At 39.4% G+C, this 63,555-nt stretch overlaps 2 protein-coding genes and 1 long non-coding RNA gene across 3 annotated transcripts; 1 reads left to right on the top strand and 2 right to left on the bottom strand.

Moving 5' to 3' along the window:
• Window positions 1-6,721: 6,721 nt before the first annotated feature.
• LOC136554527 (desmoglein-2-like) lies at window positions 6,722-28,440 on the bottom strand. The gene is made up of 15 exons (XM_066546552.1): window positions 28,396-28,440; window positions 22,251-22,286; window positions 21,254-21,388; window positions 20,132-20,290; window positions 19,716-19,860; window positions 18,412-18,572; window positions 17,435-17,569; window positions 17,104-17,289; window positions 15,893-16,152; window positions 15,064-15,206; window positions 14,207-14,434; window positions 12,476-12,706; window positions 11,314-11,456; window positions 9,823-10,167; window positions 6,722-7,772 (listed from the first exon to the last, which is right to left on the bottom strand). The coding sequence occupies exons 1-15, from the start codon at window positions 28,438-28,440 to the stop codon at window positions 6,747-6,749; spliced, it is 3,378 nt and encodes a 1,125-aa protein (XP_066402649.1). The 3' UTR covers window positions 6,722-6,746.
• A 524-nt stretch (window positions 28,441-28,964) lies between these two features.
• LOC136554519 (uncharacterized) lies at window positions 28,965-47,046 on the top strand. Its single transcript, XR_010783344.1, has 3 exons — window positions 28,965-29,065; window positions 42,410-42,500; window positions 46,861-47,046. It is a non-coding gene; the product is annotated as an uncharacterized lncRNA (long non-coding RNA).
• On the bottom strand, window positions 39,868-60,858 carry LOC136554511 (desmoglein-4-like). The gene is made up of 16 exons (XM_066546533.1): window positions 60,811-60,858; window positions 54,211-54,246; window positions 53,713-53,841; window positions 52,890-53,045; window positions 52,609-52,756; window positions 51,485-51,648; window positions 51,101-51,235; window positions 50,308-50,493; window positions 49,878-50,137; window positions 48,795-48,937; window positions 48,428-48,646; window positions 46,765-47,277; window positions 44,475-44,623; window positions 43,925-43,985; window positions 42,312-42,520; window positions 39,868-40,839 (listed from the first exon to the last, which is right to left on the bottom strand). The coding sequence occupies exons 1-16, from the start codon at window positions 60,856-60,858 to the stop codon at window positions 39,868-39,870; spliced, it is 3,528 nt and encodes a 1,175-aa protein (XP_066402630.1).
• Between the last annotated feature and the right edge of the window lie 2,697 nt (window positions 60,859-63,555).

Raw genomic sequence — 63,555 nt, 5'->3', positions numbered from 1 at the left:
TTAAAAAGTAACAGCTTCTTTACTTCTTTCACACAATATCATGATACATACTGTGTCACATTGTCCTTGTCTGCTAATCTCAAACTTCAGCTGATGCAGTAAGAGAGCCTCAAATTTTGTTTACAGCAGAACCTCACTGCTTGGAGGCTTTCTACCTCAAACTGTTTTATTGCTCCTCAGACCACATCATATCAAGAAAGTTTTTGTGCTATTCATGTGCTTCAAAAGTATTCTTCTTCTTTTGTCATAGGTCAGAATACCCCTTCTCAGTGAAAAACCTGAATAAGATATCTGAGAAATAATTGAAGACACTCTGGGACAGCATCATTTCTGCCCTTCCCTTTGGATTTTGCGCTGTGGATGTGGTGTCCTGGCTCAATCCCTTCCTTGCCCACCTCCATCCTGTTTGCTGACAGGACAATGTGAGCAGCAGAAAAGGCCTCAACACTTCACAAGTGCTGTTCAGCAGTAACTAACACATCCCTGTGCTAGCAACACTGTTCTGGTCATAAATGAAAAGCAGCACTACAGGTGCTCTACAAAGAAAATTAATTCTATCCCAGCCAAAAGTAGTACAGTGGGATGCCAGACTGCACTAAAAATTATTAGTGTGATTTGTAGAGAGGGGATCACACTAAAGGGGTGAGATATTTGGAAAATGATACACTGAAATACATCTTATAAGTGTGTTAGTGGGTGTCTTGAAAGTTTATGATTTTTTTTACCAGAGTGTTCATTTAATTACCTCCTTCAAAAGACTTCCTTAATCCTGAAACAGCCAACTACACTTCTATACTGACATGGATTAATTTACAAGTCAAATTTTACTGTGGCTGCTTTCCTAGCTCCTGTTACTGTGTTATTGTACTTGTACCTTTTAATTTGACACTGGTTTGCAGGAATTTTCTTGAATCTGAAAGTAGAACACAGTGAAAAAGGCAGCTAAATTTTTTTTCTTATTTTGACCTTCTTTAAAAAAAAATTATCCTGTTTGTCTCACAAGTATTTTGAACTAATCTTTTGGAGTAACACAAGCAGAGTGAGCAAGGAAATTTATCAGAGTTTATAATGATGGTTGACTCTATGCAAGTTGTTAAGGGGTATTTTCATGAGAGAGAAGACCTTGTTCAGTTCCATTCTAACTTCCCTTTCTTTGATAAGAGCATCCTCACTAAAAACAAGGGTGCTGTAAGGTCACTCTGTTTGCACTTGCTTCACATGGTATCAAATATTTAAATGCTCATTAATTCAAAGAACAGGGGTGTGTGAGAATGACCCTTGTGCTCCTTGTTCAGGACATGTCCTTGAGATCTGTTACAGCTTGTTTACCTGCTGTAGTAGGGACTTCATCTGCCCCAGGTGACAGCCATTTATCCAAAATGCAGGAAGCTCAACTACTAACCAATTCCACTGCCACCACCTGGAAAGGGGTATTTGAGGCATTTTTTTAACCCATCTGACACTAAGTGTAATTTGCTTGCTTGCTTTAAGGGATGCCTGAAAAACCTCACAGAGAGTCCTGACTGGTATGGTTTGGTTTGTTTGCATTAGGGAAAAATATTTTATTCTGGTCAGACAGAGTATAGGGAGCTCCAAGTTACCAGGACTATGAAAAATGAAATATTTGTATGGATTTGTATTTCATCTCTCCCACCTCATTCCCACAAAACCAAGGTAGAATGGATGACAAGGAAACTTTTTGTTAATAGATCTATTATTTTGACAGTACTTCTCCTGAGGTTCTGATTCAAAAAGGGTGGGAGAGGTTTCCTGTCTTTTCTGTTGTTGCAAAAATCAAGCTTGCTGTTACAGAAATGTAACACATTTGATATTTATTTGATAAATAACAAAACAGGGCACACAGGAAATCTGTCCATCAGCACTAGCTGTGCCACTGACAGGTATGTGATAGATCAGGTGAGATGCATCACCTGGGGGATGCAATTTGGTTCCATCAGAAAGCTGATGCTGTAAGTACGTAATCCCTTCTAGGTGGAAGCTCTGCTTTTAGTCTTATTTTCAAGAAAGAAGTCATTGGTAATACTTAGGGGATAATAACAATAGTGACAATAATGAAGTAAATCTGCCTTAGAGAGCTTTTTTATAAGGGAAAGAAATCTAGGGAAGCAAGGAAGGCACCAGCTTGACTTGAGTGGCAAGAGAAGGCGGAAAAAAAACCACCCAGCTGGGATGGAGGTTGTCCTGAGCTGTCACAGCTCTGCCCCTGGTACCCAGCTCAGGGTTTGTGCCCTCCTGCTGTGCCAGTGCCATGTCGCAGCCACTCAGCTACTCCCAGCAGCTCAGTGTCTGCCACTATCCCATGTCCCACAGCTTTTTGGGAGGCTGGATTCAAGGCCTGAGGGAGACCCATCAGCTGGTACCAGCACTGTCTGCTCAAACTCCTGCTCTCCCCCAGGGTTTAAACTTCAGCCACGCTCTAAAGATCTTGGGTAATCATTAGCCAGGGAATCAATGCTGTTTTTGCGTAATCATTGTGAGGTGATATCTCTGAGTTTTATTTGCTCTAGCAAATAACAGATAACAGATCTAAGAGAAATAGTCTGATGAAACACTTGAAACATAGGTCAGAAACCAGCTTGAAGGTGGGGTGGGAAGGCTATAAACCCTCCTGCTTCCCCAGCACCCATAGAACAAACTTTGCCATGTGGTTTTCCCCCAGCATGTCCACAGCACCTTCTGGATGCACTCCTAACATGGCTAAAGACACTTTCTGTTACATATTTCAAGGAAATGAGTTTCAGGGCAATTTTAAAACCAGTGCTATCACTCCATACGCATTAGTATCTAACAGAAAATAATGAACTAAGCAGGGGAACATCTGCTCAGTGTGAATCCCTCTCTCCCTTGGCTTCCCTAACAAATACAAGATAATGTTAGAGGTTTGACCGCTTGGCATATAAAAAAATTTGCTCAGAATCACATAAAAATACAATTTTCAGCTGTGAGCCCCACTGTCATGCCCCCTTTCATTATAGCCTCTGTGGCTCCACGAATGGGTCACTGTAAAAATGAGGATAATTTCCCTACATACCAGTCCCACACAACAGGGAACAGATATCCAGCTCTGCATTTGATTTTTGGCTGCCAGGGTGCTGAGCAATATGACGTGGTGGGGAGACCTGACCACCTGAAGTGCTGGCTCCTGGGGTGAGGCCACAAGGAGAAACTGGGAGCTGGTGACTGCAAACCACTTTGTGTGGTTCAGGAGTCACACTGGCTACATTTGTGGAGGTGTTCCTTGGCAGTGACTCTCACTAGTCACACCAGAGGGTTGGGGCACTGGGCACGGCTTATTGGGCAATCAGGGCCCTGCCCCACATAATTTTTTTTATTCAGTGATTGCTGTCTATGGAGGGAAAGCAGAACACCGTTTCTCCTCATACAGTCATCTTAATCCATCATTTTGCCTCAGGTGAGTGCTGTCCTGTTACAACTTGACACCGAGCCCCTCTTGGATCATGCCAAAAGTCCTTGTCATCCAGTATCCCATCTTTGTAGCAGCAGCCACCCAAAGATGCCTGTGGAAGAAGGTTTTCCTAACAGGGCTCTCAGCTTTTCCCATGTCTGGAAGCAATTTTTGCATGCTTAGTAACCCCCAGTGCCTTGCTTCTCCATGCACGTGGGCCTTGGAAAGCTACCTTGAAACAGTGCAAACTCTATGTGCTTTGAAAGCCTGCACAAGCAGCAGGCAGAGGCCAACCTTTCTGCACATAAGGTAAGGACAGATGGCTGTCAATGCACTCTGAGCTCCCTGGAAGCTCAAAGGCCACCAGGAAGAAGGGGCCAGCAGAGGAGACAGCAGGCACCACCAGCTCCACCACTGCAGTGCACACTGAAGGAGGGATGCATTTTTGAGATGCCTCAAGGCCATAAACAGTTATCACTCTCCTAGGGATAGCAGCTGATTTACTTAACTTTTTAAAAACTGACTTACTGCTGATAACCCTGACAAGCTTTAAACCTTTGATGGTGGACTATGGGCAAATTCCCAGGAAAGAATGGAGTCTGGAAAAGATTGTACTGTCTTGCAAAGTCTAACCTAGCTCCAACTAGATACTGAGGGATGACACAGAAATACTTCCTTGTGGGTATGCAGGACACAAGCTGCATCCTTGTTGTGGCAGGCTGGCTCATACTCATGGAGTCCAACATACTTACCAAGATTCACAGGTAACATAAATCACAGAAAGCAGCATGGATCTAATCCCTGTCCTGCTGGCATTTCAGCATAACTGTGCTCCATTATTGTTAGATAAGAAAATTACAGACTTTGCTTTCCTTTTGAAGTCACAACAAGGCATCTCTCACAAAGATAAGTGTCTGGGGCTAGTCCCCCTCTCGAGGTTATCTAGTAGTCAGATGCTAACCAGGAACTTCCATTAATTTGGGTCTGTACATTCCTCCCACCAGTCTCTATCGTTTACAAAACACAGCTCCATTAGAAGTGAGTGACTTAATCTGATGGATGTTCTGCCAGCATTAACACATGCTGATATGCTGATAGAAGCTGCAGCCTCGGTACAAGTCTAAGTCAAATAATGGAAACTCGCTTTTACCGAATCTATTCAGACTCCTTACAAGCAGATCTGTGAAAGAAGTTTATACACAAACATTACACTCTTACCTCTTCTCCTGGATGTTAGCAACTGCATGTTTTAATGTTATAAAACTGAGACTGTTTGTTCCAGACACATTGTCTGGAAGCACAAACTGATTTAAAGGTCTAACTCAAAGCCCAGTAAATTTACGGTGGGGATGCCGTTCTCTTGCATCAAGTTAGTACAGAATTTAGTGCACTTAACCACAAGGCAGAATTCACATTTTTGTCAGAATCTTTAAGTTATAGCAGGACACCAACGTTTTTACCTCTGCATCTTTCAGATATTCCTTGAGGCTGTTTGGGAAATCTCAGTCCTCATTCTATCTTTAAACTCTTTATTTGCAGTAGGAAAACCAGTGTTTTCACTGGGGTAGCTGTTTGAATGAAGAATTAAAAAATACAGTAGAGTTCTTTATTTTAAGATTGCATAAACCCACAAAGTACTCTATCAGAAAGTCAGAAGAGTGGTGACCACTTGGAACTGCAGCCTTGCTCAGAAATAAGTATGTGTATTTTAAAAACGTAGTGTAAGAGATAAATAACCAATAGGTCTGAGCAAGCAGGGAGTCTGATATGTTTGAAAATACGACTCCACTTAACATAATGGCCCAGCTATCAGAGTGATGCACAGCCATGGTTCCCAGTTTACGTATTTATGTTTTTGAAGCAACTTTTACTATTAGTACAACTAAACACACTGAGAGCATTTCCAGTCAAAGGCAGAACACATCAGTGGAAAACATAACACTGCAGCTGCAGGAAAACTCCAGGAGATGGAGACAACCTGAAAGTTCTGCAGGTCCACGGGCTTCGCAGTACCTTATGACCAACTTGTTGATTTTACAGGTATGAGACAGACACACTACCTATGCCTCATCTAAAATACTTCTACCTGAGAAAACACAAGGAGTGTAAGGCAGTTCTTCCTGTACAAAATAAACTTCAGAATGTTCCAAACAGCATACAAATATTTACATGTGCATATATATATTTTTATATATATATATATACGTACTGCCAAACAGTGCAGTACCACCTCTTGCTTTTACCACATAAACTTCAAGGAAAGCAAAGTAAGCTCAAATATGGCAGACCTAAAGGGAGCTTCCTGTTACCTTGTCACAGCCAAGGGAAGCTGTCATCACACAGCACTATACCAGCCACTTGAGCTCTGGTACTGAAACTAGTGGAACCTCACACACACAAGGCTGACTTCTATGTCTGTGAGTTCCAGAACCAATTTCAAATACCAAATTGCACCTGTAAATCAGATCCTACAGATGTCCAAGGGCTATAAACTTTGCTGACAAAGCCACTGACTGAATCTCTGGCTCTAAGGCTAAGGTAAGCCTTGGCTGTTTCTCATAAGTTAAATAAAGTGAAGAACGTGCATGATGCAAATGCTTACTTGTCCATGTCAGTGTAGACCCACACCAAGTAATGGAACTTTTAGACTGAGGTAATGAAAAATTGAAGTTCTCAGCTTTTTTGCAGATTGCTCTCTTTAACGGCTGTGGTAACATGCAAGTATTGATTGCTTAAGTTACAAATTCTGATAACCTGAAATTGTGACATCCCTTCAGGAGATCAACACACCACTGCTCTGAAGGCATACTAGCTTTGGTGGCCTGGGCTTCTCAGGAAGATTTTTTACAAGGTTCAGGAGGAGCTACCATGGCTCATAACACAACGGCAAACACACAATGAGAAACTGATTGCCCTCACAGGAGGACTTCAGATACACTCAATAGCAGTTCAAAAACTTGTGCTTTGCAGGCTACTATCCATCACTAGACTGGAGACTTTTTTCCTGTTTTCCCGTAATTATGCAGCTCTAGTTATGTGGCATTATTCACTATCTGTATAATAAAAAGCAATAAAAAACACCAGCAAACCAGGAGAAAAAAGTATTTCCCACATCTTTCCATTTCAAAGGCCAGTGTAACATGACACCAGATTTCCTTACTTGCTTCATGGTCATACAATCCATATTTATACAAACTAGTGCAAATGAGTACATGTCATTCTGGAAGCTCCAGCAAATTTGGATCTCATGGAAAAGCCTGAGGCAGGATGCATGCAGACAGAAGGGTGCTGGACACTGCCACTCCTGCACGGAGCCAGACTATGAGCGAGTGTACTGCACTGTGCTGTATTTGGTGACCCTGGAAGACTTGCTCAGTGTGGCACTGGCAGGAGATGGCCCTTGTGAGTCAGAGCCCATCAACTTAAGTGGGGATTCTGTGATCAGAACATGCTCTTGCCTTCCTGAGCTGGCACCTGTTGCCTGTTCAGCTCTGCTCTGCAGCCCCGAGGCTGTCACCACCCTTTCATTCCGCACTGTGCTGTGTTCCTCTATCGCAGTGGGGAAGCTGAGTGAGCCCTGCTCTGCAGCAGGCACAAGGACCCTCTCTCGCTCCCTCACCACAACATACTGAGAGTCAGGAAGATCCTGAACTCTCAGGGCTCCTGGCCCTGCACCTGCCGACTTCACCATCCTTTCTGTAACCACCACGTTACTTCTGTGTGGCAAATCAGGGATTTTAACCATGCCCTGAATGCTCGATGCAGGTGCCAGCACCCTCTCTGTCACCACTACGTTCTCCTTAAACTGGGGGTCTAAAAAGACTGGGGCTGAGCAGGCAGGAGCCCCCACAGAATAGGATGTTTCTGTCACAGTGACATTGCTCTCCGCGTGGCCTGTGGGGAGGTGCTGGGCACTGTGCTGCCCAGAATGGGATGATGAAAAGGTTGTTTCTGTGACCACCTCCTTGGACAGGGTGCTTTCTCCTGTGCTACTGCCTGTGTGCACGGGTGGGATGGACTGGAAACCACTGCCTGAGGCAAAGGCTTGTTCAGAGGTGGAAGCATTTTTCTGATGTAAGGACTGTGACTTTGCTTCACTAAGACCAAAACCTGATTCATTCTTGTAGCCACCATCTTTCATGTTGATCTGTCTACCTATACATATTTCTGCTAGAGTCTTAAACTTGTCTCCTAAATCATCAAGAAAATGGTCATCAAGATCCCCCTCAATAAAGCTGCAGCAGCCAACGGAGCCGTGAGGGGAGCCTGATTCTCCCTGGGAATAAACCAGGAGACAGTCTTTTGCAGCTTGCTCTTCGTCTTCTTCCGCAAAAGAGACAGCTTTCTGCAAACAGAAAACAAAAGCAAGCAAAAGTTCATTAATGCCAGCTCCAGACTTGGTAATTTTGAAAAATCAGAAATACTTGGACAATTCAACAAATTCAACAAATGTTGAAATAAGAAATTGAACTGATCCCACAGAAACTGTCAACCAAGTGAGGGCTGTGCCTAACATGCTTTTTTGCTTTTTTGAAATTAGTCTGAACTTGACAGTACACTTGATGAGAAGAAAAATCCAAGATTATATTTAAAGCCTTGGATACCATCACCACCTGCTGCTGTTCCTTCCAGTAAATGTGCCACTTGTGATACTGATCCACAATCATGAAGAAATTGTTTTAGTTTTAGTTCAATGAATGAACTTCACCTCTGACTAGGTTTCTGTGGGAGAACACCAAGACCATTTCTGAGAGTATCCTAACATTTAAACAAACATTTACTGAGTACATGCTGACATGTTTTCACCTACCATGGCCCTTTTCACTAGCACAGACTACAGGATCACATCCAAGATGCCCAATAGGACACAAAAAGTTAAATGGATTAGTAAAGCAGGCATGCATAGTTCATCACATAAATTCTTAGGCTCTCTGCAAGCTATCTGGTAACAAGGAGGGCTCATAAGTTCTGGCTACAGTGCTTATAGGGTCAGCTCAATCTGAAAGCAGTGTCTGCCATGGAGCTGCTGCGGTGCTGGCACAAATATCTATGTATGTGTCAGCATCAGCTCCAATTCCAAAAGTGAAGAAAGCCAAATCCTCTGGGCCTGCTGAACCAGCTTTATCTAATATGGCTCCCGGCTTGTGCTCAGAACCACCTTTCTGCCACATTTGAAGTTCTGGACTGCAAATTAGCTCAGGACTCTGTGTAACATGCTATGTATCCAGAACCCATTTGACCCTGCATGTTTATCTGCATTTGATCCTGGAAGTAGGCACACAACCCAAGATTCTGCCACAAAAATCAGCAGCTGAATCTATTTGGTTTGATTACTTGTCTGTTTCCTCACCCCTAATCCCTAAATATTTTAGCCTCCCAGAAGTTGTATGGATACTGAGTATGACTTTCCTCCTGCAGACTTCATCAGGCAGTCATGTTTAAAGTTATGTCACAAAGAGTGGAAGAAAAGGAGATTGCTACTGTTGCATCTCTTCACCCAGGAGACTAGTAGCTAGAGTACTCCGAGACATACAAGTACCTAAAGCTCAAATCCTTCCCTGGCCTGAGATGGTGATTGAAATCTGCAAAGCTACTGCCCTGCAAAACCACATCAGCTGCCAGTTGTAGGGTGTGAAGACGTTTTGTTTGTACAGGTGATGGTGCATGGAAGTCAAACTTTCACTACAAGGAGCTCACCAGCCAAAGGACTAATGATGTGTGTAACATGAAGAGAAGTAGCTTCAACAAGTAGGAACAACCTACTGGCCAATGGTTAGGTCAGTAAAAAAAAAAAAAAAAAAGAAAAGAAAGGGGATTGCAACATATGCCTCATACACTTTTGATGAATGGCCCTTTACCCAGGCTGCTGGGCAAACAGACAAGTCAGCACCACTCACTGCACCAGCTACTTTGAAAATACAGCCCCACCCACTGGTGTATGACATCTTCAGCTTATCTTTCAAAAACCTGCTCCGTGGTAAAGTTTGGAGCTGTGACTCATGATGAGTCACAGGTGCCTCCCTAGAGATCAGTTTCATGTTCTTAAGTCCCTGAAATTTAGATCACACAGTCTTTCTCAGGGCTTTTTCCCGGGCAAGGCACTCCTATGCTATTGCTAAATATTCTGGATCCCATCCACAAATATCTCCCTTGAGAGAAAGGTCTATTTGTGTGGCCTTGCAAGCATTCAGTGCTAGAAGACTGAACACTGTCACACTCCAAGTCCCACTCCAAGTGTGGCCAATCCAAAAATCCTTAATGTCCCCAACTCCATGTGCACAGTATCAAGACTGTTCATACCTACATATCTACTCACCTCTGTCAGTCATAACATGATATTTCACAATGCTAAGTGCAATCATTAAAATACTATTATTTTTGGGTCATATGCTTACATCATTGAAGTAGTCTCTTAAGAATTCTTCATTCATGGCTCCAGCTGCCCCCATAGCAACTCCTCCTCCAGACACGACTGTCTTCCCATCCACACCTGCCATGCCCTCAGCTGCTCCAGCTGCCATGCCTCCATAGTCAGCAGCAGAAAGAAGATGCCTTTGCTCTTCCCACCTTTCCCTGGTAATGGTGTTGTGATGCTCTCCTACATGAGAGACAGAGCTGCCTGCTCCTATTAGAGCTTCTTCTCCACTCATTCCTGCTGCTGCTGCTGCTCCTGCTGCCGCTGCTGTTGTTCCTCCTTTCACGTTCCCAAGTGCAGTGGGTGGAATGAAGCTTAGCACTGGCTACATAAATAAGACAAATTAAGATGTGACATGAAAGCTTTGCTGTCTAGCACATGGAACTCACCAAACCAGCAGTGGGGCTGGGTGGGAACAGGGAGGGTGCTGCCTTATGACTTGTTTGAATTTGCACTTATACATGTTGCTGCAAAGAGTAAAAGGCCTCCTAAAACAGGGTGCAGCTTCCCCAAATGTATTGCCAAGAAGGTTTATAGAAATGTTTCTACAGATCATTATTTTCTTGAAACTCAGAGGATTGAAAATGAAAAAAAAACCAAAACCAAAACAAAGCAAAAAAACCCACCAAAAAGAGGATTGCAAAACTCTAGGGAGCTCAGCTGTTCCCAGAAAAACTCTGCCCAGTTTTCCTCAGACACTAAGTGGGGAAATATGCACTACCTGCCACCTTTGTTGTACTGCCTGGCCCTTTTTTCCCCTAGCAGTTTGGCTTGTTAATTATCTTTTGACAAGAATTTGGTGTGAGCATTGGCCCTTAATCAAAGTCTTTTACCTTCTGTTTCTGTTATTGTGCAAAAGCATGTCAGTGTCATGCCCTTTTTTTGAAAATGTTGTTTTGTAGTGTAGCAACAAAGAGCAAATTTCTCTTGGTATTTACTGTTCCCTCTGCAGATTTGCACTTTTTCTGCCTTTTTCTTTTTTTACTAAGGAATTTCCTCTGTTTCAAAGAGAAAATACACAGAGAAGTAATTTAAAACAGCCTGAAACTTCAAATCAATGAAGGGAAGCTCAGAATTATAACCCATTATTTTGTTGTTTTATCATCATCCCAAAGGGGTGCAGAGCATTCCAGGCTTGCAAAAGCAAATGTTTCACTCTCTATTGGTTCAATGCTTTTCCCACAGTGCTATCTTCTGCTCAGATATGATCAGCATTTGCTTGATTACTTTCCTTGTATTTTGGGATTTAAGTGCTATGGTTGCTTTTTCTACAGCTGCTGGTGGAAGTCATCTCCCACACATCCTTTGCTGAACCTCACAGGGTCAATTTTGATTAATGTTCATGTGTTGTTAAAATCAGCAATGTTGTAGAGCTTCAAAATATCCTCCTGTAGTGTGGAAGAGACCCCAGGTGCCAAACTGAACACTGGAATAGAAATCACAGAGAAGGGGGGCTATTAGGGATACATGCCTTCTCTTCAGGAGCTGCTCCTTCACTGTTCCACTGACGCAGCATCGCTTCACTGTGGTCTGGTATGTCAGCAAACGTCTTTGCTCCACCAAATCCCTTGGCTCCCAAGCCACCCGGGCACAGCAGCAGCAACAGTGGAACAACTACAGCGAAACAGAAGGTTGCCATTAACTGTGTGGTTATTAGGACCTTAGCATGCTTACAGCCCCTGTAAGTTTGGCCAGCTCCCATACCCAAATGTATTTTTAATGAGCTAGTGATCAGTATGAGGGCTGGCAAGGACTGAAGACAGGTTCCCAAATATTCAAGGCATTTCCTAGAAGCATATGCCGAGGCCAGTTTCCAAGAGAGCAAACTGACAACTAACACATCAGGGTCTGAATCCTGCAGATGGCCACACATGTCTGTACCTGTACTTCTATCAAAGATTTCATATACCAATCCCAAGCCCTGGCTATCACTGTACAACCTCAGCATTTCTAACTCCTCCTCTTCTTTTACTGCCAGATAACAACGTGGTATCATGTAAATTCCACCTCGCCACTCCTTTGACATGACTAGAGTTGCCTGGGGGACTCAACCCAGTTTCAGAATCAGAGAATATTATTCCTGTGGCATGAACTTTGTTTTATCACAATTAGATTGTTACCAGCGCAAGCAATAAACTATTGGGAGCTTAAATGCGGCACTGCTACACCTGGCCACAGCAGAATTACAAATATTCTTATTCTTCTTTTATTTTATCTCACCAAAGAAGAATGTCACATGCTGCTCTGAGCAAGGCAGTGAATCTGCAGTGACAGAAAAGACAGTGGAGAATGTGCTGTGGTTTGAGTAGGAAGAGCTAGGGTTCACCTGGGGACATCTCAGAATACCAAAAGTGTTCCTCACTGCTTCCCCACTAGTTATTTACTGCACCATAAACAAATATTAAAAGTTGTTGATATTAATTTTAAAATGCACAGCTTGAAATCCTTTGAGGGTGAAATGCTGATATTACCAAAATTAGCTGGGGATCTGCCATGACCACAAGACTAGGAGTTTACACAGAATGTATCAAGATGATAAAACCTGGGAGCTGGATTGTTTCTTTCCTGATGCTTTGCAGACCACATTACATTACATTACAGTGCCTCTGAGATAATATGAAACAATTACTTACGCAGCAGAAGTAAAAATGCCAAGATGATTAGGGCAATTGCTGCTGGTCCCAGACCCACTGACTTCGCTCCAACAAACCTCTCCTGGCACACACCATCACCTGTACACTCACAAACAGTCAGCTGCAGAGACTGTGGCAGAGCACAGCTGACCCCTTGGAAATCCTTTATTAGCATGGGAACTTCAGTTCTGCCCGGCTTCAGGTTTTGTGGTACCAGCTGTACGCTGGTGTCTGAGACAGAAGTGGAGGGAGGTTAAAGAATAAAAAAAAAGACAAAGAGTGAGCAGAGAGAAAATGGACTCCTGTAAACTAACTAAAATACCACTGTTACAGTCTTCAGCAAATCCCCTCCAGTAAAGCCCAGCCAATGTAATGGAATTAAGTTTAATTAGCTGCTGCTACAGTATATGTGCTTTTATTTTTATCAAGTAATTGATGATTTTGATCAAGTAATCATGCTGGTAAGTGAACAGCCATGCTCACTTACAGCTTTAGATAATTGTGAAATTTCACATGACCAGAGACAGCACGGAAGTCAGCCCAATCACCTGTATAGCATCAACCATGTCATCTGGATAGATAAAGGCTGAACTCACAGAGAAGCAGCTTCAGTCTTGAGGAGATTAATCTGTTGTAGGCCACAGACAGAGATCAGGAGCCAACAAAACACCTGCTCCTGTGGCTATGTCATGTCAAGGACTAACTTAGGCAGAAGATCACAGACTGATTAAGGTTGGGAGGGACCACAGTGGGGCATCTCCACTGGGCCCAACCTCTGTGCTCAAGCAGAGTCACCCTAAAGCACATGGCAGAGGATTGCATCCAGACAGTTGTTAAGTATCTCCAGTGAGGGAGACTCCACGCCCTCTCTGGGCAGTCTGCTCCAATTGCAGAGTCACAGCACAGTAAAGAAGTTCCTCCTTGTATTCAGGTGGAAACTTCCTGAGCATCAGTTTCTGCCCATTGCCTCTTGTCCTATTGCTTGGCACCAGCAAGAAGAGCCTGGCTCCATCCTCTTGACACTCTCCCTTCATCAGATACTTATAGATGTTGATGAGGTCTCCTCTCAGTCATCTCTTCTCAAGGCTGAACAGGCCTAGCTCCCTCAGCCTGACCGCAGAAGAGAGATGCTCAAGTCCCAATTATCTTTGTTGCCCTCCACTGGATGCTCCAGGAATTCCACATCTCTTTTGTACCAAGGAGGCAGAACTGGACAGAGCACAGAACTGGACACAGCACTCCAGATGCGGCCTCACCAGGGCACAGGAGAGGCAGGATCACCTACCTCCCTTGACCTGCTGCTAACGCTCTTCCTAATGCACCCAGGACACCACGGACCTTTTGGCCACAAGGACACACTGCTGGCTTGCATACAGCTTGTCATCTATGCTCAGGTAATGCATCACTGCATATTATCCACAAGAAAATGGGGATAGGTTGTTCCTAGCATTATTCATGAAATCCTGGTCATCACACATGGGATATCAAGCCAGACAAAGATGGTCAAACTGAAGGAAGGCAACACACCCCAGAGGCCAGAGGACATGTCTGGACTTTTACAACCTTTAGAGTAAAGGGAGCAGAATGCAACATATGGTCTTAATGCCTGACTCCATATATAGGGTTGCTGTACTGTCTCACTCAGCCAAACTGTCAGTTTGACTGGAATGAATAAATTATGACCTTAGGACTTCAAAGAACTGAAAGTAATTTAAAAAACCATTTTCTTACCATTTCCAGATGTAATTATCCATTTTTCTGCTGTTCCTTCTGGCTCATCAATGACAGTAAAGCTGAAGGGATAACTGAAGGGGTAACCATCCAAATCATGAGCTGTAACATCAACTAATTTTGCATCTGAACACACAGTCCGCACAGGGTTCACAATAACTGGGCAGTTATCATTCTCATCTTTAACTTGAATAACGACTGTGCCAGTGATTGTTTTCCTTGGGGAATCTAAGAATTTAAAATATAAAAAATTAAATTGATTTGTGCACAAAAATTTATCTTAAAATAAAAAAAAAAAAACAAAACCCAAATCTTAGTATCTTCCAAAATCCCAACACTGCTGAAGTAAGTTGAAAGAGATCTCCCTAGAGCTTATGACAGCAGTGCTTCATTCCTAATGTTAATAAACATATTGACAAGGTTCGTCTGAAGACAAACTGGTTTATTGCTTTAACTTAAAAAAAAATAATCCTGTATGGTTACACAGTAACATGTAGATTATAAATGAAGAATGCTATTTAGATACAAGAGAAGTTCAGAGAGTCTTTCTTGCTTAGAAGTCGAGAAAACTTAGGACTACGTTTGATGATAGGCATATTGAGATACTGGCAATTCCCACCTTGCCAGTAGAGTTTCCTATCAGACCTATCTTTGAAAACTTTTATAAAAAGTTCACCTCCATCTAGTCAAAGGGGAGAAACAGATACCTTGGGAGCCCATTCCAAAAAGTGATTTGCCTGTGTCTCTCCTTTGAATACTGAGACTGCACTTGCTGCCTAACTTTAGAGATGGGTAGGTTAAACCAGCAACCCTTTTAGATAGGCAATTTGTGTGAAAACAAAACCCTCTCAACTTACCAGTAGTTACACCCAACATGGTGATAGTGTAGGTACCATTTACTACATGAGGTGATTCGTAATCAAGATTTTTAGCAAGTCGGATTTCACCTGTGACTGAGTCTATAGTGATCCAGTTCGCTGCATCTTTTCCTTTCATGTATCTGATGAAAATAATGCAAAGATGGACAATCAAAGATTTAGGTATGGGTGCAGCACAGAAAGTACAATCAGGGAGCAAGACTGGAACAGGAGACAGAGCTGCACTGCTGGGTACTGTCCCCTTCCCCCCGTCTGTTCTCACAGCAAAAGCTGAGCATTAGACACCCATGAAAAACTATTACAGGCATGGGGGAAAGAGGTCCACCCCTGGGTGTGCAACTCTGCTGTGCACCATTTGTACAGGCCATGGTGGTGGTTAATTAACATTCTAGCTGAAAAGCTATGATTCAAAACCCAAGTGCACACATGCAGACATGTCTGTGTTACACCCTTTCTGTCTGACTGATAAATGTTTCTGCATATTCCTTCCTAATTTTACTGGAGACAATGGAATCAGATTGGCAAATCTAATCTCAAAAGTAGACAGGTATGACAAACATGCCATGCAAACACAAACAACTTCAACCCAAATACTCAGGTCTCACCATATACAACAAAAGAAGGAGGATTTTTGTATCACCAGTTTTCTGCATAATAGAATATTGATGATCATTTTGATGTTTAAGGTGTGAATTATCCTTAGCAGAAAAGTATTGCCTTTGAAATTTTTTCTGTTTAACATGCAAATTTTGACAATAACAAATGACTGCTGACATACTCAATTATGATGGTTATAAAAAATTCTTACGTAATGTGCTCTGCTATTTTTCCAGTGTCTTCATCATAGGCTTGATACTGTCCAATAACCTGTTTTATCTGCAGTTTCTCACTGGCTTCAATAATTTTTGTGCCACCAGGGAACACAGGGCCTTCCCGCACATTGATCACCTTAATTTTGATTGGAATTGTTTCTGCTTTGTAACTGGGTTTAACTGACTTGTGGAACTCTGCTTTGTTTGTAACAACAACGCCTAAGTTTAGGCTTTGCATTTTTTCATAATCCAGCTCCTGGAGCAATAAAGAAAATAATAAAAAAATTCAGAATTTGTCAGAATCCAATATCTACACAACACACATACATTTAATATTTAAATAACACTATAGCATACTTATTTGAGTAATAAGGATGTAAATATGTAAGTAATATTTAAGCAGTAAGGATCTTACAGTGTAAGGAAGTTTCTTAATCTGTTACTCCTGCTAATTTTTAATGGATGACACCATAGGTATGGCTTTATATTATTGAATTAAACTTATTCAATGTATGTGAAAGGAGTCCTACCCATATATTCTGCCTGTGCTTTCAGTGAATCAGTCCTCAATTACCTGGCTACTCCAAATTTATGTGTTTGCATTTGGTTTTTTTAAACCTAATCATTTACTTAATAATGCTCAAATATTTTTTTAATAATTAGCAGTTTTCAGATAAGGAAACCTGAGCAGGAATAGAAAAAGCTACTTAGGGCACTATGCATCTATGCATCTTCAGTACTTGTGGACTAAAGAAATGTGAAAATTATAAAATAGACATTTCCATTAATTTAAAATATTTTCATCATCATTTCAACTTGCTGAAATTCATAAAATTGTCTGTAGCTCATGGATCATGGAACAGGTGTTGCCTGCAACATTAGCAGTGGCCAAGGGAAATAAAGAAATTTATACTGAAATCAAGGACAGCAGAAACATGAAAGTTTACACCATGTTAGTACTGTGGCCCAAAGGGCAAGAGAAGTCTGAGGACTCCTGCCCTACTAGTTATATTTGAAATCACACAGAATGCAAACGGAAAAGCTTGACAAAATTATTATTTTGCATGGAATTACTGAATGCATTAAAAATATGGCAAGGGAGGAGTATCCATACATTTTACATATTGACTGAATAAACACAAATTGTCAACACAGATGGATAAATTATTCTAATATATAAAGCAGACTCTCTAAAATCTGTATTTACCTTCACAACAGTCAAAATTCCTTCATTTGTTTGGGTATCTGTCACAATTTTGAAAAAACCACCTTCATTGCCAGAAACAAATGTAAAGTTTGCCAGCCAATTATCAGAAAACTCTTCATCTTTGTCAAATACTTTTATTCGCATAATTTCCACATTTGCTCTGTTTTCTTCAATGCTTCCTTCAAACTGCAATTAAAAAAAATCCACTGTTTAAAAAGATGTCATGGTTTACCTCATTTCATCAGTGCAAGGAATTTTGCACTGATTTTGTCTTATTATGGGGTAGTGGCAGGGGTAGGAACATGCTAAAAATTGTGATAATTGTACTTACTACACGACTTTCAACAACAGGCAGATTGTCATTGACATCCAGAATCTTGATTTCTAAAGAACATGTTGCAGCATTCCCACCTTTTTCACCACCACGGTCCTTTGCTTCCACCACCAAAGAATAGCTACTTTGTGTCTGTCATGGTAAGAAAAATGTGTTTAATCCAGGCTAAAAATTCTTTCTTTGGTATATAACCTCTACTACATTTTGGTAATGTCTCTTACAGTCAATTGTAACTCCTCTCTAGCTAGAAGTAAATCTCACACACATGTGCCTTGACAGATTCTGCTGGAATAGAACTGAGGCTTTTCAAAGGGTACTTTTCAGGACTTTCACATCTTCCCCACAAAGAGTCAGACTCTACTTACATAGCAAAGTAAAAAATTCCAGTGCCCATGAACAGGGACAAGACCAGTGACACCTACATACCAGGACAGAGGCAGAGCCACATCCCTCAGCCACAGAGCCAGCATTCCCATCACCATCTGCTGGCCAGAGAAAATTCTGCAAGCACAGGTCATGGCCCTGGTAATATGTGACTTCCAATGCAGTTTCACAGTAGCACCTGTCCTAACTCTTTGAACCGCAGTTTGCATGGCAGGCTACAAAAATCCAGATGCAGCCAGCAACTTTGCAGGTGGTGATCGAGGTTATGTTTGTCATACACTCCCCAGCAGAAAGAAATGACACCTTGTTTTGTGTAACTGCTGCCCTGATTGCACAGGACGGACAAAAAGGAACAACCATCAGGCTGGTGCTGTGCTAGGGAGGTGGTGGGGGGGATACAGCCTTAATCCCATTGCCTCCTCCCTCTGCTCCTGAAAAGCATGCATCAGACAGACAAGGCTTTAATCCCAGGGGAAGTTAAGAAAGGTAAGAGGGCCAGCTCTTCACCCTGCAGGCAGGGCTGAGGGTGACACAATGGGCACCAGAAAACCATTACTAACAAACATCAAAACGGGAGGGGTTTTTTTTACCTCTCTGTCAAGGTTTATTTTTGCTACTCGAACCTCGCCAGTATTCTTATCCATGCTGAATGCAGCGCTAGGGCTTTGGGAAACAATCCTGAAAGCAATTTTGGAATTTAGATTATTTGGTTCATCTGCATCTGTTGCATTTATCCTCATTACAATTGTACCTGGAAAACACAAACAAAATATGGTACTTGTTTAAACCACCATGCACTTTACTGCAATGTCAAAGATAAGAGCATTTTGTTACATGCACTGCACAATTTTCTGATGATCTTGATGTTATTTATTTAATACATGAAGTTGAAGAAGTGTTCTTAAACCCAATAGCTACATGTCAAAAGTATATGTTCTAGTCAACAAAAAGATTGCATTTACACATCTGAAACTCAAAAAATTCAATGCACAAATTAAACAGGTTAAATTCTCTTAGTAATTCTGAATGAAAAATGTAGATACCACATAGAGCAGAAAGTACAAGCTTTTGAACAATGAGCTACATTTCCCTCACACATTATTATAAAGAGAGCACTAATTATTTCTTTACCTGAACATTATTAAAACCACTGATCTGTACTGATGCCCTCCAACAGCTTCACTCAATATATGTGGTGGTACCTATGGGGCAATCCCCTTATAATTTAATATGTTTCTTCACATGTAGTGGCATTAATAAATACCTAGCAGACACACTGCTAGGTATTTATTAGGTTGTTTATTCCAGTTTTTCTAATCTTCTTGAAAATAATCTGTTGCTCTTATGTTTACTGTTGTCAATAGGTTAATGGCCATTAACTTGTTCTTCAGTGGTTATGGCACAGCCACATGTGCTTGCTGATGTCAACAGGAAAATGGCCATTAACCTGCTCTTCAATGGCTATGGCACAGCCATATGTGCTTACCAGCAAACTAACTCTCCAGCCCACAAATAAAGCAGGGCTTTGGATGAGGATGGCAGAATGAAGTCCCTCCTAAATAGGCTGTGACTTCTAGGCTAGAATGCAGATTACATTTCCGGTGCAATTCCTGCAGAAGAACTCTGGTTCCTGGATTTGTGGTAGCTCTGACAACAAACTAAAGGTGCCACAAAAGGAAATACTGTTCTCCCTTGCCCCTAGGGGCATGCGCTCCCTTAATCACACAACACAGCCTTGAATAAAATCCTTCATTCACACATGGATGAGCTGGCTTATGTCAGCAAGAGAATGTGCCCTAGCTACTGCAGATGTACTGCTCCAAAGTGCAAATTCACATGTCCCCTTGCATATCCAGGGAAAAACTAAAAGAAAAAAAATTTAAAATAAGGTTACCTGTTTCGCTTAATTCTTCAATTGAACCAACAAAAACTTCATGTGAAAACACTGGAAAATTGTCATTAATGTCCACAACTTTAATTGGGAGGTCTATTGGCTCTTCCAGTTTTGCCCCATTCTTATCTAGTGCATGGCCTCGGACCTGATAATACAGACAGAAACAATAAATTAATCCAATGAGTGACTGTCATATTTACAAACACATATGCAAAACAGAAATATACCCACTATATATAACAAAGTCTAAATACTATAAAAGCTTATTACATATGCTTACAAATACAAGCAGGTATACACAAATACCCAGAAATACATTATATATGTGTATTATTTCAAGCAGACACATTTAAAGAAAATGAAAAAAAAATGGATAGGAGGGGACATATAAAGAAAAAAATTAATTTTCAACTTACAAGAAGAATGGGAGTCTTTTCTCTGTCCACCCTTCCTGTTATGTTCAGGTCACCAGTCTTTCCATTGATAACAAATAATCCATATGGGGGTTCTGTTACTCCTTGACCAGATATAGTGTAAGTTACTACAATTCCTGTATCTTCAAGATCTGAATGTATCTAGTAGGAATATAACAAATTAAATAGTAATAGGTAAATAAAACCCCATTTAAAAGTGCAACAAAATATTTTTGCTGTCTTGTAATGAATTGACAAAAAAAATATTTAACACATTTCCCTGCACTCCTCTGACTGTGGAGATGTAGAGATGAATGCAGGAAAGGCTGCATGTCCTATTTGAGAATCTGGTGCAGGGAGATGAGAAACATCTGGAGCAGGGAGTTGACCTGGGAGGTCAGACTTCAGCTGGCAAATATACCAGGACTGGAGAAGAGATAGGATGGAGGAAAAAGGTCAGACCTGGAGATGAACACATAGAAGAGGCTGCAGAGACTAGAGATTACACCCTTTCTCTGCTGTCAGCAGATATTCAAACCATCTGGAAAAGCGTGCATTGTAGCAGTATCACCACCAAGGGACATCCCAAGCAGAGGGCAACAGTTTGCCACCACCTGCAGTCGCTTCATATGCTAAAGTGGCAGGAGTGCTGAATTTAGGCTTGAACATTGGTGCTGAACCAGATGCAAATCACTCTTTCAGTGATTTGCATCTGGATTAACCCAGGATAACACCCGCATTATTTTTAGCTCTGTTTCCTAAAAGACTAGGCATAAATAATCATGTTCTATGTACATCCTTCTGCCCAATCAGCACCAGCACATTTGGCACCCACTTGACAAGTTCAACCCCACCTGAGAAGGGGTAGTGGGGTGAAAAAATTCAAAGATACTGCATTCCCAAAGCTTAATGAAAAATGGGGCTATGAAAAGATGAGAGACTGAGCCAAACCAGGCTTTAAAAGTAAAGGAAACAGAAGGAAATGTGTCCATCTTCAACTGGCATTCAAGTCCTTTAAAATTACAGAAATATTTGTGCATGTTTTTAGGGAAGCCACACTCTTATTTTACATTTTCATCTCTATTTTTTATGTGCATTTCCTATTTAACTGCTTTCTGGGCTTACTCTAGCAATTGGATTCTTGTAGGAATTGTCTTCCTCCTCCCGTATGAAAGCTGGAGGGACTGTCCATTCTCGCTTCTGTCTGACTGGGCTGCTGGGGTGAGACAGCAGGCCACTCCTGTCATTTCGGTTATAAACCTGAGAAAAGACAAGATGGAATGTCAGCACTGCATTTACTCATTTCAGATAAATGCTTTATTGCTGCTGTAGACAAGACTTCTGAGCAACTTTTGCTCTGTCAATGGCTAGGAACTTCAAAATCATGGAGCAGCATCCGCCTTCTGAGTCACAGCCTAAGAGCTACACAGTCCTCAAGCTGGTTGAAGAGGAAAATTGCACTGGTCTTTTCATGAAGACAGAATTAGGCAAGACAGGCTTTAAAAATATGAGCAAGTTTCCATGACCAGCGGTTGGTGAAAATACACCTGACTCTGGAAGATTTAAATGCTTGTCATCAGATGTGGGAAGAAGTTTGGCACTAAGGCTGTTTTGAACCACCATTTCTGCATTACCACCGTCTTTATCTTCCCACCAATACTGCCTTGCATATTTAACCTTCTCTCTGAAACAGAATACATGGAAGAGCAGGCCTCTATTCAATCCACTCAATGTCTCTGCTATCTCTGTTTAACTACATCTCATTCTCACTCTGTATAAGACCCCTCATCCTTCTGTCCACTTTATTTTCTACTGTCTCTGTTGACTCCTAGTTTAACATATTCACCAAAACAGTGGTTTTTCATCTAGTGAGTTCAAAAAAGCAATCTGCATTTTTACTGTGTTAGGGGAAAGTTTCTTAAAATTCAATTCCACTCTAGGTGATGGATGTAGGAATCTATTCACTTACTTTTCAGCTTTCATTCATTATGCAGTTTTCACATTTCACAAAATGGTAGAATTCAAGACATTTATCAACTGAAATAAGGTATGGCTTTGACATGTTGCTCAGAGAACCCTTCTACAGGCACTGATAAAGAAAAAGCTTTCCATTATATCCTACCTTCACATAGAGCCCATGTCCATAATTCAAACAGATCTGCAATGGAAATTATAAAAGTCATTATTAATTCTATGTCTCTTCAGCAACACTAAAACATAACTTTTGTCACCTGCTTCTTATGAACAGCAAAGCCATAAGGCAGAAAGCTTCTGACATGTATAAATTAATATTTATTATTTATCCATAACAACTTCTGAAAAATTCACCCAAAACCATTGGCATTAAAAACATGCAGCACTTTGGAGAAGCTCCCTTTTCTGGGCAAACCTTGGATTTGTGGCTGTGGTGGGTTACCAAGTGCATCAGAGAAGAAAATCAGATAAATGGTGTTTAAAGGTAAGGACTAACCCAAACATCTGCTGAAGTGTACACGACAGAAGCAGCTCTCCTACTCAGAACCTTGCTGGGAGAATAAATGGCATCACTCATTTAAAAAAGGCAGAGGTGCTTGCTCTGACAGAACCTTGCAGGCCAATGCTCAGCATTGGAACTGCCTACCTCTTCACACACCAGGACAGGCCAGGACAGCTATGCATGGCTTTGAATGACTCAGTTAGGTGACAAATCCTGACTGGAAGAAGCCAACTTTTCACACCCCACATTTATGTCCACTTTCCAGGCACCATAGACTCTGCAAGTAACAACACCCCTCAAACTGCAAAAAATGTAGGTATTGAAAGCAGCAACAATAAAAAGTAGGCTATTGCAACATGTGAAACCTACAAATCAAGCTTTTTAACTTTGTACAGGTAGTGAAAACTGTTACTGTTCTGAGAATTATTACTACTTATATTTTGCAACTTAGGTGATCATTTTCTTAGGCATACCACTGCCTAAGGCAAAGCAGGCTCAGAAAAGGTGGGTTTCTACTCAAATAAGTCAGTCTCTGACTGGTTTCTAGTCTGTTCACTGGGCTCTCCCTATTCTTCCCTCTGACTCAGCCTTGATTACTGAATTGATGACAGCTTCTTTTTTATTTTAAAAAAAGATGTTATCTTGTACCCACACAATCCAGCAGACTGTGTTGAGCAATACAGCAGATTTCTGTTTCAACTTGTTCACCAAAACTGTTTTTCAAATTATATTTTTCTCAATGTATAGATTCGGAAGACAGAAATTATCAAGCAGCAAGTTCCCTAATGGATATGCATCAGGAAGGGTACAGGATCTCACACCAAGCAGTTTTCATGGATGTTCTTAATCTTATTTGATTTTACTAATAGTATGGATTTTCAAAATTTATTTTCATGACTAATGAGATTATACCAGCAAGAGTGTCAGGAGAATTTTGCTTTATAGTCAAGGTTTTCCACAGAAGCTCCAACTCTTTTGGAAGGTGAATAATTGTCAAGATATCATCAGAAACATCCTTGGTTGTTCTAACTGGTAAACTGGAGGAAAAATTGCCTCAAAACTGAATGGAGACAAGAGGCATGCACTGAGAAGTTTCCTTGTATTGGAAACTTGAGAACCCAGTATAAACAAAAACGTCTGAAAATCAAGAATAAGCAGATCTTCTACTGAGATGCGTGTCAAAAATGTGTAAAAAATTCCACTAGCCATTATAAAAAGAAAATCTTTCATTAAGATAAGTAAAAGTAAAAATCAATTTGTTTGCATAGTAGAAAATGTATCTCAAAACATTCTAGGTTAATGCTAAGACAGTAAAAAATACTTTTGCTTTTGTATTATTCAATCTGCAGTTGATAGGTAGCCTCACAAGGGACTTAGAAGATATCTACAAAAAAATTTTAAGAATTATGATTTTATTCACAAGATACATAAAGGGGTCCATCCCTTTTTTTTTTTTTTTAATTTTTAAAGTTCCAAAAATCTTAAACTGGAGGAAAAGCACTTTTTAATGACATTTTCTTCAAGGACAAGTGAAACGTCAGAATTTACTGCCTGTTGAACACGTTAATTTTCCCCCTCCACCCCACATTATTTTTTCTTTTTAGTATCTTTCAACTGCCTTTTGTTAAATGGCTCAGAGAAGGAAAGCTCTGTCATTTGCTGTGGATCACAGCCTTGGCTCAAAAACCAGACATCTACTGATGACACCTGTTGACCAGAGCTACGAACACATTGTCAGAAGAAAATGGGATGGTTACCAAAAAAAGTCTGAGGCTTGGAGTAATGAAATTGGAATGAAACACTACAGGAAAGAAACAGGAATAGGCAAGAAGGCATGGGAAAGAAGGGAGTGACTGCCATGTACAGTGACTGTAAGGCTGCTCTTGCCCAAATCCCTCATCCATAGTAAGGAAGTGACTAAAGGACATATTTTCAACATAAAGCTCAGATTTAAGCTGTAAAACTATAAAGACTGAGTAACCAAGAACGTATGTGTCTGTATTTACTACACTGGGAAACAATAATGACTAGAAATGTGATCTTTTCTGTGTGCTGTGTGTTAGGAGGTTTGGAGCTTGCACCTCCTGTGAGTCAGTTTGGTGTTGAACACAACATGTGAAGACCTCAGAGAAGCAAGCATGAAGAACCCTTCAAGGTCATCTACTAGTACATCTCCTGGCCCTGGGCAAAACAAACTACACCCAAATGCTTCCTGACAACTGTTCTTAAAAATGAGGGATGGACGTCTCTCAGCCTCACTAACCTAAGGGGGCTCCTAGATAGTCCTACAGATGAAAAGTCTCTTAATTTTCATCTTCATTTTATGATCCTAATTCTTAGCTCCTTGCAAGTTGACCATATTGCTGCTTGCATTATATTCAGAGTAAGGCACACAAATTTACATATCTAAATGAAAGCTAAGCACCTAAACTTTCATTATGACCAGCAGAAATACAGCCAATACCCACAAAGATGAGAGTGCTGCTCAACTTGCCCCCAAACCAGCCCATATTTATTTCTCTCTGAGCTCTTCTGATTGTAGGTATGTCCAATTAAGTATTGTAAACTCAACATAGGAGGATTTGTAGGGCAAAGAATTTGATGCAGAGAACCCAACACCATACAACCCATGGTTTGATGGATCTTCCAGACTAGAATTAGCTTGTCCTCACAGATCAAACATCTACAAGCAGATGGATGCATCTCCAAATGTGGTTTTACTCAGGAGGGATACCATTCACACACTCTTGAGATTTTCTTCAAAAGTACAATATGATCCAATCAAACAGGTGCACTCAGCATCCACTGCATCTCCATATACCTTCACAGAAACTTAAACATCTATATTGAGATGTCTTAGCCTCAAACTTAACCTCCTTTTTCATGTTGACAATGTATGGTGCAATTCACCATAACTCATTGTATGGTGCAATTCACTTTTCTTCCACTTTTCTTGTATCTGCAAACTTATTAAACATCTTACTCACTGTCTTTTCTCAACTACCAGTTCCTTAATTTCTCTTAAAAAACATAAACCAGGATTTTGTGACTTTAGATTGGTGGTTTTTTTTTTTGTTTTTTTTTTTTTTTTTTTTTTTTTAAACTGTTCTGTAGTCTCTTCTGGACAGAATCACTTTCTTCTGAAGTCTGGTCTCAAAAGTAAAATACCACTTCAGTTCAATAGAATGGATAAAATACTAGACTTTATGTATTTCTCAGCTACTTTCAGACCTCACCACAGCTGGGCTTTCCCTCATTTTTGGAACAATATTAAAATGTTGAATCAATCCACAGATGGTTGTAAATACTTTTACTACGTTTCAACATGTTACTGGCAACAGAAGCTAGGTTGCTTTGAATTAACTCACCTTTGCTCTTTGTAAAACCAAGGACCACTTTGTGGTGATGGTTTTTATTTAACTTGTTTCTATCACTTCTGAAAATTAACTGCTACTGACTCTGACATTACATCTAATATATTCAGGACTGAATTTCATCATATCCAGCCTAACATCCCAAACATCAACGAAGTACAATCTGAGGAAGACGTTCAGAGTAAAGGTAAATTTTGCTACTCCCATAGTAAGATTCATCTCTGTCAACTATTCTTTCACTCAAATGCAGGAAGTGTTCTAAGACTTCTTCTGTTGAAGCCATGATGTCCACCCCCTTTAGAAATGACCAAGAAACCTCCCAGTCTAATAATCCTTGATAGCCATGCCTGCCTGGCAGGCCCATGGCTCTGGGTGTGTGCCCTGGACACGCTCCAAGTCAAGCCCAACCCTTTGGGTGCACCATCATTCAGCACAAATGTTCCTGGAAAAGGGTTCCTGGAAAAATCCCCGGGAGATTTGCTGTGACCTCTGCAAGGTACCCAGGGATGATGATACAGGCATGCAGCCCGCAGGGAGGGAGCACTGAGAGATACTTCCAGGAAAAACTGGGAGAGTTTCTACCATTTCTGATGCTTCTAACATAGAAGATTTGAGAAGACACTACTTTTAGACTAATTTTGTTTTTCAGTCATTTCTTAAGATTCATAAGAAATAAATGACCCTAATCCAATACTCTCGAATAAGAAACTTGACTTTTTGACGGGAAAAAAAACCCCAAAATTTCAAAACCCAGCAGTGCCTCTCTTTCTCTTCTGCCACCAGCAGCTTTATTCACTCTAATATCCTAAGAATGAGTATTTTAGGCCATACTGAGTTGACTCTCAGTACATCTTATCCTGACCCAGCCTTAGCTGAAACAGATGATGATGAGGATTGAGAAAAATAATGTTCTTCAGGCAAAACTAACAGCATCCTGATAGTGCAAGTCCACCAAAATGGACAATGGTGTGGCTTCAGGTATTGCAGGAAGAATACGTAAAAACTTTTGCACAAGTGGTGCTCCATGTTTTCCATCGTTAATTTGGACAAAATTAGGATAAAACATTTTTCAACCAAACTCCAACTATCACCTTGCTGTAAAAACAGGTTTAACTGTTGCTGGTCAACTTATGCACTTATACAGACATATGGTTATATTGTTGTTCTTCTATTATTTCTAGAGTCCCATATTGTTGTTATTAGATTTCTAAAGTCCATACTTCTTGGGTGTATTCTCATGGCTGCAGATCTTCACAGCATGGACTCTTTCTTCTGCATGCTGTTCTCTCTCAGGTCAGGGATCCTCCAAGGCCCTCCCTGACTGGCTATCCCGCCCCCTTTTATCCCGGTCATCTTCATTGGTTACAGCTGCAGCCCAATTAAGGACATGGCAGCTGCAGCCCATCAAGGGCAACCGGGACCTCTGGGGCAAAGCCTCTATACGGATATTCAAATACATTTCCTCTACTATATTATATGTCTGGATTAAAGTCATCAGACATCAGGTCTCCAGATAACAAATCTGATTTTGCACGCTCCTGAGCTCAGGGAACAAGGTCCCGACCCCCAGCTCCTTCCATTCTGTCCATACAACAAGCCATTCCTGATCCCTGCCCAGGTGCTCGGCAGCTCCTGGCACAGCCCAGGGCATGGCCTCCACCCTCACCTTTGTCTGAGTGGCGGCAGCACAACTTCCGCAGGCGTTCTGCCAGCCTGGAAAGGTGAAAAGCGAAAGAAAATGCCACAGATACAATGAATACCTTGCTGTAAACCAGCTAAAAGAGCTAGAAAGCATCAGTCCAAATCCAACAAACTAAGTGTTTAGTTTTCAGTTTGTTATGAGACAGTTGTTGTTATTAGCCTGAGAAAGTATTTCATAGGATGGAAGATCTAAAGGCTGATGGCTGAAAAATAGTGAGGGAAGGGCAGGAGAAAGCCTAAAGAGTCCTGGATTGTTAAGAATTTGGTGTAATTTTTCTAAGGCGATAAAGAGTTCCAAACTTGTTGATTTATCTTCCGTTCTGGCACTGCTCCCTCAGAAGGGAAATGCAATTTACTAGTATAGAGTATGTTGAACAAGAAAACGGCAACAATGTGAACTCCTCATTGCCTTTCTGTTTCTCCCGGCGCCTCAGCAACCCCACCCATCCCAGATACCGCTCCTGAAGGGATTTCCTACCTCCACCTGCTTTCAGGCAGCAAACTGCAATGGCTTTTACCTAATTCCTAAAGAAATAGAGAAAACCCGTTCCCAGCCACATGCAGTATTGGGAGGGCTGCCAAGTGCCGACGGGAACACCTCTTTCCGGCGGCCGCACTCGGGAGCCCCGCGGCAGTACCACCGCGGCTCCATCCCGCGGCAAAGCAGCGCCCCGGGACCGAGGAAGCCCCGCGGCAAAGCAGCGCCCCGCACTCACCAGCAGCGCCAGCAGCCGCATCGCCGCCACGGGGCCCCGCGACATGAGCGCCGTGCCGGGATGGGACAGGACGGGCTCAGCTCCTGCGGCCGCCCAACACGGGAATGCCGCCGGCCCGCGGAGGGGGGCACAAGTAGCCGCGGGTGGGTGGAGTGTGCCGGGCGGGATCCGCGCCGGGAGGGGGCAAGAGGCAGCCGGGCCCGAGCCCCGCCCGGCTCGCGGTGCGAGTCCCGTCCGCGCCCCGCCCGCGGAGCCTGCACAGGGCAGCCCTCGGAGCGCCCGGCCCTGGCTTCCCCTGGGCGCCTAAAGTTTGCTTTGGTTTGTTTGCCCCGCTTCCGCCGAGGGAGGCGAGCCGGAGCGTGCAGGGCTGCGACAACAAACTGATACATTGAGGAGAAATGGGTAGGGGGGAGCGCAGTCTCACGGGGAAATAAAATTGTGGGCGTTTTTAGGACAACCTTCCTTGTAATCCTTATTTTTTATACGCTCCGAGCCATATCCTTCTACTCTTATCTGGCAGAGATCTCTCCTGGATACACCTGATTAATTGATGCTTACGAAGGCATAATTGATTCTTCACGATGGCGAAACAATTAAACGTGCTTTCTTGTACATCCTCTCTGCTGAGGCAGTTACCTGGTCAATCTTTCCAGGTTCACACTCAGTTGTGGTGAGTAACTTCAGAACCTGCTGGTTATGATACTATTTTTATTGATACTATTGGGGTTGGAGAGGGGAACCAGCCTTAGGGGAGTCTTTCCAATCACATTATGTACCTTTATTGCGTGTTGTAATAATGCACAATAAATAATTCAATGTCAGTTGCAACAGTTATAATTTCCATGACCGTCATGAGGGGAAGAGCTTTACCTTAAAGATTTTTCTGAAGTGATATATATCTGTTTGTGTTATTTACTTAGAATATACCACTTTATGGAGTTTGCTGATACTCTTGCATAAAAATAGTTGTCTTAATTTAAGGAAAACAAAAGGCATAAATGAGCTAATATATGTGAAATGCACAGAATTAAGGGCTTTTATATGCCTTCTTTGTTCTGTCACTGAGTCGCTGTGCTGGACTGATCACTTTACAACCACACAGAATTATGCACATTCACACAGCAGTACACACTGATATCCTGTGAGGATTCTTCTTCAGGGTCTGGAGGATAGGGGTGTGTTTTGGCCCAGGTTTAACAGCTGTTGTAGCTACTGCAGCTAATGGTAATAGAAGTACTGTGAAGTTTTCTGTTAGCTGTTCCTGTTTGAGATAAATGAGGCAGAGCGTGTCTTGGAGAGCATATTGCAACCCTTTTAATTTGGTGATTTAGAAGGAGATTCTGCTTTCAGATGTATATTACGTTTCCTTGTCTGATGGTCAAGTATTTCTTTACATCAAAAGGCTGTAAGAGAAGAACTATGATTTGCAACTTTCTTTTCAATCTGCAGATTGCTTTGTGGAATTCTGAAACAGTTTTTTGTTGCCGATCCAGCACACTATTAACGAGATGATAGTGTGTATATATATATACACACACAACTATTTGCCAACTTTAAATGCTGATATGGTGGAGTAAAAACCTAAATTAATTTCTTTTGAAAAATTCTTAGCATTGAGTTCCCTTTGAAGTCATATGTGCTTACAAGAGAAATGAATAGAATAATCTTTTCCCAGAGCTCAATAACACAGGAGCTCTTCTGCAAATTAGCTTGCCAGAGCTTAGATGTCTGTTCTTAAGTTGTTTATGGCTTAAGTGTGGGCCAGCTACATGCCTTGGACATCCTACAAGAACCTCAGCTATTATAAAGAAGTTGTTTGTTGTTTTTTTTCTCTTTAACTTGGCTGCCTTGTATGAAAAACTTCTGTGATCCCTATTTACAAAAATAATTATCCTGCTGTTACAAAAGAATGTCAAACAGTATCGATTTTGTTTTAGTACAGCTAGTAAGTGTGTTAGCAACCATTGAGGCTGAATTTCTTTCTGTCTTTCCCCCACTAAAACCTGGCAGCAGCTAAACACTCCTCCCACAGCCAGGCTGCAGTTCTGTCCCTATGATCAGTTTGCAAGGGAGGATCCATTGAGCATTAGATCTTTTTTTTTCCCTGCTGGGGACAGCAGCAATTCAGAGTTCACCAACACTGCAGAACAAAGAGAAAGTTAATCTGTGCTTTTCAATAAAAGCAGCTGAGCCCTTCTTGGTGCTTGGTGAGGAGAGGGGCTTTAAAGGTGTGAGGCATGCACCAGGTTGCTGTTTTCTCAAAGTACAAACATCTAAAAAAATGTCTAAGTTCTCCTGATAAACTTTTAACAGCAATTAATTATCATACAAAACAGCCAAACTTTTGTCAGGAGGGAGAGTGTTTGCTCTCAGGGATAATAGTTGTAAGCACAGGTGTTCTAGAAAGTTACTATCACACCCTTGCCATAGTGGCTGGGTCTTGGTGACTCCTTTGAAACCTTGCCTTGCCCCCAGCTCTGCCTGCCGCTCCCTGTTCATGCTGACTAATCTTCCCTACATCAGTGCCTGGAAACTTCTGGCTTCCCTGGGGTGAAGGACAAGGGAAGCCAGCTTGATCAGACCACCAGAGTCCATCTCTGCTTCTTACAAAAGCAAAGTTAACTTTATTATTGTGGTTTTTGTTGTTTTTTCTAAAACAATACAGTTTCTTCTTGACAAGTGATTCAACCAAATAAGACAAGTATGGTACCTAGCAAATGGTGTTAAGGTGGAAAACCCAGTGTATATTCTTAGTAATAAAATGTTGAAATTCATTTATATTCACATGAAGCTATTATACAAATATTTTGCATTGTTTGAGATTATCATTAATCTTTTCTGCATTGTTTACAGATTCTTTACTGCACTGTGGTCGCAGATGCCACTCATTTTTTGGGAAGAGATCCCAGTAGAAAGCAGTGTATCAAGGCATTGCACAGATATATCAAAATAACGTTTATTTATTTAAAATAGGTAATGGATAATGCATAATATGTAAAAAATTATACACATCACAGAGGGTTTCTAACACCCAGACAGCTCTTGAGAGCAGAGCAATTGTAATAGGTACAGTCATCAGCTTCAAAGTGCTCACAGAACCAAGCACCTGAATTTTTTTTGAGAGCAAAAATGCTCTAGTTGAGGAGAGTAGATTAGCAGCAGGATTTGATACTTTAAACAAACACTTGGCATTCTAAAAATGGAGTCATTGTTGTTCCTGTGTGGGTGAACAATGTTTTTTATTCTCTATGCCTCCTGTCATGCACCTTAAACAAATTCAAGCAGAAATTAACCCCCCCTTTCTTTTGCATTGCCTCCTCTCTCTCACTTAACTGCTTTCTCCCTATCTTTCTCTGTTCAGCTCTTTACCTTATATGCATTCTTCTATTTGCTTATTTGCTACTTGCCTGGTTTTTTTTCTTTTTTTTTTTTTTTTTTCTTTTCTGGTGTGGCCAGGTTGTTTAACTTTTCAGTGTGCCAGGTGCAGTTGTGGAAATGAGTAAGCCTGCTGAGCTGCGAGCTGTGGGATTGGCAGGGCTGTAAGATAGCCAGGCCAGATCCTTGCCCTGAACACAGGCGTTTTGTTACTGACAGGGTGATATACTGTCTTTTATGTGTGTGTGAAACAAGGCGTGGCAGAGTAACCCTTTGGTTGCTTTCCTCTGCATAGGAACTGGCACTGCTCTGAAATTGCCTGTAGCCTTTTTTCAAGGTGGTGTGGATCTCTTCCTGGGAAAGCTCACGACAGAGAGCATTTAAGTGGATACAAATAAATCTGCTGTGCTGTGCAGCTAGTAGAATAGAATAAAATAAATAGAATAGAATAGTTCAGCTGGAAGAGACCTACAACAATCAGTCAGTCCAACTGCCTGACCACTTCAGAGCTGACCAAAAGCTACAGCATGTCATTAAGGGCACAGTTGAAAAGCCTCTTAACTATCGATAGCTTGGGGCATCAGCCACCTCTCTAGGAAGCCTGTTTCAGTGTTTGAACAGCCTCTCATAAAATAAATGCTACCTGATGTCCAGTTTGAAACTCCCCTGGTGGGACTTTTAGGGGCTATTCCCACATGTCCTGTCACTGGATACCAGGGAGAATAGATCAACACCTCCCTCTCCACTTCTCCTCTTTGAGAGGCTGTAGGAAGCAATGAGGTGGTCCCTTAGCCTTCTTCTCTCCAAGCTAGACAAACCCATAGTCCTCAGACACTTCTCATAGAACATTCCTTTCACCAGCTTTGTTGCTCTCCTCTGGACAAGTTAAAGGACTTTCACATCTTTCTTAACTTGTGTGGGGCCACTGCACACAGTGCTCCAAGTGAGGCCACACCAACACTGAACACAACAAAATATTTTTTTAATTCCTTTTAAGACTGACTGGGTGTGCTGTGTTTGATGTACCGCAGGTTGGGTGTTGCCCTCTGGGCTGCCAGGACAATGCTGATTCCCACTGAGCCTCCTGCTGGCCAACACCCCCAATGCCCCTCTGCAGGGCTGCTCTGCAACCACTCCTTTCCCATGTTATACTTGTGTTAGGCATAAGTAGAAATAGTAGCCTCCTTTTGGTCTGTGAATTTGCATCAGTGCTAAACAACTGAACTGTATTCAACAGAAAGATAATTCTGAAAAGTTGCACCTTGGAAAAAATCTCTGCTGCTCTTACTCTAATCTGTCAAGTCCAGTATTAGCTGCAATGGTACAGTGTAAGTTTTCAGGGACTGTAGATTCAGGAATGTGGCATTCCCAGTCTCAGAAGAAAAGGAGTATTATTCTATTATTTTTTTTTTCTGTCACAACTGAGGTATATGAGCTAATAAATGTAAAACTATTGTGTGTGCCTGTGTGCTATGTCAGTAGGTAACCTTAGAAGGGGCTGGTTTAGCAAAAAAAAGAGGGCTCCAACTGGAGAACAATGCAGGCAGTAAACCAGATATCAACTGACCTGAAGTTTAGGATGGAAATTGGAGAAATGTTGAACTCTGATTGGTGGAGTTTGGAGTGTCTAGGTTGGAAATTCGGAGATGAGAGCTCAATGGATTTTTGGGTGGTTTTCAGTCAACTCCTAGAAAGGATTCTATAATGTGTTTGCCAGTTATCAATGGACTGGTGGTGATAACAGAAAGTCACTTCACATTTTTTTATAGAGTCCAAGAATAGTTTGGGTTGAAAGGCACATTTAAAGTTAATTTAGCCCAGTGCAATGAACAGGAACATCTTTGACTAGATCGGGCTATAATAATATTATAATAATATATTAATAATAATAATTCCAAATTAAATAAAAAGACGTTCAAGAGGCAATAATAATATTATAATAATATATTAATAATAATCATTCCAAATTAAATAAAAATATGTTCAAGAGGCAATATATATACATATTTTCTAATTTTCAAAGTCTTTGATACATAAAGTGAGTTGTGTGCTCAGTAGGAGTCACATGATTCGCGCTAATAAAGATAAAGTGGTCAGTCTGAAGATAAAAGGGAATCTTGGTTCCCTTTTATGCTTACAGGTTCCAAGAAATTTCAGTAAGGCAGCCCTGCAAAAAGAGGCAGAGACACCTTCCATTAGATCAGGTTACTCAAAGCCCCATCCAGCCTGGCCTTGAACCCTTCCAGGGATGGGGCATAGTGTCTCAGCACTCTGACAGTAAAGATTTTCTTCCTAATATCTAAACCTTCTTTCAGTTCAAAGCCATTCTCCATTGTCTATCACTACATGCCCTTGTAAAAAGTCCCTCTCCAGCACTCTTCTAGGCCCTCTTCAGGTACTGGGAAGGCTGCTGTAAACTCTGACCTTCTAACTTTGTGTGTACTTAATTTTTCTTGTAATTACTTGAATGGATGGTGCTGTGGTCTAAAACACTTCCCAGAATTAGAATTTTTCCCCCCCTCTTTTCTTCTTTTGTCCCAGTTTAGTTTGTATTTGTTGATCTGTTACACATGAATTTCTCCAGTCCCTTTCTAAGGCTCTTGGGACACCTACAGCTTACCATGGTGTCTTTTATTCAGTAATATATTATCTAAGAAGGTCATACAGATAAAAGTCAGATGTACATATGCAGAAACAACTCAAGAAAAGCATTACTTTTGCATGTCCAATAGCTGTTATTTTGCTATTTATATTCAAACATTTGATCTAGAGTGGATTTTACAGTCAAATAGCATTCATATAGTAGACATTTAGCATCAAAGACTCCAGATGTCCCTCTGCATATGTGCTTCAGGCACATGGCTGACAATGTATTTATGGGGGTTACCAAAACACCTTAACACCTGAGCATCTTGCAATCATTTGTAATCATATGAATTTGTGATCATATTCTTAAGGGCAGGAGATTAAGTTGCAATCCCCCTTTTCAAAGACAGTTTATTGAAAATTCAGAAAAATTAGTCAGCTTACCAAGATCCTGTAGGGAATCCTGGGGAGCCTTTTTCTCTTGAGTCCTATTCTGGTGTCACAATTCACCTCCTTGACAGCCTGAGCCTGCAGTCACTGGCAGAGGAACAGACCCTCACCTAGACCTTTGGTACTGGAAAACTGTAAAATCAAAGCCTGCAGGTAAAAAATTCCATTTGTTTGACCTAGATTTTGACTGGCTTGAAACCAATCTTTAATGAAGGAGCTGGGAGGAAGCCTGAAATATTATTTGTTGTTGTTGCTGTTGTTGTTGTTTTTTAGAGCTTTCCCAAAAAGTAGAAAAATAAAAAAATTAAACTGGCAACTATTTAAATTTGCAGGTAGGCCCAACAGCACATGATGAACATCAGAAGTCAGGATACGTGATGGGTCTCAACTAAGCAGCTTTTGTTTCCTAAGTTGTCATTTTGTGACTGTTCTATTTCATAACTTATTTCACTGTATCCTGAATTACAAGATACTTTTTAACATATGGTCACAATAAAGAAACATGACAGATTAATCATTATACAAACATGCATCTAAAACTGTCACCAGTTGTAATTTTGTCATTAAAAAAAATTTTCAAAAAAATTTTTTTCAAAAATTTAAGTGCACTTGGAATATGAAATAACATTTTCTATTGACCCATTTTTGACTTGTATCTGTACTCCCATATATTTCAACTCAAGTTGCTTGAGCATAAAAACTGATGTGTAACATAGATTTGGTTCATTTCTGTTTAGGCAGGTTCTAAATACACTAAAGATGAATGATAAATTATCTTTGTTGCACTGGAATTGGCAGCATCATCAGAGTGATAGAAAAGTTGCTATAAATTTGAAGATGGACAATTTTTTCTTCTAACTTAACTTCCTGAAAAGACACTTAAATCATTATCTGAAATATGAAAGAGTGCCCATAATAATTCTGTATGAAACTGCAATAAAAAGATGTCAAAGTGTTAAGGCAAAATAAAATGATAGATTAGATGACATTTGCTTAATACATGATACTGTTTATCAAAGCAGTAATTTATTGAGTTCAGATAAAATTTTTTTAAAAAATCTCTGTACAAAAAATAATTATTATCATGAACACCGATCTGGAATATTAGAAAGAAATTTGATTTTAGAACCAAAGTGCTTTTCCTTGGTTCAATTCATTCTGATCAACATGCAGAGAATGTACCTGTGATGCCTGTGCTGCCCAAATACCGTGTTTCTAGAGACTTCTGCTGTCCTTCTCTCTGTGGCTTGTAGTCCAGCATTAATTTATAGCTCCTCTGAAGCACTGTTTCAGAGTTGCAGGACAGAAGGGTATCACAGAAAAGGCTGTCTAAAGAGGGAGAACAATGCAGAGAATGATGGGTTGAAGAAATCGTACTGTAATTCTTGTGAGACCTGACACATATTTCTGCTTGACAACCTGAAATTAAGTATTGTAGTTAATTTGACACATGAAATAATTTTGTTTTGGAATTACCTGACTTTCTAAATCAAAACCTTCTATTTCTTTTTTTCTTTTTTTTTTTTTTCGTGAAAGAAGGAGATTTTTTTCTGAATAAACCCCATCAGTTTTAAGGAAACTGTATTTCCCACTGATAAATGGAAAAAAATATTCTGAGCCACTCTATGTAAAACATGATGTTCCAAATGATCATTTATTGTATTTTTTCAGTGCCATTCAGAAATTATTACAAACAAACCTCTAATATTTTTATTTATGAAAACACAAGCCCACAGTAATATTACTTATATTTTAAATAAAATTAAAATGATGCATTTGGTGACTCAACATTGAGGAGCATTTGAATTATGCAGTTATGTTAATTCAAGCAAAATGGTAGAATTTTTTTAAATTGTTGCTTAAATTGTGTGGCCTCTTCATATTGCACATAGTAAGTGCTGCTCATAACAGTTTAAAAGTGTTATTTATTACTACAGAATTAGGACAGAGTAAAAAGTATTGAAACTTGCAGTTCAAATTAAGATAGTGTTCCTAAGATAGAAATCTAACAAGACCCTCAGCTTGTGACTCTGTTTTCTTCCATGTCAGTATACTTCTCATCATGCCAAGATCTCACTCAGCCTGTTCAAAATGGTAGGATCCTATTCCCAAATAAGCACGAGTTAAAAAGAAAGAAAAGCAAGGCATACATTTGGGATTGCATGTTGCTGTCTCTAGGTAAGAGCATTTCTTTTGAGTGGTTTAGAGCAGAACTGATATCACCACTGTCTTTCTTCCCTAAAACAATTCCTTCTTCATTATTAAACAATATGATTAAAGGTGAGACAGCAAACAGGCTTTTAAATTACAACTGGAAGAAAAGAAACAAAACTAATGTCTGCTGGCCAGAATTAAACTATATGCTATTTTTTAAACAATAAAGCTAGAAAAAGAACTTGAACAGAATTTTTAATGAACCAAGTATTTGTTCACATCTTCACGTGCATTTTTTTCTTCCTCAATTTGAATCTAAAAGATTTGAACCTAAAAGAATCCTCAATTGACTAAGAAAACAATTTTTAGGAAGTTTGTAAAAATTACAAAGCAATAAGAGTTAATATTCAGAAGTGCACAGGATAATGCAATTGCTGTTTGTTGTAAGAAACCAATATTAAAAGATGCTAGAAATATTTCAAGAAGTTGTATTACATAATAATTAAAAAGTTGGTAAAAGATAGTACTAGAAGTAGACAACCACCACAAAACCAAAATGTCCTTTGAAACAACATTTTTTCTCTATTTTTCTATTAGTTTTCTATTTCTCTATTTTTTCCTATTAATTCTTCCCCTATTTCTAGACATGCAAGAGACCATAGTTCAGACACTCATACGTCACACAGCATTCCTGTTCAAGGAATTCAGCATGTGCTCCTGAAGACTAGTTTCATTACTTTGAACACAATTCAGAAAAGTATTTCTGATTTGCTTAAGATGATTATGGAAATATTTACACAAATTTTTTTTTTTACATTACAATATTTTCTAGTGGGGTTTGGCTGTATTACATAGGCTTTTCATATACCAGATAGTAATATGTATTTTAAATATTTGTTTTTTAATGTAAACAGGTAGTTAGCAAAATGAAAGGGAGTTGGTCAGCATTTTAGTGAACTTCTGCAAAAATTCTCAAGATGTAAAAGGATATAGCTTTATATATTAGTACCTATTTTCCTTCTTTAAAGAATGGTTCCAGGAACCATAATTACAGTTGGTACATAACATATAGGGAAGACTAATCCCTTTGAAGTCAATGCAATTTTAATGATACTTAAGATAATTGAGGCTACAGATAGAAGCAAAACCAGCAACATGTCAGATTTTATGGGAAGAGCATCTAGCAGGCTCAGATGCTGTAGAAAAAAGCCTGAAGCTATGGAAGGGACCTTTCCTGGAGGTGGCCTTGGATTTGGTCATGACTCCTAGGAATTACTGATGTTGACAGTGGCATTGACTCAGGGGGCACTGCAGGCTGTTGTTGACAGCAGATCTAGTTGCATTTCCAAAAACATCTTTTAAGAAATCTTTTCTTGGTATCAGACTCAGAAACTGGTCATCCATTCCTTCTGAGGTAAGTTAGTCTGGATACACAATTGAGTTTCTTTTCCATTTTATAGAGTGGGAGGTTCACAGACGACTCTTAAACTTTTCACTAACTTATCTGTCAAAGCCAAAAAAGCAAAATTTTCAGGAAAACTACTGATTTGGTGGTCTAGCAAAAAAAGCTAGTCCCTCCCTATAACTCTATTTTATTTACACTGAAGCAATGTTGGGTGTGCTATGGTTACTATACATATGATACAGAAATAAAATGAGATAAAAGATATATTTCAGTATTTTGGTCCTTCAGATCATATTCTAAGATATGTTAAGGTATTATTAGAATAACAGAGTCCAGCAGAGCTGTTTTTGTGGGAAAATAAAAGCCAGATTTAATTAAGTTTATAAACTCATAAAGACTTTTTCAATTAATACATTCAAATAGACTTTCAAAATATCAATGCAAAATACATTGACATATGAAATAAGAATTCTCCACATTGCTTATTAGCAAATTTATATTGCTTCCAAGTGTTTTTTTCTTTTCAGGAAGACTTCAGCTACCAGTGTCAGTAATACAATACTTGCTATTGCCTCCTTACATCACAAAGCTTCCAAGATTTTCTTTTCTTATCAGTATGTGAGATGAAAATTGGCACAGTATATTTAGACCTCTTAATATAACCTGATGCTGGCAATTTAAATGGTAGTCATAGTTTGGCACAAAAATAAGACTAAGAGTTCCTGGTTGTCACTGAAGTCCTTTTAGATTTAAGCAAAGCTGTAATAGCAATGGAGAAAGGATGAAGCCAACATCTTCTTGGGTGACAGTGTCAACGTGGCAGCACCAGCTGTGACAAATCACTCCGCGCCATGACAGGAACAGCATGGCAGGCTGTGTCAGGGTATTTGTTTACTGAGAACTTCAGAAAGCAATGGAAGTGTGTTATGTTTATATAATTATTATTTATAACTATTGTTGGTGATGGGAGAAATGGTTGAAAGTGCCGTTTTGTAGCGCTTCTTGAATTACATGCAAACTAAATGATGCATTTGAAAGTGCTTATTTAGTCTTGAGTTGACTAATTATTAACTACATTCTTTTCCTCTCTTGTCAGTGAGGGCCTATTAACCCAAATCTGCTTATTGTGAGAGATCATTCAGCTGTACACTATTTTGACATGCTTTTGTGTAATATTAATTCATGCTGTGTGCATGCAAGGATCCCCTCTCACTGCTCTCCCTGATAATCAGATATCTCTCCAAAAATACTAGTCTCTTTATGCACTTGCAGTGCTAGGTGGAGAGAAAGAAATTTAAAGCTAACTTCTATTTTCCCTTCACTGACAAAGTGTATTTGACCTCAAAATGGGGCACCCATCAGAGATCCTCACACAAACAGGAATCCCTGAAATTTTAGCGCTATTTCTTAGTTATAAATAATAAAAATATTCTTGGTGGGTGGCAGCTAATGAGTGTCGGTGCAAATGGCGATTTCAGCAGGAAGGGGTGCCAGCAGAGGCCTTACTGACTGGAGTACTGCATGGTGCTGTACTTTGTCACTCGTCTCCGGGAGGTGCCTGGAGATGCTGTGCCCATTCCCTGACCAAGATGACATTCGGCACTGAGCATCTGACCCGTGTTGCTCAGGCTCCCCAGATTTGCTCCTCCCATGCTTGTTGCTCCCAGGCTGCTCATGCCAGCCCCTGACACTACTCTCTCTGTGACCACCACGTTGTGGGCACTGGATAACTCTGAGGGAATATTTATTAGGCTGCCTGGCATGCCGGAGGCAGGCCTGAACACCCTTTCTGTCACTACCACATTTGACCCATCTACCAAATCAGGAATGCTCAGAGATGCCGGGAGTCGGGAGTTAGGCGCGATTACTCTTTCTGTGACGATAACGTTGGAGCCCTCTGTGAGATCGGGGATATCTAGCATGCCACGCAAATCAGAGGCAGACGCGGGCCCCACAACCCTCTCCGTCACAACGACGTTGGATGCACGCAGAGGGTCAACGCAAACAGAGGGCTGGCTGGAGGTGTAGGTCTCGGTCACCGTCATGTTGCCATGGAGCAAGGGATCCGGCATGGGCCTTGGGGGCTGTATGGTTGTCCCAGATGTATAGGTGTTTTCGGTAACAACCGTTGTAGTGCCAGCGGCGGGAGGCATAGGTGCACTTCCGTTGACGATGATGGTGGTGCCCGGTGGCGGGAGGTTTAGATCACTTTCAGGACTGGGGAAGGGAATGTTGACTCCTGGCCAGGGTGGGTTAGCATCAGGGAAAGGTTCAATCTCTTTGCCCAGACAGATCTCTGCTAGGGTCTTAAATTTTGGTCCTAATGTATCCAAATATGTATCGTCTGTATCTTCTCCAATAAAGCTGCAGCAACCCACGGAGCCAACAGGAGTACCGACTCCTTCATGATCATAAATTAATAGGCAGTCATTTGCCGGCCGACCTTCATCTTCATCTGCATACACAAATGCTTTCTGTAGTTTGAAAAAACAAAAAAAAAAAAAAAAAAGAAAGAAAAAAAAAGAACAGAATAACAGAATGAATTTTGTCAGGTTTTTAACCGTGAATAATCAAACCACAGTAAAGTTTCCCTAACCACAGTAAGGCCCACCTGACTTGAAAAATAGGACATCAACAGGACAGACTATACCATCAACATTTTTAAACTTTGAAATAAGTTTATTTAAATAGTACTTTGTTTTATTCTTGTTTCTGCTGACATGTAGCATCTCAAATTTGGTCTGCCGTCAATGTCTCTGACTGTGGGACAAAAGGGACAGGCAAACAGATGCAGTATCTGAGCAAAGTGGTAGGAAGAGGAGTGAAGCAGGTTGACAAGGGGAGCAATGAAAAGACCAGGAAAGAGGAGGAGGGGGATGGAGGATTGTCCGCAGTGGGGGAGACTTGGTGAGTCCAGAGGGGAGTCCATTTTGAGCAAGAAGGAAATTGCCAACTGGGAATGATGCTTTGGATCCTGGTGTGGTGATTGCAAAGACATCAGGCAGGAAAAAGGAGAATTTAAAGTGAGTGCTGACTTGGGTTGGAGGAAGCAGAAAAGGATGGAAGGGGAGGCCTGGGAGGGAGAGTCAAAGAGTTTGGGAATTGAGATGGTCCAGGAGGATAGCAGTAGTATGTGGAGGCCTATGGCAGGCAGACAATTAATACATGGTGCTTCAGGCCAAGGCAGGAAGATTGCAGTCTGGGAGAAATCCATGCTCAGGATATCAGGACTGCTCTGTTCTCTCCTCCATGAACCTTGTTTAGATTTTGAAATATAACAATCCTTCTATCTTAATTGATATTTTGGTGACATGCAATTATAATGTTTATGCTTCACAGTTCATGCATATGAATAAAAATATAGCCCATGAAACCATTAATCACGTAAATTCCATACCATTTTTTTAATCCCATATGTAAAGATGAATTTAGGTGTTGCCAATTGAAAAACTTCATATTGGTGTCACTGGTAGTTGATGAGTCTTTTAGGGACCAGAAATGGCGATAAAAATAAGGAAGAACTGATGTTTAAAGTTCTTTCAGGATTAAAATTACTTCATCAAACAAACTGTACAGGAAGTAGGAGTGAACAATTCCAAAAAGTTATTAAATATTTATACATTGAGAAAGGTTGGGAATACATAAATTTGGTGGGTAATTATGAAATAATTTAATTGCTTCCTACCCCGACCCGCATTATGTCCATCAATTTTACAAAAAGGCTGTTGAACAATCCACCTACTATGGCAGCAGCCCAAAGACATTACTACTACTAGTGTTGTAACTTTTCCTACCAGTGTGATCAGCTTTGCTCTCACAGCAGTCTTATAGCGTGGAAGTTTCAATTTGAGTAGAATTAATTTGCATTTCCACCATGTAACCTGGGAAGGAGAATCTAACAGAAAGCCTGCTCACAGTAGTAATTCAAAGAACAGCATTTAATTACCTCAGAGAAATAGTTGTCTAGGAAGGCCATGTTCACTCCTCCTTCTCGATACTCTTTTATTGTTCCTCCGATTGACCCTTTTGCTTCTCCTGTTCCAGAAATTCCTCCAGCTGTTCCATAGCCAGTACCAGTGCCATAGCCAACACCTGTCGTTTCTTCAACTCCAGAAGCTACTACTCCTCCTCCTCCGTATGTGTTATTATATATGTCTGAAAGCAGAAAAATGTGTTATTATATATGCCTGCTGTGCTCTGTGAAATTTTACACACAATCTGTCAGTTGTTTTTACAAATGCTATAATGACACTTCTGAGTTTCTAAAGGTATTTTAGCCCAGTCTCAGTCACAGGCATGCGCACAGGCACCAAACTTTGAAACTGCAGTAACAATTATATATGTATTAACAGACACCTAAGTGCTTGATTTTATTCTTGAGGCTAGGCAACACGAGTGCATGTGTTTTAGAAAATCAGTTACGTATTTTGTTATTGGCTGGACATATTATTCTGTCTAGTGTATATATGTGCTGTCATGGGGTTTGTGTTAGAAAATCAGATAATGTTTATCTGTGCAAATGCATAAATGCATATTTATGATCACATTGGCATTATTTTTTTTCCCTTACACACTTAGAAAATAAAGAGTTTTGTAAATCCTAGAAAATAAGGAGTTTTCACATGTTCTAGATCTTTTAGGGGAGAACAACAATGGATCATAATAACCACCAGTTTATAATGCATAATGGAAATGGCCTTTATAATAAGTTATGAAGTAATACTTAAAGGATTTTATCTTCTCCATATTTTTAATACATGATAAAAAGGAAAGAATTTTCATAATGATCAACATATATTAAAACAATTGCATACAGTAGTCTTGACTATGGTTATGGGAAACAGGCTAAATTGCATATTTTTTTCATTTTTATGAAATGAGAAATCTGAGAACATTCTTCTATAAATAAATGGTCAGCAGAGAAACATTTCTTCCTGTCAGAAGCTCAGGAAAATGGATCTGTGCCATTCCTCTTCTGAAGTAAGGAATGGGGGAGAAGGAGAAAGTAGCGCTGCACATCTGGGTTTATTCTCTATGATAATTGAATTCCTGGAGGAACCTTATCTCAGAAGCATACATTTATTGTGTTATGTATCAGCTTGTCTAGGTTAACACACAAATTGTCACTAATTAACTAGCTACTTCACATGCTCCCTTGTGGGAAGCAGGAAACTGGGGAGAACTGAAGATTTTACCCAAGGTATGAAAGCAAATATCCCTATTCTGGCTAAAGATTGATTTCTGCTAAAACTGGTGTCTTGAAAATGCCCTCCATTCAGTAGCTGTACTGATAAAGAAAAAATACCTGGGATTTGAAAGCCTTGGCAGCTATTTCAAAGTAAGTGTAGTTTGCAGAAATTAATCTGTTCAAAAGCTCAAACCCCAGACTTTTTATTCATACTGGAAGTGCTACCAGCATGAGTTTGACTATCTGCAGATGTGAGATTGGAAGGGTTGGGTTAAACTGGGAAAACAAAGGACCGCATGAATCTGAAGGCATGAAGTGCTGAAAGACAGCTTTATGACAGCATTACATAGAAGATTTAAGGATCTGCTTACCCGAAGGTTCACCAAAATCACCTCCTGCAGCGGTTGTTGGGGCAAGAATGTGCGAGACATCCTGGAAAACAACATTTTGACTCCTTGAATGATTACCTTGAAATTCCCATATGAAGACCGAGACTTTGTGAATTATGTTAAGAAATTAGCAGTCCAAACTGTTAATGGTAGCTAGTCATTATCACCATCTCCATAACAAAACAAAACAAAGAGACTACAAGTTTTTTCCCTTGTCAACATGAACAATGATCAATGAAGATGATTTGTGTTCTTTTCTCCTAAACTTGCACTGAAGAAGCTTGCTGGTTGTTATGCTTCATCTGAAGGAACAGTGGCACCAAACTTTTGTGCCAAACTAACCTACCACTGCTTAAAACACATAAACCCCATCAGTGAATGTTAATTAAGAATCACCTTTCATATCTGCCTGGCAATTGTTGACAATGCCAGACTGGTTTTAGATTACACAGTGTTACTATCACTTTCTGTAAAAAAATGCAGCCTTTACTCATGAATTACTTCTGGTTTTAGAAACATGGGATGTACTGACCCTGTCTTCAGGCTGTGCACCTTCTATTCCCCATGGATGAATTGCCCCTTCTGTACATTCAGGTACAGGTTCAAATCCAGTTCCAACTCCACCTGCAGCGCCAGGTCCACAGCCACAACAGTCGCTCATTGACATCAAAATTGGAATCACTAACGAGGAAAGAAACAGGAAACAATGATTTAACGCATCTCTTCCTCGCAGGAATAGCTGCTCTCCCCAGAGGGCAGGTGCTCATGAACTTTTGAAAATACGCCTTTCAAATGTTTCTAACCAAGCAGCCTGTAAGTCTGGCTTTCATAATCATTTGCTGCTTATGGAGATACCTGTATTTGTAAATTCAGAATAATTTGTACCTTTAGTTATAGCACAGCAGCACAGGGGTGGGGCTGTTACTCTAAATTTATGCTTATACACCTGGGAACAGACTTTGATCTGTCTCAGCTGAACCAATATAAGTTGCATACATATTAAAATTAAACAAACAAAACCAGTGTTGCTATGTATAGCATTCAGTGCTATTCTTTCCAGATATATGAGCATACATTTTTCTCTTCAAGTATAATAATTGAAAAGAAATACACATTAGTAATAATAGACATATGAGAATCAGTGGAGAGTCCACCTGACTACAGAGATCCTTGGCTAAGGCTCCAGTTGTACATTACATATACATAATGCTTGATTTGAAAAAGCAGTAGGGGCAATCCCCAAGCCCTAGTTTCACCAAATGTTTACATAGAGTGAGTCAGGTTTCCCAGAGTGCTGTGGTATGCTTAGTTGTTTAAAAAACTCAGTGCTGGAAATTGCAGAATGCTTGTAATGGCCAGCATCAAAACCACTGCTTATTTTAGAAAGGCAACGCAGTATTAATTCATAGAATCATAGAATGGATTGGGTTGGAAGAGATCTTAAATACCATTTAGTTCCAATCCCTCTGCCATGGGCAGGGACGCTTTCCACTTACCACGTTGCTCAAAGACTTGTCCAGCCCAGCCTTGAACCAGAGAGGGTGCATCCACAACTGCTCTGGGCAACACGTGCCTCTGTTTCATCACTCTCACAGCCAAGAATTGCTTCCTAAACCTACTGTCTTTCAGTTTAAATCCATTGCTCCTTGTCCTGTCACAACATGCCTTTTTAAAAAGTCCCTCTCCAGCTTTTTTGCAGGACTCCTTTAGGAACTGGAAGGCTGCCCTAAGGTTTCCTTTGGAGACTTCTCCAGGCTGAGCAGTTCCAACTCTCTCAGCTCGTCTTCATGGGAGAGTTGCTCCAGCCCTCTGATTACTTGAACATCAAAGTTAAATGAAAAGGGGAGAGGACTATACTGTGTACAAAGTGCTGCCTCATACAGCATGACTAAGGATGTATTTACTCCAGACTATGAGGGGAAATTTACAAAGGCAGAAAGACAGTCTGTCCTGTAACATAAGCCATCTGGGGACTACAAATTGCACAGCCTTTTGAAGCTTCAAAATTTTGTATTTGTTGATTCCTAATAAACAAAGATCAAAACCCAAGCCAATCCCCCTCCTCAAAAAATCAGGGGGAAAAAAAATCAATTTCCTCAGGTTTGGTAGTCAGTATTTCTGCAGTGGAAAATTTTAGATGTTGGTTACTTGATGCCCAGGGCATGATCACCTATGATTGTGGTAGTCTGAGAAATAATTGCTTGTATAAATTCTAACTTGAGTCCATGAAGCTCATAATTCTTCATGAACATACTAGGACAAATGAATTAACATCCTGTTTTGATCCTGTTATCAAAAATGTTACTGGTTTTTTATTAGATGTAATGTTTGGAAGGAATAGCCAAAAGTTTCAAAATCTATGACTTATTGTTCTGCTACTGAAATCTGGCTTTGAGTTCAAAGGAATCTTGTTCTTTAGATCCTTTCATACCAAACTCGGAGCTGATACTTGTCCATTTCTTCTAGTAATGTAATGGAAATTACATTACAAATTACATTACATTACATTACAAATTACATTACATTCTACAAAATGTAGAAATTGCAAAATGTAAGTGACAGGACAGCTCTGTCTAAGAATTGGAATAAGAAGTCTTAGAAAGAAAATGCTTAATTTTAAATGAAAAAATCTATGTATAACATAAAACTTATGGAAATCCTTTTCATTTAAAAGACAATTTTTTTCTCTATCAAATGGCCAATAGCAGCCAGTGGATTAACAACCAACTGAAAAAGTAACCTTATTTTAGAAGACTTGAAAAATGCATTTTTAAAATTATTTAGAAAAATAATAAAAACAGTTTTCTTAATTTTATACTTACAAACAAATATTAATCCGCCGAGGAACATCAGGCCAATGGCAGCACCACTAAGTGTGGTATTTGAGTCTAATTGCCTGCCATAATTTTCATTTCCAGCGTAACCGTCATCAGTGGAGGCAGTATATCCTTCCTCACCTCCTCCGTAGCCATCAGTATAACCCTGCCAATCTGTGTGGTCCACATAATCTCCTCCAGTTTCATAATCACCACCACCTTGCTGTCCTCCGTCTTCCCGGCCTCCTCCACCAGTGCCGCCGCCACCACCGCCAGTAGTGCCGCCACCACCACCGCCACCACCACCACCACCAGTGCCACCACCAGAGCCACCACCACCACCGATGATAATTATTCTTGTGGCCCCACTGGTGCAGTAGTTCCGGCTATCACATTGGCAAGCTTGCACAGGAATTATGTGTGGTCGAGCACAACGCCGGCCTTGGCTGTCCCTTACAACGATGTAGATCCTATAAAGGTAAAAGTCTATGTTCTGGCCCACTAGTTCCGCAGAGGAATCTTGGAGAGAAAAAAAAAAAAAAAAAAAAAAAAAAAAAAGAGAAAAATATTTGGATGAAGGTATTGACTATAAGTGTTGTACAAATCTATACTACTTGTGTATTACATTCATAGAACAGAATGAAACAAAATGTTCCCTTTCTAAGCACCTCAATTACTTATGCATCTACAGTATTTACTCAAAGCTGAAACAAAAGTACTCATCTATGCTTGTTTTTTTCCTTGCAAAACCTGAGCCAAATCAGTCTAGTTATCACTTATAAACTTGAGCAATACAAAAGGGGAAAATGAAGTCTTTTATTTCTACTGCTGAATTTCCTGTATTTTATTTGCACAATGGTAAAGGTAAAAGTTGAAAGTTTTATGCATTTTTTATTCCTCTATCAAGGAACTCATCCATGTTTTTCAAAAGGTTTAAAATATTTAAGATTACATATTTGCAGCTGTTTAGGACAGGTAGGAGACTGAAGAATACATGCAATTGTGATACTAGCCATATAATGTAGTCTTCTGTGTAAACAGTAAGTTATGCAAATTCTGTCATTTAGTTATGCAGGGGATTTGATTAATTCATTATTTTGTTATGTCGTATTGAAGGAAACTGGCAAAGCTTCACCGGGCACTGACTAAAACAATTTTCTTTAAATACAAGTAGGTGTGACTGGTACAATAAATTTTAAAGGTTGTAATCTTAATTTGCCATTTTCATATGCCTGTCATAAAAGTAAATATCTGCTAACTATAAACTTTATACTTTAATAAACAAATTTGAGATTTGATATACGCTTAGGATTTTTTAGATAACACAGAAATAAAAAAGTGTCAAATTACTCCTTTTGAGTTATTTCATTATGTTTAGACCCATAAAGGCTCTTGTCATATCTATACTCAAAGTACAGTTTTGCTAGTAAATTTGCAGTTTTCTTTAAAATATAATACATGTAATAATTCTGATTTAAATATTCTAATATATATGTATTTGCATGCATATATTCAAATTTGGAGTAACTTCTTAGATTTGTATTTAACTGTGATTTGAATAGATTCTAATGTGTGTTTTGTTTGTTAATAAAGTAACATCCCAATCAGTTATTTTAGATAAGAGCTTATTGCTATCATTTATTCTGTTATAAAATGCAGGTTAATTTACCATTTATTCGTCTGATAATCCATGTGGTCTGAGGTTCACCATGTATGCTGAATGTGAAGGGGGTAGCATAGACAACACCATCCCTAGGCTTTGCTGAGATAACCACTGATGGGGAATGCATACATACTTTCCTCACTTCAGTACTAATAGCTGGGCAATTGGCATTGATGCCATCCAGTGAAAGCACAACAGTGCCAGTAGCAGTATATCGAGGAACCCCTGTAAAAAGAAGGTATTTGTGGTCAGGAGGGAATACTGATACTATAAACAATGCAGTTAGGGTTGGAGAACTAGAAACAGCAAAAAACATTTAGAGAAATCTGGAACACAAAGAGTTTATTTTGGAAAAATTAATCTCTTTTCTTACCTCTGGTGATAGCCAGAACCTCTGCTTGGTACTGCCCATTGACTAGATAGACAGATTCCCGGCTAATAACTTTGTTCAGTGTGATTTCACCAGTGTTTTGATTGATTCTGAACCAGGCAGCTGGATCACGTCCTATACTATATCTGTGTTTGGTGAAGTAAAAATACTCAGCGTTATGTTATGAATATACGTATTACATATTTATTTTGCGGACAAAATTTGGCATTTTTCTTTTGGCATTTTTCTTTCGGCTATGCTAGATCCTATTGCATTTCACCCAGTTCAAGCAAAATCCATGTAGACTCCAAAAAAAGGTAGACCAGAAAAGTAATTAGGAATAAAGCTAATGCATAGAAACCCATTTTATTTTGAAAGTGGCATCATAGTCCAAAAGTAAAACTTTTCTGGATCCTTTACTAGACCTTTACTAGAATCCTTGTTGATTGCAATGGTTAAATCCACAGTTCTTCCTATAACATTCTAAAGTTGTATTTGCTGACACATTTCTGTGTCTTAGGAATTTTTTTTCAACTATTTGTAAATAGGCTGTATTTATTTCTACATGCACTGAAAAGCAAATTATAGTCTCAGTTATTATTGTTAATTTCAAGAGAAACAGGTGTAAATTTTTTTTTACTAGAGAATGAGCTAGTAGGGGCTTATTCTACTCTGATTGGAAAATATTGACTGTTATTGGGATTTTCTGCCTGCTTTGTTGAGATGCTAACAAATTCCCTCCTTGTAGCAAGTGTTTCAAGAAAAAGCATTCTTAGGCTGAGAAAAAAAAAAACAAAACAAACCCTCTTCTAGTCTATTTAAGTTACAGCCTGTTAGAAAAGTGATCTTTTCTTTGTCTTGTGCATAAGGCTAAGAAAAGTAGTCAGGAAAGAAAAGGACAAAATGGGCTATATACTATTCCATAATAACATAGAATGTATGATACTATATAGTACTATTGCTATTTTTCTATTGCTAATCAATAATCGTTGTTTTTTAAAGGATCCTTTAAAATACGTATTCCTCCTCCCATTGAAATCTCAAAAGAATTATTCCATCCAGGAAGTTAAGCAGAGCAGAGCTTACACAACATTTGATGCAATGGTTCTAGTGTCCTCATCCATAGCTGTGTATGTTCCTACAACATAATTCACTCTTGCGCCTTCTGGCAGGGAAAACACAACTGAAGATGGATGAAATCTTGGTGGTTCAATCAAATTTTTTACTTCTACTGTGAGGGGTGTCCCAAATATCTGGTACTCATGTGCAACAGAGTGGTGGAATGCAGCTACATTCCTGACGCCGATCATCAGTGAATGAGTTCGCATATGTTCAAAATCCAGCTCCTAAAAGGTAAACCACAGAGAACTAGATAATACATAAAAGCTCCTTTAATATTTTAAAAGTATTTTTTATTTTTAATGGTTGAGTGACAGTGTTTTTACTGCCTGTTTATTTCTACTAACAATTAATTAAAATTTTAAGTCAAGAGCTGAATCACAATATTTATCCATACCTTAATTACTCTGAGGATTCCTTGATTTGTAGCTCGATCTGTAACAATTTCAAAACAGTTATCTTCATTACCGGATATAAAGAAAAACTCTGCTAACCAATTGTCTGTAAACTCTTCATCAGCATCCAGAGCTTGTATTCGTAGCAGTTCTGAACTGAGTGAATTTTCTGAAATACTTGCTGAAAACTGAAATGACAGACAAATACCTATTAGCAAACATATATATGTTTGGAAAACAGGAAACCACAGCTGTCTGCAGAGATTCTTTTGAAGGATGTTCTGAGCAAAGAATAAATTTTTTAAATAAAAACAATATGTTCTGGGAAAATTGTGATTATGATTACAATTGTGATTGTAAAAAATTGTGGAAATTGTGATTGTGATTTGAAAATCTCCAAGTGTCACCTCCAAGGTTTACAGAGGCATCTTAGAAGAAAAGGATTTGTGCTTTCTATAAGAAATGGTCTTCCAAGGATTGGGTTATTCTACATAATCTCATATTGCAGGGATCTGGGCACCTATATGACAGGATTTCTCTGAATACAAAGAAGTCAGTCCTAACAGTGTCAGGATTTACATCTCTGAATACAAAAATGATCTGTGTGTATGTTACCAGAATTGTTGCACAAGCAGCAGATTGTATTTTGAGCACTCTTCAAGGGAACAACTCTGTCAATCCCATGGAGCATGCAAATGTGAAAGTTCTCTAGGGGTTAGTAAGGGCTCTGTTACCAACGGGGCTTTTAAATGGGGTTTTAAATCAGTATTGCTGCCTTTGTTATTGGAAACTTACAGAGCTTTGAGCAAGAGTTGGAAAGTTGTCATTGACATCAATAACTTTCACATTACAGCTACAAAGCGATGATATTCCATCTGCAGCCCCGTCCCGGTCTGATGCCTTCACAACCAGAGTGTAGCTACTATGTTGCTGTCACAAAAAGAGAAATGAGTATGTTAGAAGACCATCTGTGCATCTTATAAATAACTCATGCTTGCTACTATTTCCTAATACAGGAATTCTACTTAGACATTTTATTGCGACACATCAAAACCATGCATTTCTCCACTAATATTTAAAAAAACCACAACCTTTCTCTCTCTTCTATATTTTTCTCGCTCTCATAGCACATAGTCACTACAGCATAATTTTATTTAGCTTTGGAAGGGGAAATGTTACCTCTCTGTCAAGATAATTTGCAAGATGGAGTTCTCCTGTGTATTTATTCATAATGAACATGGGTGGACCAGAAGGTTCCTGACTCTCTATTTTGAAGGCAATTTTAGAATTCAAGTGGTTAGGTTCATCTGCATCTGTTGCAATGATTTTCATCACCAGTGTGTCTAAAAATAAATTTAAAAATAATAGTAATTAAAAAAAACCCTACAAAACAAGCACACAAACAAACAAAAAAAAAATCAAACAAACCAAAAAAACCCCCAAAATCTCTTGAGTTCCTGCAAACAACTCGTGAAGACAATGCTAAAACAGTGTATGAAAATGATAGAAGGCTATCTATTCCTTGACATTTGCAGAGAAAACCAAAACTTTAGTTTTGTAGTACTGATTCTGACAATGTTAATGACTTCAAATGAACTAAAAATCCATGTCAGAAAGAATAATGCAGACTTTCACTGAACTTCTTTAAAGAAGTTAAATTCCCTATCACCATAGGGAATATGCAAATACAGTAAGTACTGAGCTTGTAGAGATCACTATAAGAAATCACAGCTTTAAATGAGAATTTCTAGAAAGAAGAAAATTAATGTTAGGCACCATTGCCTCAGTGCTATTTGCATGTCTAACGTTGATTGCTGCATTTTTGGTAAAAAGAACTATTTTAATGGTTTAAGTACAGAATTATTTAGTAATATTCTGCTGCAATTGCAAATACACAGGCTACAAGTACAAATATTTGAAAGAGAAAAATGGGGAAAAATGTATTTTACATACCCTCCAAGGAAATAAGTGTAATGATATTTTTATTCTAATGAGAAGGAATGAAATTATTTCTTTTACATTTTCACATCTGAAAGAATTTGCATGATGGTATGCTGGAACATTCAGCACTCGTGTGTGGGAGGAAAGGGAGAAGGAAGCATTGCTGTTTAATTTATAGCAATTAGCCCAGGCCCTGGCTCAAATAGCACTTGGAGAAGCATTTGCTGCTCCCTCCTCGGCAGTGGCCCCGACCATTTTATGTCATTGCCTAAGAAAAGCAGAAAGAACTCCCCAGGTTTATATTAACTGTATTCTGTGAGCTTCACTAGCAGTACTGAAGAAGGCATAGCACAGGTACTCACTGTCCATGCTGCTCTCTTCAACAGATCCCGTAAATACAGTTTGTGCAAATACAGGAGGGTTATCATTTATATCCAGGACTCTGACTCGAAGTTCAAGAGGTGGTTCCAAATCTATACCGGTCACTGAGTGTTTAGCAAAGCAACGTATCTAAATAAAGAGATTTACTTGTTTTAAAACCAAAAGTTTTGTAAGCAAAGTAGCAATCTGAAATAAACCAATTGGTTGTCTGTCCCATCCCAGATCCATCATTATAAAGGTCAAGAAAAAGGGGAGTACTTACAACAAATACTGGTGTTATTTCCCTATCCACTATTGATGTTATATTAATTTCTCCTGTTCTTGGGTTAACAACAAATATTCCATAGGGTGCACGATCAATTCCAACTCCAGAGATGCTGTATGTGATTGGATTGTCTTCTTCACAGTCAGACCGGATCTACAGTTAGAGATAATAATAATGATTTATGCCAGTTTACCGAGGACACCTACAGGGTTTTTTCTTCTATTCCTACTTCCTGTAAAAAATTCTATATAACTTCAGTTTCTCAACCACTTACTGCAAGGTTCAGTTGACAGAATCAATGGAAGGCTCCTCTACAAAATGTCAACCTAGACATCTGTGAACCCTTAAGGGCTGGATGGGCCTTTTATTTCTCCTATGTCTGTCAGGGAAATGAAGAGATATTCCAAGGGTATCACACTGTGGCTGGAACTCAGTAAGGGCATGATCACAGTGAGAGAACAGGAAAATATTTCTTTTTCTCTGTTTCCCACAGGTCATGTACAATCTTTGAATTTCTGCTCAGGGGTTTCCCAGGTAGAGAGAGAGAGAGAGAAGAAAAATGTCACTGGTTGGAGCTGCCTGGGAAGTAGACTCATGGCAATGTTCTAGGAAGCCTCTGGTTACTCCTCAACAGCCACATGGATTCACCTTATGAGACTGTCTCAGCAGAGCTGGGAATGTTGCATGATCTTTCTTTTATTCTACATTCCTTTCTCTTACTACTCTAAGCATATGTATCTTTAAATCTCTCTGCTTTTATCAGCCTGTCTTTGGCAAAACTTCCTTGTCAGTGAATACTTGTGTTTTTCTTTCTACTTACTCTGGCAATTGGATTCCTCTTGGAATTGTCTTCTCCTTCTCTACAAGCTGCAGCAAATTTGATCCATTCACGTTTTTGTCTTCTAAAGGTTTTCCATCTTGCCATTCCATTTTCATCCCATTCTTTTACCTTTAACAGAGAGTTCCAGTATCATGTGACTCAGTCCATTTAAAATAAATATAGACAATTATAATTTCCAACAATAAGAAGGAAAGAGAATTTTGTAGACCATGTGCTTTTTTACATGTCTGTGATTCCCAAACTCTATGACTGTACATGTTTATTTTAAAATTACTCATTTGTATGAGATACTCATTTAGATTTAGGTGAATTTCTCTTGAGAGGGTTAGCAGGTTATTACCTGCAGCTGTTTAATATTTAAATATGTTTTCAATCTTCAGGTTCAGAAGTGTCTTAGTTGAGTATTTTCCACGTGATTTTTTCATTTGTTACATTTTGTTTAATCAGAAAAATAGTTTCTAAATAAATAAATATTACCTCCACATGAAATCCTGTGCTGAAATCCAAGAGTACCTGCAAGAACAATAAAAAAATTGGCATGTAAAACTGCAAGGCAAAATGCAGCAAGCAAAACCCATCTGTAAGACATTGCTATACTGCAGGCCTATTGCAATAGCTTACCTAGCTGCAAGATTTCCATAAATGAGATTGTGAAATTCAAATTTTTTCTATATCCAGCACATAAATTCCTTGAGAGTTAAAACCTTCAAAATCCATTCTGTCTTTCAAGACAGAACTTGAATGGATATGCCAGAGCAATTTTCAAACTATACCTTTATCAAAATAAAGCTTTCACACAGATTTTTAACACTTCAGCTGAAGAGAGAAGTATTTGTAAGAGTTTTTATCAAACACCGTAGGAAACCAGGAAAGTATTTATCATAAATAATTTAATCTTTTTTTCATTTTTTTTTCAATTTGGAAAGTTGATAATAACCCTGGAGTACTTAATTATGTAATTTAACCAGAAAGAATGAGAATGGGTTTTTTGGAACTTCCCAGTGAGATTGGAGAGATTCAATGTAAGATGGAAACCCACCTGAAGTTTTCAGGCAAATTTCCCTGGAGTGCAGTTGATTTTGATTTAAGACTCAACTATGTAACTAATCTTGAGTAAATAAAGGTAGCAGGATCAGATGCAGTATGTAATTACTTTAAAACTAAAATTCAAATGAGAGTAGCCTCAATTTCTTGATTAGCACAATTTAAAAGACAGCACAATTTAATTAACTTTATTCCTAAATAGGATGTGAAAATGAAGTTCACTTTCTTCAGAGCATTTCTTTCAGGTTTAGGATCTGCTTTGGCTCTCTTCAGACAATAAAGGGTGAAGAATGTGGGATTTTCAGAACTGGATTCTTGTTTCATTCATCATTGGGAGATACAAAATATCCAGGTGACTCAAAAACTATTGCAGTGTTTCTCTTTTCTCAATAAATGTTAACAGCTGCAGTTATGAGTATTTCACTTCCTTATAATTTCCCATAGCTTTTTTGTTTGTTTTGGTTTCTTTGTTTTTTGTCTGATATATCTGTGGGGTTTTATGTCAGCTATATTTGGATAAAATCTGGCATCTTTTATCCTTACATCATGGGACTTTCCTCACTTCAAATTTATTGCATTGTACTGGCAAGACTGGAACATGGACACAAAATTTTTTCCACTTACTTCATGTTAAGACAGCTTCTTACATGCAACAGATTAATGAACAGCAGCTTCACCCTCCTTTCTCTCTTTCTCTTCCCCATTTACCTTTATGCTGCAAGAATTTACCATCTGTCATTTACAAAACAGTGTTTTCCTATTATATGGTTTTACCCAAAACATCCCTTGAGACCTTGGCCTATAATGGATGCCTTAATCCATTCTCCTCCATTCTCAATGGAGGAGTTTAGACTGGATCTGCCCATTTGATGTGCATATGTACCTTGAAATTTTTTTGACTATTCACAAAGTAAGGATTTTTTTCCTTGTTTGAGCCAGCTATTGACATAAATGGTTAAGAAAAGTACTCTGCAGGAGAATCACTACAACATGTTCATGTTGTGCTAAAAGTACCAATACATCATTTAACTTTTGTTGGGTTTATGACTGTTTTTCAGCTTCAGCATAGGGTTCAAATTCACGTGCAGCCATTCTGTTCCTCATGTCAGAGAAGGGACAATATCAGACTCCCTGTGAATGGCAGGGTTTGTTCGCCCCAGTGGGACCTCAGTCCTGTTTTTTATAATCCCCTTTGGAGCCCAGGGGAACATGGAAGAGTCAAAGGGGAAGACTACACCCTCACGAGAGAACCTGAGTGATGAGGTCCACCAGAAATAACACTAATTGAACGTCTCTTATCAGTCTATCCCACCTCATTTGGTGAGCACAATGAAATCCTCTCCACCCTTAGGCTGAAATCCCTTCTGGCATGCAAACAATTGTCTTGACCCGGCAAACCGTGGGTATGCACCTCCCAGTGCAATGTTAGTGAATCTTGTCTGCTGTCTGCATCATGTGGCCTATCCTGTTACTTAACAGTGAGACTAATGCCTGACACCCAGCCACATCACTCTCATATTCTGAAAAACTATTCTGAGTTTTTCTGAAATAAGAATTATACCTGTAAAGAATTCCATTACTTAAAGACATAAGCATTCATAAATCTCTTGATTCCAGCCTATAGGGAGTTCTGTTTTCAAGCAGTGAAAAATATATATTTCACATTGGAGTCTTATCCTTTGTTATTGAGCACCAGTAATGGGAGCATCAGGAATTTGTCAGTTGGTGATGCTGCGGATTATGAATTTAGGCCCTGTATTTTCACAGTTGTGCAGTGATAGTGAAGGAAAACCCCATTTTGCTACTTGTTGGTAATGGAAGATCTTGAATTCAGAATCCTTAGTACAGTTCATGTTATTATTGAAAAGGCTGATCTGATGGAGGACGGGCAGACATCAGACATAAATGTCTAGTTCACCAGATAAATCTGAACAATTTTGAAATTACATTTATCCTACTGGATTCAGGGATAGAGACTCCTCCCCCTCCCCAACTAATGCCTTCTGGTTCTCCACTGTCACCAGCAGTTAGAAGTCTTTCCCTAACCCAGTTAGTTGTCTATTTCTAATATTTATCTGAGATGCAAACCTTTTCTTTTTCTAGTGCTATTTCCAGCAGATAAGTTCTGTCTCCTAGCAGCTAACCCTGCAAATTTTTAGGTAGTTAAAAAATCCCTTCTAAACCCATATCGAAGTACAGTACTTTCCAAAGACACAGGGATAAACAATAATTAAAGCAATAGGAGCCACTGGAATGTGTGGGATGCATCCTGAGGACCTTGGGGTAGGCAAGCTGGTGAGAATGATGCCAAGATTTTCTGTCCTGTTAGTCTCTGAGAGACTGTGAAAAAAAGGAAGCTGCAGAGAATCTAGATGCTGGTTGCACAAGCTGTTTCTGTTATGGGTTGGGAGATGGGCAGGCAGGAAACAAGTCATCTTTGTTTCTGTCATTTGCACAGTGTTCTGTCTGAAAGCTTGTCTTTTATTGTAATGATACCTGGACACTGTGTCCAAAATGACACCTTAGAGTCACACTGGAGTTAATCTGGATTTATTCTGATGTAACTGGGGACAGAATTAGGCCTATAGGATGTCTTCTGTTCTTTGCACCCTCAAAGCAATTTACAAACAAGAATTAACTAATCATTAATTGAGTACCAAGCAATATCATACGTAATTACAGAATCCTCCCTTCTCCACCTACTCAAATCTAAATGACTGAACATGCCTTTAACATCTTCCCAGCATTATTCATATGGGATCTGCTTCTCTCTCTTTGAAGTCAACAGTGGCATTGTTGTTGGCCTGGATGGGAGGAGTGCTGAGAACTCACACGTATTGTGTTAGTCATCAGGCTGCCGTGGTAGCTCTGGCACTGTCAGCGTTTTGGGACTTTTACATCTTTCTTACTCATCCAAAGCCCTGACTAGAAAAGGGTTGCAATAATGAGCCCTTCCCCTTTATTCATTCTGCATCTCTTTAAAAAAATGATACATCAGTGCATATGAAATAATGAAAAGCAGAGTTCAAATATAAGACAAACCCTCATATTTTAAAATGATGCCATTTTATCACTTTTTAAACATTGCAACATGATTTTCTTTTTCTATACTTCACTTTTTCATATGTCACTTATGAATGTACTTCATCCAATTTAAAGGGAAAGATTTTCTGGATTATTTTCCTGGCATTTTGTTTTCTAATTCAGAGGAGGTCAGGTGTTTCCTAGGTTAGCAATACTTTGAGTTGCACCCAGGATGGATAATCCATTACTCTTTCAAGAGTTGTGACAGGAATAATTCAGGAATTATGACAATGCTCATGTTAAGCTGAAGAATTTACTTCTAAGTTTTATTTATTTTAAAATAAGTTTACTCAAAGAACTGACAACTTTAGGAAAGTTTCCACTGAGATTATTTCTGTTCTGCTATTGTATCTTCTATTGTATGCAGATACAATATATTTCCATAGAGTAAATGAGCTTAACCATTAGAAAAATGAACAGAAAAGTAATTTCAATATAGTGTGTACGCCATTATCATTAAAATTTGAGTTTTTCAAATTAGCCATGCTAAGTGCCCTCAATCTCCTCAATAAAACCTGAATTCTGATATGACTTAGAGCATTCTGGCTGCAAATGCATGTTTGCTTAATGGCCATTTTACTTAGGAATGTAAAACTGCAGGCTTAAGTACCTAATCTTAGGTGATAGTTCCTGGATGTGGAATTGCTTTAGTTTATATTTCTACAACAGAATTATTTGGCAGAAGAACTTGCAGGTTCCTGATTCAATTCTGGCAGATGTTTCACATGAATATACAAAAAGAGGATGTAGCTCCTGACAATTTTTACGTTATTTTTACGCAATCAAGTTATGAGTAGCATGTCTAACCATAGCCTTATGACTGAGGGGGGAAAAATAAGACTAGATAACATATGGGAATATGTATCCAGACAAAAGTGCATAAGAGATGTGGTGAATTTAAAATTATTGGCTGTCACATGATAGCTGGCAGGAGAAGAGTCATACCTGATCAAACAGGTTATTTCCATAAAACGTGTCTGTGCTAGTATCACAAACAGAACTCCCTTACTCATGAGAATAATGTCTTTGAAGTCACATGAGCAAAGGTTGCAGAATCAGTCCCACCAATGGTGAAATCCATAGAGAAAATTATTTGTTTTGGGGCTGGTAAGTTTCCTTTTTTTTTTTTTGAAAATGCAGTAGTATACTAAAATATGTATAACTCCATGTTAATTTTAGTTGCTGCAACTTATTAACAATATACTAACCAGACACACCATTCAGACAAGTGATTTTCATGAAAGATTAGTTAAGCCAAAAGCCAAAACTTTTTCTCAGAATACACTAAAACTTGATACGTAAATGTATAATTTGATCTCGAGAGTTTGTCTGCCACCTTTCTTTAAAGAGTTGGGAGATGCTATTAAGTCGTACAAGCCATCATGAACATTGCTGGGCAGAAGAACACATAACAACAACAAGGGTTTCCTCTGGGTAGTAAAAGTTCAAATATTTGATAGTCATCAAAACACAATGGCATTTTCCAGAATTGCTCCTTTTTTCTGACCCAGCACCTACCCTCCATCACTTGCAATTGTAACAACAATATAATGATAGAATGAAAATGGCTCCAGAGTTGCTGGGAGAAGTAAAGCAGCAAAATGCCTTTGAATGGACAGGTCTTAGACATAAAGCATTTTGAACTTCAACACACTGGGATTGTGCATCACCAGGTAACTGAGTGAAATGAATAGTCACTTGTGCTTCATGAAAATCCAGAAGTGTTAGTGTGATGTGCAGCAGGCCAGTGTCAGACACCTCTCTGCTGCCTTGAACAAGTTGAAACTTATCCGAACCATAACTTGCTTTTGCCAAGTTTTGCCCTTGTTTGCTTGGCAGCTGCTCTGTGTTAATTAGTTCTACTTTACTGACTGCAGAGCTGTCACCTAAAATTAATCGATTGTATTTTCATAATAGTTTTAGGATTTCTTAAACTATAACACAAACTTTTTCTCAGACTACAGCATTTCTAGAGAATTCAATAATGAGAAGCTAACAAACATTTACACATACTAATACACTGTGTACAATATAAAACTTCATGAAAACCACAGGACATAACTATAGCAGAAATCCTGCTCTTCTCAATCTTCAGGGCCTTAAACCTCTACCGAATTTCAAGAGGTCATCACAGATGAGCAAAATGAATCCACGCAAAAATCAGATTGCAGGAGCAGTAGGGCACCCATAGCCCTTTTAAGTCCCTTCTGGGTAATTTCCATGCCTTAATGAACACATTGAACAGCTATGCCACTTGACCATAGCCACAACTTTCCTTTTACAGTGAGAAAAACAAACCCAAAGAGCAACACTTTCATCATGCACTCACTTGCTCAGCACATGGCGGCTCAGACGCTAGGGCACAACAACACAGGAATCCTTTGCAATGTGAAATAATAGGCCAAGTCTTGATTTTTACTTAACTAAGATTACTAAATTTTGTCATTTTTTCTCTCTTGAAAATAGCTGTAGGATTTGGTCAGCTCTGAAACAATCTTGCTAATCGTTTTAGAAAAACGGCATTTTAAATTTTTAGAAAATGTATTTCCTCAACTGATAAAAAAGTAAGGACATAGAACCAGATTATATCCAACCATTAAAATGTTTATAATTATAGCATTTTATTAATAACTGTGACCTTTAAATAGCAGCCACAGAAAACATTTGCCTGAAAAATCATGCAGTAAACATAGAAAGTCACATCTTGAACATCAACAGATTGCCAAAAGTCTAAAAAGAAACATTTTTCAGTATTTAATGAAAAGCTTGTTTGATTTTATAGAACGTTCAGAAGTGCTATTTAAAATGAGCAGAGCTTTGGTTTTTATGGTAAATTTCACAAGATATTTTTGGGGAATAGTTTACAATGTAAAATGTAATGGTCTGCTGAGGAAGATGAAACTGGCGTAGTCACAGCATTTACAAATATTGTTTTAAAATCCGACTTACCAACAAAAGGAACAGAAAAGCAGCCGTTCGGTGAGGGAGCCAATCCATGGCATCTGACTTCTCAGAAACAAGTCCAACTGAGTTATGGTTACAAGCCTGTTCCTGTTCCCCTCCCCCCCCAGCTCTGGTGACTATTTACAAAGACACTCTGTACATGTCCTTATACTCAGCCCTTCAAGGTGTCTCTGCCTCCCTCTGAGGGAAGAACTGAAGATGCTGTATAACAGAGTGTCTTTCCCCACCCCAAAATCCTGGGCTGGTCTCACCTGAAATGCTTGACAACATCATTATTGCTTGCAGGTAAAAGCTAAGAGACACACCTTAATTCTTATTGCACTGAAACCCTTTGTTGGATACAAAAAGGTACGTTTTAAAAACAGAGGCAAGCTTTGCTGAGAAGATACCGGGTGATTTATAAATTACTCACAACATAAGGAATCATTAAAATGGTAACTTATCTTTGCTTTGAATGCAACTTCCAGTTTTCTCTTTGCACCCTGTATAATAGAAGAACTAAATTAATATTACAATAAAGAATACGGAATTTAAAAAATTATTCATTAAAATTAGTAGTTCATTTGTTTACTTCCAGGCACAAAGGAGTGAGTTCCATGCACATTGTTCACAGAATGGAGCACTCAGAGTAGAATGGGGCTGTCACTAAAGAGATATCATATTAGTTTTGGGGAAAAAAATAGTGCTTTATTCATGAGACTGCAAGAATATCTGAAGCAGAGGAGGAAGATTTTCTGCCTTTACCAGCTGCAAAGCCTCCTCATGCCATACCTTTCCCTTCCAATGGGCTGTGCTCTCGCTGACACAGTGGAGAGGGAGAGTGTTAGAGAAACTGGGAAGCTGCTCAAAACAGCAGGTAGTGGAGGAGAGAGCATGTGCTGCAAAGCTCTCTTCTGGCCTCATTTTTAAAGGCAAGAGCACAGTTGTGTGGGGGACCAAGAAACCACAGAGCATTCCCCACTTTACTATCTGTTCTGCAGCACAGTTGTTGTTAAGTGCCTCCTCATGTCTTTGGGACACCTGAACCACCCCTTAAAGGGCAAGGAGAAGTTAGAGTGGCCTTCTGCTCTGTGACTGAAGCTGGGAGGGTACACACTTCATCCCCAAAAGTGCAATACCACTGGTGTGCTCCTGAGCCTGCTGAGCCCTCCATGGTGCTTGGCATCTCCCAGGGCTGGACTTGAGTTGGGAAAAGAGTGCTCAGCACCTCTGGGGCTGCTCAGCCCCTGCCAGGGTGAGGTCCCATGCTCCTGCTGGGTAAGCAGCTTTGCAGCACGCCGCGTCTCCATGCCACTTAGCACGGCTACTTTGCTATCTTGCGACTGGCTGGGGCTGCCAAAGCCAGTCGTGCATGTCCCCATTTGTCACTCAGCCCTTGGTACCAAGCTCAACATGCCCATCAGTGAGTCAGTGAGGCACACTGGGACAGGTAATGTTAAATGGATTCTATCTGAAGTTTTCTTTTTCTGCGAAATTCTCAACAATCTGAAACTTGCTTTCGGCTTAAGAAAAAAGTTAATTGTTGTACATATAAAATATGCGTATTTTTTTATGAACCCAAGTATCCTATTTCAGAACTTTTGCCTAATCATAAATTTTAAAAAGTCAATTTTAAAGCATTTTTACTTTTAGATTTTTCAGCTGTTCAGTTTGTATGGATTTTTTTTTTGTTTGCAGAATTTGAAACATTATTTTTGTATTTTTTATTCTTTCATACCAGACTGATAGCCAAGAAAGTCTGATAGTATGTATCACTCCAAACCTCTCTTGGCAATGCTGAAATTCTATTTTGACCACTGGGTAGAAGAAGTTATTTCTTGCAACTGCAAGATAGGCATGTTTTATTACAGACCAAAATATCCATTGCTGAGTCAATTTTTTTATTATAACAGAAGATAATTTGATCTACAAAAGCTGATAAAATTCTTCAAACAACAATAACAGCCCCAGCAGAAGTGAAAATAAAATTACCAGCTGTTGCACTGCATCTTTCTTTGCCATATCTCATTATGAAGAGTGCACATGGATTTATGAAAAAAGATAAATAAGAGCAATTCTTCAATGGGAAAACTTGTAATGAAATTTCAAATAGGACTTCCAAATAAATATTTAAAATATAATTAGCACATTTACAATGTTTAAAAAATAGTTTTGTCTAATTGAAAATGACTGAAAAATGTACAGTAGTTTGATGCAGCTTGGAGAAGAAATCCTAATCAGCTGGCCATTACCCTTTTGGAGTATGGGAGTTAATAAAGGAGTACTAGTGGCATTCACCTCACAGTTGTTTTGTAATCTTTGTGCTTTTCTCTCCTTTATATTCTGAATGAAGGTTTTTGTTTTTTTCTCTTACCCCTGTTAGCACCTTCCAAAACAGTAGAGAAAAGGGCCATGGATCATTTTGGAAACAGAGACACAGAATTGAAAATATAATTGGTGTATAATGTGGTTAATTAAAACTTTTCTTTTCATGGAAAGATTTTTCAAATATATTTTTTGGTATCTGAAAATTCAACCAGTCACCTACGTATATTACAGAGCCAGCTAAGAGTCCACATCCTAGTGACTCCCATTTTCAGGAATTAGCTGACATATTTGACTGCTTCTGAAAGCACCCTTTTTCTATGCAGTGGTCTTGTTACTTTTAAAACATAGTTCTTGAGTAATTTTTTTAAAATGGGTCTCCAAGATTGCAAAAGTCCAAATCTGAAGCTGAGTTCAGACCTGCTT

The sequence above is a fragment of the Molothrus aeneus genome, chromosome 1 (assembly GCF_037042795.1).
Source record: "Molothrus aeneus isolate 106 chromosome 1, BPBGC_Maene_1.0, whole genome shotgun sequence".
Taxonomy (NCBI): Eukaryota; Metazoa; Chordata; class Aves; order Passeriformes; family Icteridae; genus Molothrus; species Molothrus aeneus.
Note: the sequence above shows the minus strand (reverse complement) of the source record. Positions and strands in the feature narration are given on the sequence as shown.

Bases quoted from the DNA above. Each gene is read 5' to 3' on its own strand.
- LOC136554527 (XM_066546552.1), bottom strand. From the start codon at position 28,440: ATGTCGCGGGGCCCCGTGGCGGCGATGCGGCTGCTGGCGCTGCTG. The intron at 15,207-15,892 runs GTAAGAATTTTT...TATTTTCATCAG, and splicing joins AAAATAGCAGAGCACATTAC to ATACATGAAAGGAAAAGATG. The intron at 14,435-15,063 runs GTAAGTTGAGAG...TTAAATTCTTAG, and splicing joins CATGTTGGGTGTAACTACTG to ATTCCCCAAGGAAAACAATC.
- LOC136554511 (XM_066546533.1), bottom strand. From the start codon at position 60,858: ATGGATTGGCTCCCTCACCGAACGGCTGCTTTTCTGTTCCTTTTGTTG. The intron at 51,236-51,484 runs GTAACATTTCCC...TTTTTGTGACAG, and splicing joins CAAATTATCTTGACAGAGAG to CAACATAGTAGCTACACTCT. The intron at 42,521-43,924 runs GTAAGCAGATCC...TTCTGCTTTCAG, and splicing joins TGATTTTGGTGAACCTTCGG to ACATATATAATAACACATAC.